Source organism: Diplotaxodon limnothrissa, linkage group LG16, assembly GCF_057381915.1.
Source record: "Diplotaxodon limnothrissa isolate DT_005_m linkage group LG16, D_limnothrissa_male_GT1.1, whole genome shotgun sequence".
NCBI lineage: Eukaryota > Metazoa > Chordata > Actinopteri > Cichliformes > Cichlidae > Diplotaxodon > Diplotaxodon limnothrissa.
The window spans coordinates 9,519,228-9,591,316 of record NC_140611.1 but is presented as its reverse complement, the minus strand read 5'-3'; the positions used below and the strand labels follow the sequence as shown (position 1 = coordinate 9,591,316).

The 72,089-nt window shown below is 42.0% G+C and overlaps 3 protein-coding genes and 2 pseudogenes across 3 annotated transcripts; 1 reads left to right on the top strand and 4 right to left on the bottom strand.

Annotated features, from left to right (window-relative positions):
* Positions 1 to 4,773: 4,773 nt before the first annotated feature.
* LOC146615741 (olfactory receptor 6N2-like) lies at positions 4,774 to 5,730 on the bottom strand (annotated as a pseudogene).
* A 26,990-nt stretch (positions 5,731 to 32,720) lies between these two features.
* Positions 32,721 to 33,227, bottom strand: LOC146615740 (olfactory receptor 10J4-like). The gene has a single exon (XM_085373822.1). It carries the CDS (start codon positions 33,225 to 33,227, stop codon positions 32,721 to 32,723), a length of 507 nt encoding a protein of 168 aa, XP_085229948.1.
* Positions 33,228 to 45,336: 12,109 nt separating this feature from the next.
* Positions 45,337 to 46,278, bottom strand: LOC146615739 (olfactory receptor 13C2-like). Its single transcript, XM_085373695.1, has one exon. It carries the CDS (start codon positions 46,267 to 46,269, stop codon positions 45,337 to 45,339), a length of 933 nt encoding a protein of 310 aa, XP_085229821.1. The 5' UTR covers positions 46,270 to 46,278.
* A 3,260-nt stretch (positions 46,279 to 49,538) lies between these two features.
* Positions 49,539 to 54,471, top strand: LOC146615738 (olfactory receptor 10J4-like; annotated as a pseudogene).
* A 3,207-nt stretch (positions 54,472 to 57,678) lies between these two features.
* LOC146615737 (olfactory receptor 6N2-like) lies at positions 57,679 to 58,593 on the bottom strand. The gene has a single exon (XM_085373867.1). It carries the CDS (start codon positions 58,576 to 58,578, stop codon positions 57,679 to 57,681), a length of 900 nt encoding a protein of 299 aa, XP_085229993.1. The 5' UTR covers positions 58,579 to 58,593.
* Between the last annotated feature and the right edge of the window lie 13,496 nt (positions 58,594 to 72,089).

The window sequence follows — 72,089 nt, the reverse complement described above, 5'->3', positions numbered from 1 at the left end:
ATACCAGTTACATGATTGTATGATCTCTTTTGATTTTTTTGTCTTCAATTTTCTCAGTAAAACAGCTACAGCATATGTGCAGAATAGCATAGCTTTTGCACTCTTTCACTGGTTAATTTTAGGGTTATTACAAAAGTATTCAAATATTTTACAAAAATGTGCATTTGACATAAAGAGTGGACATATAGCACCACCCAGTCTTTTGTCACTGGGTGGTGCTGAGGTCTGAATCTGAGAGTAGCGCCTATATTCACAAAGAGAAAAGAATCATTACAAACAGCTGTCAAGTTTATCTCAAACCAGAAAAAATCTGATCCTTTCTTATCCCGACAGACTTCAGGTTGTAAAGTTCTGCGTTTTCAACATACACTTCTGCTGACAACTGACATAACAGTATAATATCCAGTATAATATTTAAACTTTGAGTTGTTGGTACTTTTTAAATGTAGCTAACTGACAGTGCATGTCTCCAGTCTTAATGCATTGTGGTCACCTGCATGTAAATGGAGTGGTTCTTACTTAGCAAACCACATCTCACAAAAACCTCTTGAGTGTATTTGTAACACCAAGTGCTGCTAAACAGACCAGGGAATATTTAACATAACTTTTCTAGATGTCATTATTTTATTTTGGATGCTTAGATTATTTTACTTGGCATGCAGACACAAAATATTTCACAAAACTCAGAAACTGCTAGGGTAAGCATCATTAGCCCTTTAGATCATCCCACAGATTTTCAATGGGATTCAACTCAGGGATTTCTGCAGCCAGTCAGTGCCGGTCAATTCAATACCTGAATGCTAAAGCATTCATCATTCAGGTAGTAACTCACCAGGATTGATGTACGTTTGGATTGTTTCATGTTGGAAGACAATGCGACGACCCAGCTGTCGCCTGCTCCAGATTTTCACATTTCTTTCTTTCTTCATGATTAGTTCCACCTTGATGAGATTCCCAGTTCCAGATGCACTGAATCAACCAAACAGCATAATACTCACTCCACTTTTTTAGTGTGGGGATGGTGTTCTTTTTGGGTTGTACACCTCTCCAGTATGAATAATTTTTCTCCAGGTTGTCTTTAGCATACGTCAGACTGGCTTCACCGAGTTTTTATCGGTCCGCATGCTGGTCTGAAATAATTCTGTTATTGTGCACAAATAAAAATAATAATTTGTGCTTTCTAAAGAAAACCTTCAGGTTTAGAAATGTTTCTTTGAAAAATGTTTGCTCTTTTAAAAAAGCACTAGGAAAATTTATAAAACCTTAACTTTAAAATGGAGACATAATTGTGACCTCATCTGCTTATGAAGAGTACATTATAATTATATTCTAATACATTATAATATAGTAATAAGAATAATATATAATAGACTGCTCAATTTCTGAAATACTTTTTAATCAGAGTAAAATATCAAGTCATTTAAATTTTTTGTATATTGATCTAGTCAGTTAAGTAGCAGAGGAGGTTGTTAATCAATTTCAGCTTCTTTGATGTTAATACTGTTAGCAGTTATTAGAAGTGCAACAATGAGACAAAAGCCCTGGACTTTTCACAGATGAGAGCAGGTTCACCTTAAGTACGTATGACAGGCACGCAAGGTTCTGGAAAAACCATAGAGAATGTTATGCTGCCTGTAACATCATTCAGCATGACTGTTTTTGTGGTGGGTCAGTGATAGTCTGGGGAAGTAAATACACAGGGGTACTCACTGACCTTTACAGGTTTGGCAACAGCACACCAACTAACATTAGGTTTTGGGATCAAATCCTGGGACCCACTGTCAAACCCTACACTGTTGCAGTGGATCCTGGGTTCCTATGGGTGAACAACAGTGTCTGGCCTCATGTGGCGAGGGTATTCATGCAGTTCCCCGACGATAAAGGAATTGATATAACTGGCTGTCCCCCTCGCTCACATGACCTAAATCCAGTAGGCCTCTCTCTGGGAGATTATGTTTCAGTCCTTCCCATGCCACCAGGTTGAACCTTAGACTTTCCAGGCGTGTGAGAGGCGTGTGGCCTGGTGAGATATGGAAGGAGATCTCACCTCCTTCCCACAGGACACCAAACCTCCTCTCATTATGTGTATATGTCAACATTATCAGGCATGCATGCAAGTGGTAGTTGTATACATGCCTGAGTTACTACAATGTTCCAATGAACTTTCAAAATGGACAAAATGGATTAGTCTGCGTTCAGCCCTTTGTATATTGATAATTTTAATTTCCACCGAATGTGTTCTTTTCCTAAAACATTACCCAGTCCATATCAGTACAGAGATCCAGCATGATTTCTTTTCCTTTGTCTTTTGTTTTTGTTTTAGTAGTGTAAACACTATATTGCCAAAATAATTATCTCACCCATCCATATCATTGAATTCAGGTGTTCCAGTCACTTCCATGTCCACAGGTGTATAAAATCAAACAGCCAGGCACGGGCAGTAGCAGGAGCTCATGGAATGTCAACATGGCTGATAGAATGAAACCTGTGCAACACGTCCAGTCATGAAGTTTTGTCACTACCAAATTCTCCACAGTCAACTGTTGGCATGGTGTTGCTCTTAGGCAGCGAACCAAATTTTTGGTTATTACACTGTCCCTTTATTAAGTATTTACTTATTTTGTGACACAAAATACCTCAGTGTTGAGTAAAATGAGGAGTAGCAGATGATTTGACCTTTGACCAGGGGTAATGTGCCAAATCTGCACATGGCACAGTGCTAGCTACTGCTAAGACTAAAACCATTTTTATTCATGTTTAAATTGAATTAACTGTATTTTTTTTTTTTTTAAATATGTGCATGTAGAAGAATATGTGATGAATTATTTTCAGTTGTTTATAGACAGATTTACCAAAACAGCATGTTTTGGTTTGCTGCCTCAGTGCAAAATTATGCAGTTAGGCCACTTTTCCTCTAGCAATACAAATATACGCAATGGTTTTAAACTCTGCTCCTTTCCACTGCTTGTTTTAGGTTTTTAGGTTTATAATATTGTCATAATATTTAATGACATTATATGACCAATGATGACAGCAGTAAGATTTACTTGATTATTTAAACTTTTTATACTTTTTTATTAGTACTTGTTTTAATGAGCCACATAGTCAAAGTAAACAGATATTATAGACACTAATTTTATTGTTGTTGTTGAAGGGTACCCAAGCTGAAGTTTAATTGCTCTCTAGGGCCAAAGACATAATAACCTGTTGACCATTTTGACAGTCTTAACTTAGCAATTAGCTGTTTAGAGACTGGCTGTAGTCAGGCCACTCCTCTGAGGCTTGGCCTGTTGTTTTACACAGCGCAGGTGGCACCAATGCATGCTCACTAATGACACTCATTACAGAATCCTTATATCACCTGTGGGCTGTCAGTTTACTTTTTATACCATCACACAGTTATTATTTTTTTCATTCTTCTAAGGAGCTCACCCACAACATTTATTAACTGCTGAAAATGCATCACAAATCCTGTCCTGTCATCATAGTTGTCCAATACTTGTAACATCACAAGCAATAAACAGGACATACTTATATGAAAATGATTTTCAGATTTGGAGTTATTAAGTGAAATTTGTTAAGGTATAGGTGAAAAATTCCTAGCAGCAAAATGATTTGTTGACAAGGGATTTCAAAATCCAAGACTGTTTACCCCATAATCATTTTGAAAATCTTTTTTGAATCCTGGAACAATTATACAAATAAAATATCAATGAAACTCAGGCAAATGATAATAAAAAAAAACCCATATTAGTGTGTCTAAATGTTAGAAAGCACTTAGGCATATGTAAAAGTGCTGTTATGAATTGTGTGCCTACCACCCTAGGCAAGACCCGTGGTGCAGGGTGTGCAAAGATGCACCTGAGACAATCCAACACATAACAGGAAGATGCAAAATGCTAGCAGGCAGGGCATACATATCATGCCATAACCAAGTGGCCGGCATATTATACAGAAATGTCTGTGCCGTGTATGGCCTGGAAGTCCCGACGTCAAAAATAAAAAGACTCCCCCTAGGGTGGTCAAGAATTAGCCAAGCTAAGATCTTGTGGGACTTCCAGAAACAGACGGACAAAATAGTGATGGCTAACCAACTGGACATTGTGGTGGACAAGCAGCGGAAGGGGGCTGTAGTGATAGATGTGGCGGCACCGAATGACAGTAACATCAGAAAGAAGGAACACAAGAAGATGAAGAAGTACCAAAGGCTCAGAGAAGAGCTCGAGAAGATGTGGAGGGTGAAGGTAACAGTGGTTCCAGTAGTAATTAGAGCACTTGGAGATCCAAGATCTCTGTCCAGAAGAGTGCAATCCAAGGAACAGAAAGGATACTGCGCAGAATCCTCAAGCTCCCAGACCTCTGGTAGAGGACCTGAGCTATATGTATATGTAATATTTTGTTATAATTTATAGAATTTGAAAAACTTTGAAACTTTGTTTTTTCTTTCATTGATATTGATATGTCAGTTACAATACAAAAAATGCTTGTCAGCATAATAGACTGGTAGCAATTGATTCATTTTACTAAATTATATTTATTCATTTACACAATAGTAAATTAGAATCTGTGACAAAACAGACAGGAAAATGTGAAACGCGGGCATATGAACTATTTAGACTTCAAAGATTACCAGCAACAGTTTAATAAATTGTTTATCTTTGTATAATGACCATTATGTTCGCTATCAATCTTGCATGTGAAATCAGAGCTAAAGTACTCCATTATCTGAAATGCCATTCATTTGATAATACCAATGCAGTAATACCAGTTTTATTAAACTTGACACAACAATGACTTGATATGTCTAAAAATCTCATTCATTTTGAGTCCATATATGATTGGATTTAAAAGAGGATGGAATAAAATTGACTGAAACGTCAATGTCAAGCGAAGAGTTTTCGACAGATCGGAATCCAGTCTAATTATAACTGAATCAAAAACAATAAAACATGAAAAGTTGATTAACACCAGCAAGTGGGGTAAACATGTCTTTAGAGCTTTTCTCCTTGTTTCTCTACAACAATTGTAAGATATTCTAAGAATCCTTATATATGTAAAAAGTATGAAAAGCATTGGTAGAAGGGCAATATTTATCAACGTGACCACACCATATATAGATATTGTGACTGACGGCACACACTGAAGCCTGTAAATTGAATTGTTACAAAAAATTCCTGTCAGAGTAAAACTACAGAGTTTTATATTAAAATAAAGCACAAATGACACTGCAATCTCAAAAGCAGGTATAAGCCAAGCTAAAATCAGAAACACATTTATAGTTATTCTATTCATAATAACTGGATATTGCAGGGGTTTGCATATAGACACATACCTGTCATATGCCATTGCTGCCAACAGTAAAAACTCTGACCCAGCTGAGGTGTAATACGAAAATCCTTGGAAAAGACAGAGTGGATACGATATAGTTTGTTTTTCAGACAAAACATCAGATAAGAGCTTCGGATAGATAATCATGCTGTAAAGAACAGAGTTGATTAACAAAGCTGCAATAAAAATATACATTGGCTCATGAAGGTTTTTGTGAGTCCAAATAAGGTACACTATAGTGGAATTAAAGCAGAGTATCAGAATATATAACGTGAATATAACCACAAAATAAAGGTATCTGTATTTGTGCAATTCTGCAAACCCACCAAGAGTTAACAATGTTACATTTAATTTAACATCCACTGATTAAAAAATGTTACTGACTATAGAATTTGATTGCATAAATGGTATTCAAGAATAACAAACCAAAAGATAAGCCTTAAAGTACTGTATTAATATATTTCCTGCACCGAACTGAGAAGGTAAGTGACTGACTCTGTGGCTTTGTTTTATCAGAAAACCTTCCATCCTCTATGGGACTCATTAAGTTCTCCACTAACATGTAAACAACTTCAGGGAATCTGACGAATTGACGTTTATAGTCCTATGCCCTTCATTTTGTTTGCCCATGCATTTTTTTTTTAAATTCGCGGAACTAGTATAGGCTTAGTATAAAAGCAAAAAAGCCACGGAAACCACTACTGCCTTCACGCTCAACATTTTCTCAAGCTCTCTTCTCAGCCTATGATAAGTCTCAAGCATATTGTGTTCCTTCATCCTCATGTTGTTAACACTTGATATAGCTATATCTATCACTACAGTCATCTCCCTCTGCTTGTCCACCACTATTGCGTCTGGTTGGATAGATATCACCAGTTTGTCTGTTATATCAGGAAGCCCCAGACTTAGCTTGGTCATTTTCAGCTACCTTGGGGGATGTATCCCATTTTGACCTCTGGATTTCCAGGACATTGCTGCACAAATGTTAATTGATATACTTCCAGCCAACCTGCACCTGCTGTTATGTACTGGATTTTTTCAGGGGCATCTTTGCACAGTCTGGGGGTTTTGCCTGGGGTAGCAGCCTCTAAGGATCTTATGCTTAGAGCTTGTTCTTGTGCTGCCATGATTCATGCCTCTGTGTTTTGTCTTTCGGTTCAGCCTTGTCCAGCCACTGGTAGGATTTCTGGATGTCAGCCATGTTTTCTATCTGCTGGTGGTCCATACTGTATGGGGATCTGTCCTTCCATGATGGTTCATCTCCTTGCTCCTCTTCTTTCTAAGGTTTGGCTGCCTGACGTATTCACTAAGCACACATGGCCATCTTCCATATGTACTCATGGATGAGCATTGACTCATCCTGGATTGTGGTTCTGATACTCACTAGTCCTCAGCTCCTTCCTTCCACTTAGCTTACAGTCTCAGCCAGCCAGAAACAAAACACCTGTATATTCTGTGAGTGTGCCGATCACAAATCGGAAAACTGCCCAAATAATGACACGCTTCAAAGAAAGGGCAAGTTAAAGAGAATGGGGAGATGTTTTGTGTGTTTGGGACAGAAACACATTGCAAGATTCTGTAAGACCAAGAATGTGTCCTGTGAGAAATGTGGACGGAGACATCACGTTGCTGTGTGCGGTGGTGAAAGGGTGGATGTACAGGCCCCATCCCAGAAGCAGTGGTCTTCTCCGTGCTCCCTCATTCAGTAAGAGTGAAACCAGGTGAACAGAACACTGTGTTCCTAAAGACTGCAAAGGTGTGGATTGAAGACCCGTCAGGCAGAAGGGTAGCTCGTTGCTTATTAGATGGAGGCAGCCAAAGAAGCTTCATACATGAAACGTTGGTGAAGAGCCTAAATTTACCAGTAATAAGGCAAGAGACATTGACACTACACACATTTGGGTCCTCCTTTCCCACAAGATCACAGCGCGGCATAGTGAAAGTTATGCTACAAAATATCTGGGATCCTAGCCAGAGTATTGTAATAGAAGCTGTGGAGACCCCACAAGTGTGCTCGGCAATAATGAAGGTTCCTGGTGAACAGATCCAGCATGAGCTTAAGAAAAGAGTACTACAACTGGCTGACTTCCCAGGATCCAATGAGGAACCAGAGCTTGCTGTCCTCATAGGAGCTGACTACTATTGGCAGATCGTGACAGGAAGGGTGGAGAGACTTACAGAAACATTGGTGGCACTGGAGAGCACCTTCGGATGGTCTGTTCAGGGTCCAGTCTCTGCATCAACTGTTACAGAGGCAGCCTGCATGTTCATTCCGTGTGAGGAAGAGAAACTCCTTTCCAAGCAACTGAAAGCATTCTGGGAAATAGAGTCTCTGGGTATTACAAATGAGACAACAAAGAACCCAGAAGATGATGAGGCTCTGCAGATGTTTGAGAGAACGACTATGTTTAAAGATGGACGATATCAGGTGGAGTTGCCATGGAAGCCAGAAAAGGTAGAGCTCTCAGACAACTACAGAGTTGCCAAAAAACGGCTGGAAGGTCTGAGTAAAAGATTTAAGAAGGATGTCACACTCTTCAGCAGGTATAATCAAGTGGTGGAGGACTACTTGGACCAGAACATTGCAGAGGAAGTGGCACCAAACCGCAGCACAGACTCTAATGTATTATATGCCTCACCATGCAGTGCTGAGAGAGGACAAAGCAACTACAAAATTAAGATCGGTCTTTGATGCATCGTCCCATGAAGAAGGCTGTCTGTCGCTGAATGACTGCTTATTTACGAGGCCAAATTTGAATCCAGATCTACTCAGTGTTCTCCTTAGATTTAGGGAACACAAAGTCGCCTTTCTGGCGGACATAAAACAAGCATTCCTGCAAATACGTCTTGCAGAAAGGGACAGAGATGCAGTCAGGTTCCTGTGGTTCTCAGGTGCACCGAATGGAGAAGTGAATGACCACCTGCGCATTCTGAGGATGACGAGAGTGGTGTTTGGAGTTACGCCAAGCCCGTTTCTGCTTGCAGCGACAATTCAAAGACATCTAAAACAATATGAAACAAGCCAACCACAAGTGGTGAATACAATAAGGGAGTCACTTTACGTAGATGACTTCATTTCAAGTACACGCTCAGTGGAAGAGGCGTATCACATAACAACAAATGCCAAAGAAATACTGGTGCTGGTATGGAGCTTTGCAAATGGATGACAAACTCAGGCAGAAATGGGGCAGAAATGGGAGAAGAGCTCCGCAAACTACATGATGGCACCTGAGACGAATGGAGTAGCATTAAAGGTGCTCGGATTAGTGTGGAGGCCAGAGCCTGATGATTTCACCTTAGTTCACTAGTGAGGCTTCTAACAGAGAAGAAAGGAACCAAACGAAGCGTGCTGCAGTCCTCAGCACGAATTTATGACCCACTTGGGTTTCTGAACCCCTTCACCATTAGGGTCAAGTGCATGTTCCAAGCAATGTGGGAGATGGGGCTCTCCTGATATGAAGAATTGCCACCAGATCTGGCACAAGAATGGCAACAGTGGTGTTCAGAGCTTACTCAGTTACACCAGCTCGCCATACCAAGGTGGTACCAAATCAATATGCAACAAGAAAGCAAAGAGGGCTTGGAATTACATGTGTTTTGTGATGCCAGTGAAAGGGCATACAGTGCTGTGGCCTATCTGCAAGGCAAAACACGAGAAGGAGAAACGACAATGAGCTTGGTCGCATCTAAAGCCAGGGTGGCTCCCCTAAAGAAAATGACGTTGCCACGTCTGGAACTCATGGGAGCTGTGATTGGGGCCAGATTGGCAAACAACTTGATCATCTCGCTGAAGATGGAGCAAGCCCAAATAAAAATGTGGACTGACTCCATGATCATTTTGCAATGGATTTGCAGTTCGGCACAAAGGTGGAAATCGTTTGTTGCAAACCGAGTGACTGAGATCCAGACTCTTACGAGTCCATCTTCATGGTCACACATCCCAGGGAAGGCTAATCCCGCTGACCTGCCCACAAGAGGACAATCAGTGGAGGCCCTACTACAAAACCAGCTATGGTGGAATGGCCCCAGTTTTCTTGTATCAGAAGATCGGATACATGAGTCTGAAGATGAAAACATTTCAGACGAAATGAATGTAGAACTTAAATCCAGTTATCAAATAGCCATGCAGTTTGCTGTTAATGACACTGACATCTGTGAACCAATACTGAAGCTTGAGAGTTACGGCAAACTGAAGAGAGTGCCCAGAGTGACAGCATGGATTAGGAGATTCATAGCTAATGCAAAAACAACGATGCAACCAAAGATGCGAGGTGAGCTGACAATGAGCTTCTTGATGCTGAGAAGTACTGGATTAAGGTTGCACAACATCATAGTTTTCACCAGGAGGTCCAGAGACTGAAGGTAGGAAAACCTATGATGAATGACAGTAAGATTCAGGAACTGAAACCATTCCTTGATGAAGATGAGCTGCTTAGTGTTGGAGGCAGGCTGCAGCAGTCGGACTTCACATTCAGAGAGCAGCATCCTTGGATTCTGCCAAACAAACACAGATTTTCAGAACTGCTGATACAGGACTGTCACAAAAGGGTGATGCATTCAGGAGTGAGGGACACTCTTGTACAAATAAGAGAGCGATATTGGATCATCCGGGCACGGCAGCTGGTTAAGAGCATTGTGACCAGATGCACTGTGTGTAAGAGGTTTAAGGCAAAGGCTGGGCATCAGCTAACTGCACCTTTGCCTAGGGACAGAATATCCGAGTCACCACCATTCGAAGTTGCAGGTGTGGATTTTGCTGGGCCGCTCTATGTGAAAACATAGGATTTTGTGAAAAGATCCTATATTGCCCTATTTACCTGTGCTGTGACACAAGCGGTCCATTTAGAGCTTGTGTCAGATCAGTCAACTGAGACATTTTTGCTAGCGTTGAAGAGATTCATTGCCAGGAGAGGGCTATGCAGAGTTATCTATTCTGACAATGCCAGAACATTTAAGAGAGCAGACCAAGATTTGAAGGAGCTGTGGAGTTTCTTCACTCCACTTTGAAGACATGTGTACTGTGTTGGCGGAAGTCGAAGCAACTCTGAACTCTAGGCCTCTCACCTTTGTGCACAACGAGGTAAATGAACCGCAACCACTTACTCCAGCCCACTTTTTGGTGGGCAAACGATTGACATCTCTACCACCCAAGTCAATCCCGAAGGACACACACCATCCAACACCTAACAAAGAGGACATTACTCGGAGATGGAGATAACGGCAGAAACTCATGACCAACTTCTGGAACACCTGGAGAACGGACTATCTGTTGGAGCTGAAGTCAACTCATTGCTGTGACGCTTCAAAGCCTACACCCCTAAAACTAGGGGATGTTGTGCTCATTGGGCATGACAACCTCCCCAGACAAGTGTGGAAACTTGGAAGAATTGAAGAAATGTTTCCTGGTCGAAACGGTCTTGTTAGATCTTGCTTAGTTCGCACGACAACGGGGACTCTGTTAAGAAGACCAATTCAGATGTTGTATAACCTGGAGCTTTAGATGAACAGATTGTTCATCGGGGGGGAGGATGTTGTAACTTTATTGCAGTTTATTGTTTGATAACAGCATTTTGGTTATTTTGTAAGTGATTTAAGTGTCACATGTTTAGTGAGAGCTGTTAATTATAGATTTAATTTTCTGCTAAAGGGGAGCATTTAACAGGTATTTTCATTAGAAAACTGCGTTTCCCAGAATCCTTTGTGGTAGACGAAAGTTACTCTGGGTTTTAGCTAGCAAAGAAAGTTTCGGGAAGCCATTATATGTTGCTCTGATGTCGAGAAGTTTATTTGTTGTACATTCCCCTTTTTGAAGCCTTATATAAAGACTATCGTTTCTACAACTGATGTACGATCCATTTTTTTGGCTAAGTGGATTCGCCACAACATATTCAGCTTTTTACTCAGTGTTTGACTCTGTGTAAAATTTTTGTAATACATCTCGTATTCAGGGTTATTGTTTCCCACTGATAGTCACTTGATAGTTTTAATTTTGTTGTTTGATACTCATTTGTTTCCTGTGTTTTGTTTTGCTTCCATTACCTCATTATGGGGCAGGGATAGCTCAGTAGGTAAAGTGGTCGCCCCATGATCGGAAGGTCGGCGGTTCGAATCCACTTAACGGCTACCCTGAGGTACCCCTGAGCAAGGTACCGTCCCTACACACTGCTCCCCGGGCGCCTGCTTAGTGGGCTGCCCACTGCTTCACTGAGTGAATGGGTCAAATGCAGAGAAAAACAAGTAATTTCCCCATGGGGATCAATAAAGTATCCATTATTATTATTATTATCCTCATTGGTCTCCTTACCTTTTTACATTCACTTCCACTGATATGTGCATTTATAGCTCTGAACTTCCTTTGCTCTCTCTTAGTGTGTGTTTGCATCCTTTTGTGTGTTCATGATTTATGTTGAAGAATTTGTTTCCTCTTACTTGATTTGTTTCTTGCTGCTCAAAGGACTCCTGCATTCAACCATTTCTGGTTTAATTGTATTCTATATCTCGTTTAAGTTCTCATTAGAGTCATTGCATTTGTGTCTTCTTCTTGCACCACCTCTGGAAGTTTATACTTGATTATACTTCTATTTTATGGAAAATAATTTGTATCTTATTGACACGTCTGTTTTCTTTGACATTTAGGCGAGTTTGTTTGATGTTTTTAATTCACTTATGAGGCAAAAGGGTGGAACTACTGAAACACTACAGGCTAAAGCAATGGCATTTTATGTAGCAAATCTCTTGTCTTTACATTCACTCCTTCTGTTAAAATAAAAACATTTAAAATGCTTGCACCCATTTGACCTCACAGCAGCAAAGGTACAAAAAATATATTTGAGCAGCTTGGGGAAGTTTTTTTGACAGATATGCTAAAAAAAAAAAACCTACAATTTAAATACATACATTTATTCTTTTCTACTTCCAGACAAAATCACAACAAAAATTTTTGGCACGACTTCCCCTACTTCCAAGGTGCGTGAAGAGGATGAAAAAAATTACAATGCAGGAACTCCAGCAACACTTGACGGGAAGAGGAACAACTTCATTGACTGACCAACACGTTTCGGCTTGTGGCCTTCTTCACGGTCATAGTAATACATAGAAGTGTGCTTAAATTAAAAACAGGAAACAGAAAAAAATCAAATCAAACCAAGCACATCTTCATGGATAAACCAGCTGACATATAACAGGTTAGTATTAGTTAATTGGTTAAGTCACGCCCAAGTAAATACTGGACTAGGTCATTAATGGTGAAGACATGGGTAAGGACACATAATCCCCACCTGTCTTAAAATAATACATGCATGACATACATAAAAAGAATATTACAAATATACAAAAAAAAAAGATTACAAAGAGAAGCATTTATTAAAAAAGAAGGCAGTGCAGCAATTAGATTAAAAAGCAAGAGGACATCATCACATGGAAAGAAATTTGTGGAAAGGTCCTCATTTAGCTGACACACTCACCATGGAGCAACAACATTAGAATTACACCACGTCCTACTTGACCACAAGAGACGATGACATTCAAGGAGCATCAGCTTTCTGTTGCTTCAATCTTATAGAAGTTTTGAGGAATTCCTCACTCTTTGAACAAGACACCAATCAGGAATCAACAGATCACCTGAGGAAGTTCTACGTCGCAGATACTCAGTAACAAATGGCATGCCATCACCTTATCAAACTACATCAGCAAGGATCCCAAGAGGACTACGTATTCTCAAGCCGCCATCTTTTGGTAAGGACAATCCAGGTTTCACTACTGCATGGAATAGTGTCCTCAACTAATGCTTCTGTGCGTTGATGGCTATTACTATTAGGTATTTGAATGAGGAAAATGAAATATTACAGACTGAACAGCACCTCGAGGTGATGGCAAGAGACAAGAATGATGTACTGAAACAAATGGAGGAAATTGATCTAAGACTAGCGGAATATGAAAATGAAATAAAGGATGAGAGAGACTACAAAAAGGGATTCATATACCCGTGGTCCAAAGATACCCATAACTCAGTTATCAATGCTGCCACAACCACTGAACCACGCCAAACAACAGAAAGTTTGGTTTAAGAAAACACATCCAAGACCAAGACTTCCTTCAACTACCACAAATAAGAAAAAGCCACAGCACAAATTACCCAACCAGTCCAAATATGCTTTTTTGGACCAAACAGAGTTTCCTCCCGTGGAACCTCCATCCAGAAGAGGCCCAAATGCAAATGCACATGGCGGGGAAAAAGGAAAAGACTCACTGAACCGTCCATGGACGATCCCAATTCTGGGGAAGAAGTCAGATGTTGTCATCTTGAGTAATACTGCTTTGACCCCCGCTCAACTATCAGTGCTTGAACTTGGTCTATCTTTTGTAAAACTCTTTTTTATGTTTAGTGCTGTCCTTGCTTTTGTTATTTTCACCATCCGCAGAGACTCTTAAAGACACAGACAGGCAGAACAAAAAACAGCCACCAAGACACATTATGGCCAGGTCCGTAACACCCCCTTTGCCAAGACCAAACATCTCCCCTATAGATGTTTGGCACTTAGGAATGGAGAAAACCATGCGAAAATGTACATTTACCATTACACTCTCGGTTCCTTTTTTGTGCTGGATCTCCAAATTAAAATCCTGCACTAAGAGGGACCATCTCATGAGCCTCTGATTAGAATTTTGCATCCTAGTCAAAAACACGAGGGGGTTGTGATCGGTGCAAACAATGATAGGTGATGAACTAGAGTCGACATATACTTCGAAATGTTGTAGTGCAAGCAACAGGGAAAGAGCTTCTTCTTCAATAATACTGCATTTTTGCTGATGAATGTTGAACTTCTTTGAAAAATAACCAATTGGGTGATCGACACCATGCTTGTCCTTCTGCAACAGCACCGCACCTGCACCGCTGGTGCTGGCATCCACCTCGAGCTTAAAAGGATGTGTGAAATCAGGAGTGGCAAGTACCGGTGTGCTGCAGAGGAGAGCTTTGGCAGACTCAAAAGCATTCTGGCATGTGGGTGACCACACGAATGGTTTTGACACACTTGTGAGACTGGTGAGAGGTGCAACTACGTCTGCAAAATTTTTGCAGAAGCCACGATAATAGCCAGCTATTCCAAGGAAACGGCGAAGCTCATGTCTAATGCGAGGCACAGGGAAATCTAGGATAGCCTGAATTTTGGCCAGAAGGGGGTGCACCTGACCCTGGCCCACCTGCTTCCCTAGATAAGTCACAGTGGGTTTACCAAAGTCACATTTGGCAAGATTAAGGGTAAGGGATCCCTCTTTTTTACCTTCCAAAAATTTCAGTGAGTGTTCCAAGGTGTTCTGATCAGGTCTCTGAATAAGCTACAATGTCATCTAAGTACACTTCACAATTTTTGACACCACCTAATACAATGTGCATAATGCGTTGGATTGTGGCAGGGGCATTTCGAAGGCCAACCGGCATGACAGTGTATTGGAGAAAGTGATCAGGGGTGACAAAAGTGGAAATTTCAGATGCACATGGAGTGAGGGGGACTTTCCAATAACCCTTTAATAAATCCGGCTTGGTGACAAACTTTGCGGAGCAAACCCTATCAACACAGTCTTCCATGCGGGGAAGAGGATAGGAGTCAGGTTTGGTCACACTGTTCACTTTTCGAAAATCAGTACAAAAACGTGGGGTTTTGTCTTCCTTCGGCACAAAAAGGCATGGGGAACTCCATGCTCTCGGGAGAACTCGGGACAGCTAGACCATTTTCCAGCAAGTAGGAAACTTCTTGCTGAAAAAGTGCATTTTGGTAGGGTTCACACGATAAGCGTGTTGTTTGATCGGAGGGTGGTCACCTACATCCATGTCATGTTCGAGGATAGTAGTGCGAGAGGGAGTGTCAGCAAACAGGGATGGGTAAGTGTCAGCAAACAGGGATAGGTAAGTGTCTATGCAGACGCTCCCTAAAACAACTTAGGTAATCTAGTACGTTCTGCTCAGGGATAGCTGTGTCGGACAGATATTGCTCTTTAAGCAGCCGCAGGGGACCACGCATTGTGTGTCCAAACACCAGCTCAGCGGGACTGAAACCCGTGGACTCCTGCACACTCTCTCTCTCACCGCTAGAAGGAGAAGTGGCAGACCCTCGTCCCGCTCTCTTCCTGACTCAAGGCAGAACTTCCTCATCATGGCTTTTAATGTTTGGTGGAAACGCTCAAGCGCACCCTGTCATGAATCGCTGTGTGGCAAACAGGAATTGAACCCAAAATGCAGGCTCTTAAACTCAAATGAACTCAGGAACCACAGCTTTATTTGCTGGCCGGGAAAAGCATACAAAAGCAAACTAAACTAAACTAAACTGGAAAATGACAAACTAAACTCACAGGGAGATCCACACAGCATGAGGGACGATGCGACTCAGAGAAACACAGGGTTTAAATACACTGGGAAGTAACGAGGGGAATGAGACACAGAAGGAGGGCACAGCTGGGAGAAATCAGAACTGACGAGACAAGGAAGCAAAGCAGGACACATTCACATAAGACACAGACCTTCAAAGTGAAACAGGAAGTATAACACAGAGACGCGAACTTGTCATGGTGGAGACAGCAACTAAGAAACACAGACATAAACCATAAGGCAGAGGACTCTAATAACCAAAATATGCAGAGGGAAATACTAAGCTTGGAACACAAGAAATTAGACTTGAGGGAGTAATAAAAGACCCACCATGAGAACATAATTCACAATACAGAGTGACAGAAAACAAGAAGCTCAAACATGCAAAGACACAGACGTACACAGAACAGAGGGGGCACCGAGAAACATGAAGGGCAAGGGATTAAAACTAGAAACCATAGAATAAATCACACGAGTACAAAATACAAGAATCACAAAGAACTAAAAACGCTGGGTAAGGAGACCCAGGATCCTGACACACCCTGTGATTCGGGATGATACGCACTGGATTTTTGATGCTTGATGCAGAGTGATTTTAAGACCTGAGCAAATATTTTGGACATAAAATTAAACCCTTGGTCCGTTTGAACAGATTTAGGCAAACCGAAAGTGGAGAAAAAGTTTACTAATGCTCTGACAATGGCTTTGACTTTGATAGTGCGTAGCGGAATATCCTCGGGGAAGCGTGTACATCAGGACATCAAAGTCAAGATGTACTGATTTCCTGACTTTGTTTTTGGGAGAAGACCTACAAAATCAATGATTTTGTACGCAAATGGTTCCCCTAAAGCCGGGATCGGATGCAATGGAGCGGGAAGATTAACCTGGTTGGGTTTTCCACTGACCTGGCAAATGTGGCAAGAACGACAATACTTGGTTACATCAGTTTTTAACCCTGGCCAAAATAAGTGATACAGAATACGATGGTAACAGAGAAACTGTCATGTGCAAGACTGAGTACTTGGGGTCAAAGTTTTTGCGGTACAAAGTCCAGCCAAGATCACTAGATGAGGGAGGATGCCATTTAGGCATTAACATGTCATTTTCAATGCTGTAAACACGGGGATTCTGATCGCTGGCCAGTTTTGTGGCCAGAGTTGGGTCATTCTGTTGCGCATGGAAAAAAATCTGTTTTGTTTGCCTGAAAAGACAGGTCAGGTGTAGCAGGTGGCAGGCTATCAGACACACATTTTTCAGTCTTTTCCACAGGCAGTTCAGCTTTCTCAGGAACAGCTTCAGAACATAGAAAAGAGTCAGAGAAGTCAACATCACCGTATTTGTTAGGGGTTGTTCAAATTACAAATTGTGCAAACAAAAACAAGATATTGAAAATAAGCAGACCTCAGTGCAACGAAATGTCTTTCCAACACTGGCAAGCACAAAGACCAACTTTAACATTAAAAGGTGTAAAAACAAGTACAAGATGTTGAAAATAAGCAGACCTCAGTGCAAAAAAGTGTTTCCTACACTGAAAAGCACAAAGGAAAACTTTAACATTAAAAGGTGTTCAAACAAGTACAAGATATTTACAATAAGCAGACCTCAGTGCAACAAAGTGTCTTTCCAACAAAGACAACCACAAAGACCAACTTTAACATTAAAAGGTGTTCAAACAAGTACAAGATATTTACAATAAGCAGACCTCAGTGCAACAAAGTCTCTTTTCTAAACTGAAAAGCACAAAGGCAAACTTTAACATTAAAAGGTGTAAAAACAAGTACAAGACACTGCAAATAAGCAGACCTCAGTACAACAAAGTGTCATTCCAACACTGACAAGGACAAAGGCCAACTTTAACATTAAAAGGTGTAAAAACAAGTACAAGATGTTGAAAATAAGCAGACCTCAGTGCAAAAAAGTGTTTCCTACACTGAAAAGCACAAAGGAAAACTTTAACATTAAAAGGTGTTCAAACAAGTACAAGTTATTTACAATAAGACGACCTCAGTGCAGGAAAGTGTCTTTCCAACAATGAAACACGCAAAGGCTAACTTTAACATTAAAAGGTGTAAAAACAAGTACAAGACATTGAAAATAAGCAGACATCAGTGCAACAAAGTGTCTTTCCTACACTGACAAGGACAAAGACCAACTTTAACATTAAAAGGAGTAAAAACAAGTACAAGACATTGAAAATAAGCAGACATCAGTGCAACAAAGTGTCTTTCCAACACTGAACAGCACAAAGGCCAACTTTAACATTAAAAGGTGTTCAAACAAGTACAAGACATTGAAAATAAGCAGACCTCAGTGCAACAAAGTGTCTTTCCAACACTGAACAGCACAACGGCAAACTTTAACATTAAAAAGTGTAAAAACAAGTACAAGACATTGAAAATAAGCAGACCTCAGTGCAACAAAGTGTGTTTCCTACACTGAAAACCACAACGGCAAACTTTAACATTAAAAAGTATAAAAACAAGTACAAGATATTGACAATAAGCAGACCTCAGTACAGCAAAGTGTCTTTCCAGCACTGACAAGGACAAAGTCCAACTTTAACATTAAAAGGTGTAAAAACAAGTAGAAGATATTTACAAGAAGAAGAATTCAGTGCAAGAAAGGGAGGTGAGGGTGTGTGTGTGTGTGTTTGTGCGGGGGGCGGGGGTTCTCACCTTCCACTTCACTGACATGCATCACCATCCAGTTCTTCATGAGAAGGGGGGGGGGGTTGAGAGGGCGATGTACTCACCTTTACTGACACGCTTGGTATCAATCAATCAATCAATCAATCAGTCTTTATTTATAAAACACTTTTCATACAAAAAATGTAGCACAAAGTGCTTTACATAGTTAAAAACAGCCCACCCCCCCTTCCAACTCACTCCCCACGCTCTCATTAAAATAAATGATGTGAATACACACATATTCCCCCCCCCCCCCCCCCCCACACACACACACACACACACACACGCGCGTACACTTAAAGAGTAAAAATTGGGCTGGGTTCGCATGAGCCAAGTGAGGAAACACTATAACAGGGAGCCGTCTGCACCGGGAGCCGGTCACAGACCGCAGCCTCCAGGCTGGGCACACAGCAGGAGGGAGGCAAAGGAGCCCCCCAGCCAGGCTGAGAGGACCCCCAGAGACCCAGCAGCCACGGTCGATCACAAACCCGGTGCAGAGAGCCCCCTCCGAGGAAACACTGGAGATATGACACAATAGGATATACAGTGGGGCAAAAAAGTATTTAGTCAGCCACCGATTGTGCAATTTCCCCCACCTAAAATGATGACAGAGGTCAGTAATTTGCACCAGAGGTACACTTCAACTGTGAGAGACAGAATGTGAAAAAAAATCCATGAATCCACATGGTAGGATTTGTAAAGAATTTATTCGTAAATCAGGGGCCTGTTCTTCGTACCGCGCTAAGTGAGTTAGCTGGATGAGATTGTTGACGATTTCGCGTGATCCTGGATCGTTCGGTTCCCCGAAGCCCATCCGGGACTTGCTGTCATAGCAACAGAGCCGTAAGCGTAAACCTGCTGGGGAGCAGGTTTACTTTATGTAAACAGGATTAGATCGCGGCCACGCAGGTATGTCCGCGTCATTCATACGAAAGCAACAGCGATATTCCACTACTGTTTCACCATAAATAAATAACATCAATGTAACTAAAGATAATGCAGCACTTGATCCTTTTATTGATTTCACACAGATACATACAGGTCATTCCCTAAAAAAGGGAAATGTACTATTAACATTCTATTACATGTATGTGATTATTACAGATGTAATTCATATTTCAGAGTAGTAATTGTAAATTACTTCGTGTAATCAAGATGAGAGACCACGGCTATAAAAGCGAAGGTGGATTTGGGAAGCCTGTCGCAGCCATGTCCTGTCCGTTTACGCGAGCAACCCATTGCGGAAGGTGCAAGATTGATAAGGAGAGTCCTCAGAATTCAGCGTATATTGCGGGACAGACAGGATCCTTTAGCTCAGCGCGACAGTGTGCTCATAGAGAGATATCGATTTTCCCGTGAGGGTATTATTTACTTAACCAACTTGTTGACGAGGGGGTGCAGGACCACCACCTGTCTTTTTTTTTGCTCTGCCCTTTTCTTGGTTGCTGTTATGAACAAACAAACAGAGTATTCCAGGGTCTCTTTCCAAGAGACGACAAGCAATATAAGTGATAAATATTACCATTCTGTAGAATATTCTTATATTTCACTTTTACTTGTTCCCATGTTCTAGTGGGTCCTGTTGTGGCTCTAATGTGAAAGGGGATATAATATAACATATTATAATATAATATAATGTAATATAATATTGGATAATATGGTGTGATATGATAAATCTACCCTACCACCTACTGGTGTTGGCCAGAGGGGCCGATGGCGCAATATGGCAGCCTGGCTTCTGTCAGTCTGCCCCAGGGCAGCTGTGGCTACAACCGTAGCTGCCTCCACCAGTGTGTGAATGTGAGAGTGAATGAATAGTGGCATTGTAAAGCGCTTTGGGTGCCTTGAAAAGCGCTATATAAATCCACTCCATTATTATTGTTATTATTGAATTACTTACGAGTTTGATTTGTCAGCAACTTTCTGCCAGCCCTCTCTCCTTGCTTTTGCAGCCTTTGCAGTGTTCCCTTGCATTTTAATTAAACTCTGAAACTCCTGAAATCCCTCACTCAAGAGTTCTTGCTCTGCTGCCGAAAAATACCGAGCGCGCTCCTTCGACATTTTCGCCGACCAATCAAAGGGTTGCCGATCAATGTTTCTACTATCGATGCGTAGCCCCTGTTGGGCCACCCAGTGATCTCACATTACTTCATCCAGCTATACTAATCGTCAACAACAGGTGTGTTCGGGGAACCGGAATAGCGAGCTCAGAGTTAGCGCGATGATTTGGTCTTGGATGTTTCATTTGATCTTGGATGTAGTAAGCGACGTACGAAGCACAGGGCCCAGGGTGGAAAATAAGTATTTGGTCAATAACAAAAATACAACTCAATAGTTTGTAACATAACCTTTGTTGGCAATAACAGAGGTCAAACGTTTACTATAGGTCTTTACCAGGTTTGCACACAGGTTAAGATACTTTAAGTGACCTATTTGGGTTTAAAAATTGTACTGATATCTGGAAGGCAAAAGAGCATCAGGCAGGAAATCTATGGAGCAGTCATCCTGATAACCTCAGCCACATCCCTCTTACTTTGTTTAAGGGTATTTTATTCACTTAGTACCACATGACTGTGGCCTTGTGTTATACCCACTCTGCTGCAGTGATGCTGCAGTCAAACACAAACATTGTGATTAGACATTCAAGAAGAGCCTCTTAAAGATACTCTGTGTCTCTTGACCTAAACACATAATCTGGTTAAATCCGATTTATGTTCATTAATGCCCCCAGTGTAAATTAAAGTAATAAATTGGTTACTGATTAATTACAGAAGTACGTTGGTGACCATAAAGATGTAAGCCTTTGACCATCGGGATAAAATGTGGTTGGAAAACTTAACAATCATTGATAAAGATTCATCAGTAGCTCGAGCAAGACCAAATTGTTCAGTTTGCCTTTTTGCTCCCCATCAGGTCACTTTCACCATGTGACAAAAACAACTCCCCACTGTACACACTCAAGCCACCAACAACTTTCTAAATCCTCGATAAAAATCTGACAGGTTGCAATGATGCTCCAAATAACTTTTTGTAAAAGAAATACACAGAAAATATTGTGAAAATTGGTTTATTTTATATCTCCTAGTTTTAACTGAAGAGATAAAAACATGTATGAAATATCACAAACTGCAGTATTGTATAAATGCTTACATCCTGCTGATGCAATGGAGACATCTTCTAGTGACGGTGTACATCCGTGTGTGTGTGAGGAGGTTCCTAAACTCACTGACATAGAAATGGATGTCCACAACTCCCGCTGTGCAGGCGGGGTCAGGACCCTCCTCACGTTGGGTGAAGAGGGGTGGTGCTGGGGCCGGTCAGATATAAAGTGCTGAGAGTGGATCTTTGGTCCTCTGTGCAGCTCTGTCCACTCTCAGCTGTTCCAGGATTGCTAAAGACACTGCCCTGCAAAGCAATAACACAAGAAAGTTGTCATTTGAACACAAAACAGATTTTCATTGTTGGTAGTTGCAGTATGTTGTTAAACACAATTTAAATCCAACATACACACATGAAAACTATAAATAAACTTAAACCTACAGTGCTGCTGACATCAAACCATGATTTATACCAACTACTGGAAGAATTTAGTCTTCAAGACAGTTTTTAGTCAATGTGAGGTGATAACTTACATAGTTCGAAAACAGCACCACTCTCCAGTTTGTCCTTTGGTCATCCATCCTTCTCATCAGGTCATGGTAAGGCTGTCGTCTGGGTGGGGTGTTGAGTGTCTGAAGTGCTGAATGCTGGGAGATGAAAAGTGTAAAGCAGCTTTATTGAATTTAAAGACAAAAAAAATGAATTCACAGATCACTGATTTGTTAAATTTACTTTTCTTCTCATGTGTTTTTATCTTACCTCTGATCCCTTAGCCACAGGCTATACCTTATGTAAAAAGAGACTACTGTCAGTTCACTACATCATTTTTAAACCTATTCTACTTATTTGTGTTGACATTAAGTATGGGCTGTCATGGCTAACCAATGGACACACCTGCAGCCGGAGTTCTGGCAAGCAAAAGGTGACAGTTTATTTACAAAACGGGAATCCACACACGCGCTCTCCTCTTCAGCACAATAACCGCCGCTACTCATGCTGCCACACTCAGGGATCACAGGGAAGGGTACATCACCAGCTCCGGGGAAATGTGTACACAGAGAGCACGATTAGATCCAACAGGCAAAATACACAGAGAGAGTTTGCTCAAGCTGTGATTCAATGTTCCAGCGAAGACTGCTTCGTGCCGAACACTCATACGGAGCTCCAGCAGATCAGCAACAGATGGAGGCAATCACCGCAGGTGCATGGGTCAAGAGGGAGAGCCCACAATGAGCTGCGCCCAGGCAAGCAGGAGAGATTGATTTTCAAAAACACATTTATTCACTTAATAGTGAATCATACAAAAATTCTGCTCAAACCAACACATTGCTAAATAAAAGTTCAGAGTTATTTAAAGTAAAGAGACTACCTTTATAGTCCCAAAGATTTTGAAAAACATCCAGGCCATCCATTTTGAAATAATATTTATACTCTAACATTACTCTTGCTCTTAACATACTCTTGAAGAGCTCTACACAATCAATATTTCGTCCATTATAAATCTTATATTTTCTACTCAAGTAAATTACCAACTTTGCTTGACCCAAGAAAAAAATGATACATCGTCCCTTTTTCTTTTTCCTTTTGTCATATGAAAAGCCAAAAAAAACCCCACTCTTTTGTAAAAAAAAATTAAATTCTACAAAGGATTTCCAAATACCATTAAGTACTGAAAATGAATCCATTAACCTGAAACACTGTACGAAACAATGAAAAATAGTTTCTCTCATTGAACAAAAAGGACATTTATCTGAAACCCCATGATGGACACAAGAGGCAACTGGTGAAGGCAATTGTAGCTTGCCTTCACCAGTGTATGAATGTGAGAGTGAATGAATAGTGGTATTGTAAAGCGCTTTGAGGGGTCCCGAAAAGCACTATATAAATGCAATCCATTATTATTATCATTATAAGAGCATTAACCGCACTGATACCATGTAAAATTCGCCACTGTAAATCACCTGTGTTCTTAGTCAATGGTGGCTTGTACAGCATCCCCCATACAGGTGTCACATCAAAACCAACCTTAAAATGTTCTCTCCAAGGCGTATGATTTTTACCTTTTAACTTTATTCCAGGAGCTTTACCATTTTCCATACTCGACAAAGCTTCCTGCAGTTCTTGCAGAGTTGAGGCAGGCTCCAACACGATACTGTCTTGCTCTGAGACCTCTGGCAAGTTACTGAGAAACTCTTCACTAGCCACGGAATCTTCTCTAAACTCACTGACATACAGCTTTGAAAAATAATCAGCAGCCTTTTTCTGTAATTCAGTGGGTTCAGTCAGCTCTTTCCCATCCTCAGATTGAATACAGTGAATACGACGATTCTGTCCATTGTTTTTTTCCAAACTAAAGAAGAATTCTGAGGGAGCATCCATTTCAGCAACATTTGAAAACATGAATGGACCAGGGCGGCCTGTGCTCTAAACCCTAGCACATCACCCAAAACAGCGTTTTTACTTTTGAGTGCCTGAAAATGGTCTCGATCTCCTGTGGACTCACTCAAATTTTGAAGATCCACTACATCAGTCTCTAATTTTTTATATAGATTTTACCATCTCACTTATGTGTATTGAACACAGAACTGCTGAATTTCTATTTTACCAATATCCCACCATTGCTGCAAGGAAGCAAACTGACACTTCGTAGTTCTCCATTGATAAATGAGGACCTTTCCACAAATGTTTTTCCATGTGATGATGTCCTCTTGCTTTTTAATCTAATGACTGCACTGACTTCTTTTTCATTAAATGCTTTTCTTTGTAATCTGATGTATGTCATGCATGTATTATTTTAAGACAGGTGGGGATTATGTGTCCTCACTCTGTCTTCACCATTAATGACCTATTTACTTGGGCGTGACTTAACCAATTAACCAGTACAAACCTGTTATATGTCAGCTGGTTTATCCATGAAGATGTGATTGGTTAATTGGAATTTTTTTCTGTTTACTGTTTTTAATTTAAGCACACTTCTACTATGTAGCACAGATTAACTAATTTGTCTGGACCTGTCATGGTCCTGGGTCGTTGACCCAGCGTTTTGTTTTGTGATTATTTCCCTCTGTCTAGTTATTCTGTGTCCTCCCCCCTTGTGTCCGGTTTGGGTTCTAGATTTCCTGTTTTGTTCTGAAAGTCTGTGTCTGTTGTCATTGTGTTCAGCTTGTGTCCTCCAGTCATCATGTGTATTCAGATCAGCTGTTCTTCCCTCCTGTGTGCGATTACCTGATTACCTTGTGTGTGTATATTTAGTGGGTGTCGGTCTGTGTTTGTTGTCGGCTCGTCTGCGTTCATCCATGTATCACTGCGTTAATCTACATTCATCTGCGTTCTATGGTGTTCCTGTCTCTGCGTCTCTCTGCCCCGCACCCCTTTGTATGGTCCCAGGTTTGTCACTTAGTTTCTCCCAGTTTAGGTTTCCGTTTATAATTACTCGTGCTTCATTGCCTGTTTTTGCCACTACCACCCTGTAAATAAAACGTCACTCGTATCATCAGTTTGCTGCATTTTGGGTCCTCCTTTTCCTCCACACCACACGGCTCCCTCCGCCGGCCGTGACAGTACGAGCCGACCAACATGGACCCAGCAGCATTCGCACCTACCCAGGAGTTTCGGGAGGAGGTAACCGACACGGTCGCAAGGTTGGTAAACCTGTGGCTCGAGCAGGAGGAAGAAGAGTTCCACCGCGCTGTAGAAGCCAGGCTACAGCAGCTACTCTCTGCACACTCCTGGCTGCTAGACTCGCTTCACCCGCTGGCACGGGACTTCCTCCTTCATGAGCTGCACCTTCGCCCTCCAGCCGCTACCGCTTCCCAACCCAGCCCGCCGGAGGTTTTGCCCGGCCCGCCGGAGGTTTTGCCCGGCCCGCCGGAGGTTTCGCCCGGGAGGAAGCGACGATCGCGCCGTCGGCGCGTCGCCCCACAGCCGGAGAGTAGGACTTCGGAACTGCCGGCTGTGGTGAATGGAAAAGACACTCCGTCTGTTTCGCCAGCTCGAATGACTGTTTATTCCGGGGCTGTGTTTGTTGAGCCAGCTGCCCAGCAGGTAGCTCAGTTAGCCGCCCAGCAGCCACTAGCTCTGTTAGCCACTCAATCGCCACCTCCTTTACAGTCACAGCCAGACCTATTAGACACTTGGTTACAATCCATAGCTCAGTCAATAGCTCAGTTGGCAAGAGACTCATCAGCTTTATTATCAGCTCAGCCACCTATTCAGCCACCATCTACACCAGCTCCGCCTGTACTACAAGTCCAGTCCGTCCAACCGGAAAAGCGCTGTTTTACACCTGTTCATGTCAAGCAGAGAGACACACCACATAACGCAGTTGTCAGTCCGCAACAGCTGGCCAGCCCAGAGACTGTGACGCACTCCAGGGCCTCCCCAGAGGCTGGGTCCCAGCCCCCGGCCGACTCTGGACCCCTGGAGATTAAGAAGCCAGCTGAGGACTGCATCCGGCTGTCGCTGCCTGAGCTGGGTCAATGCTCTGTGCAGCTGCAGTCTGCCTTGTGTTTGCCAGAGGCCCGTGCGCCTGCTGGATCTGATCTGTTCCTGCCAGAGGCCCGTGTGCCTGCTGGTTCTGACCCGTACCTGCCAGAGGCCCGTGTGCCTACTGGTTCTGTTCTGTGCCTGCCAGAGGCCCGTGTACCTACTGGTTCTGTTCTGTGCCTGCCAGAGGCCCGTGTGCCTGCCAGAGGCCCGTGTGCCTACTGGTTCTGTTCTGTGCCTGCCAGAGGCCCGTGTGCCTGCTGGTTCTGTTCTGTGCCTGCCAGAGGCCCGTGCGCCTGCTGGTTCTGAACTGTGCCTGCCAGAGGCCCGTGCGCCTACTGGTTCTGACCTGTGTGTTCCAGGGGCCCCGGTGCCCACTGGTCCAGAGACAGTTTTCGCTGGGGGGCCCGAGGAGCCCGTCCAGCCTCCTCCTTCGCCTGCTGGGGGGCCCGAGGAGCCCGTCCAGCCTCCTGCTTCGCCAGCTGGAGGGCCCGAGGAGCCCGTCCAGCCTCAAGACTCGTCAGCTGGAGGTTCAGGAGAACCTAGCCAGCCTCCTGTCTCGTCAGCTGGGGGGCCCGAGGAGCCCGTCCAGCCTCAAGACTCGTCAGCTGGAGGTTCAGGAGAACCTAGCCAGCCTCCTGTCTCGTCAGCTGGGGGGCCCGAGGAGCCCATCCAGCCTCAAGACTCGTCAGCTGGAGGTTCAGGAGAACCTAGCCAGCCTCCTGTCTCGTCAGCTGGGGGGCCCGAGGAGCCCGTCCAGCCCCAAGACCCATCATCGCCACCAGCTGCAGCCTCTGTGTCTCCATCCTCGCCAGCTGCGGCCTCTGTGTCTTCACCCACGCTGTCGCCTGGTCCAGCCACTGCTTCACCCACGCCGTCGCCTGGTCCAGCCACTGCTTCACCCACGCCGTCGCCTGGTCCAGCCACTGCTTCAGCCTCGCCAGGTCCGGCCTCTGCTTCAGCCTCGCCTGGTCCGGCCTCTGCTTCAGCCTCGCCTGGTCCGGCTCCAGCCTTCGTGTCTTCAGCATCGCCTGGTCCGGCTCCAGCATCCTCGTCAGCATCGCCTGGTCCGGCTCCAGCATCCTCGTCAGCATCGCCTGGTCCGGCTTCTGCTTCAGCATCCTCTTCAGCTGCCTCGTCTGGTCCAGCCGCTGCTTCGGTCTCGTCTGGTCCAGCCGCTGCTTCGGTCTCGTCTGGTGCTGCGACGGCCACGCCACCTTCGGGTCCCAAACTGCCGCCTCGACATCGGCGGTCATCTGCCAGGCCGCTGGTGGAGCGTCATCGTCAACATGGACGACCTCCTAGACGCCGCCGTTGCCGTCCGCACGGTCGGCCGCCTGACTTGTGTCATCGCCGCCGTTGCCGTCCGCACGGTCGGCCGCCTGACTTGTGTCATCGCCGCCGCTGCCGTCCGCACGGTCGGCCCCCTGAGCGGTTTCCCTGTTGCCGCCGCTGCCGTCCGCACGGTCGGCCCCCTGAACGGTTTCCCTGTTGCCGCCACTGCCGTGTGCACGGTCGGTCCCCTGAACGGTTTCCCTGTTGCCGCCGCTGCCGTGTGCACGGTCGGCCCCCTGAACTGCCTCCACGTTGACCCAGCGTTTTGTTTTGTGATTATTTCCCTCTGTCTAGTTATTCTGTGTCCTCCCCCCTTGTGTCCGGTTCGGGTTCTAGATTTCCTGTTTTGTTCTGAAAGTCTGTGTCTGTTGTCATTGTGTTCAGCTTGTGTCCTCCAGTCATCATGTGTATTCAGATCAGCTGTTCTTCCCTCCTGTGTGCGATTACCTGATTACCTTGTGTGTGTATATTTAGTGGGTGTCGGTCTGTGTTTGTTGTCGGCTCGTCTGCGTTCATCCATGTATCACTGCGTTAATCTACATTCATCTGCGTTCTATGGTGTTCCTGTCTCTGCGTCTCTCTGCCCCGCACCCCTTTGTATGGTCCCAGGTTTGTCACTTAGTTTCTCCCAGTTTAGGTTTCCGTTTATAATTACTCGTGCTTCATTGCCTGTTTTTGCCACTACCACCCTGTAAATAAAACGTCACTCGTATCATCAGTTTGCTGCATTTTGGGTCCTCCTTTTCCTCCACACCACACGGCTCCCTCCGCCAGCCGTGACAGGACCTATGGCTGACCTGTGTGAGGTGGTGAGAAGACCCAAACACAGGAGAAAAGGAACTACTTAGCAAAAAGCGAGCTGTTTATTTAGGCTGAACATTAAGGTACAAAAAAATCCCCCAACCAACCAAACAAACAAACAAACAAATAACCTAAACTGGGAAAATACTAGGGACATGGACCCTGAGAGACACAAAAACTGATGAGAAGAGACTCGGACAAGGGTCAAGAGGCCACTGAGAAAATTTATACACAAGGGGAAGAATAGACGAGTGGAGACAGCTGGGAAACACAGCAGAAACAAATAAGATATAATGAGAGACAAGGAGTATCGAAATAAAACAGCAAGTAGCACGAACATATGAACGTCACACTAGGACAGGGATTAGGGAACACTGCAACATGACAGACTAGAGAGACAAGGACAAAACACAAAAAGAGAGGAACATGGGAACAGGTAAGAGAGACAAAACACAGAGATATGAGTAAGACCTAGAGCGAGAGAAATAGAGAGAGACCGCGAGAGAGGGAGAGTGATAGACAGAGAGAGAGAGAGAGAAAGAGAGAGAGAATGAGGGTCACACAGAGAGGCAAAGTGAGCAAGACAGAGCGAGAGAGCGAGAGAGTGACACAAGGAGGTACACTAAAATGGAGACAAGACACTGAGGACAAGACAGACTGAGAAAAGCTAAAGTAAACTAAATACCCTAAAATAAACCTGAATCAACAGGGATAAACTGCATAATCAGAAGAATATAAGAACAAGAAAGATTAAAGATTAAATTACCAAAAATCATCCCACAGATGTAATATTATCTACAGCTACTCTTAGTACCATTGATGTTAGGTTAGACTCTTTTTCTCTAATTGATCTTTCTGAGTTAAGTCATAATTACTTCCTCCAAACCATCAACGTGTCTTTTAGACCCCATTCCTACAAAACTGCTCAAAGAAGTCCTGCCATTAATTAATTATTTGATCTTAAATATGATCAACCTATCTCTAATAATCGGCTATGTACCACAGGCCTTCAAGGTGGCTGTAGTTAAACCTTTACTCAAAAAGCCATCTCTAGACCCAGCAGTCTTAGCTAATTATAGGCCAATCTCCAACCTTCCTTTCATATCAAAAATCCTTGAAAGAGTAGTTGTCAAACAGCTAACAGATCATCTGCAGAGGAATGGTTTATTTGAAGAGTTTCAGTCAGGTTTCAGAGCTCATCACAGCACAGAAACAGCTTTAGTGAAGGTTACAAATGATCTTCTTGTGGCCTCTGACAGTGGACTCATCTCTGTGCTTGTCCTGCTAGACCTCAGTGCAGCGTTCGATACTGTCGACCATAATATCCTATTAGAGCGATTAGAACATACTGTAGGTATTACAGGTACTGCACTGCAGTGGTTTGTATCATATCTATCTAATAGACTCCAATTTGTTCATGTAAATGGAGAGTCCTCTTCACACACTGAAGTCAATTATGGAGTTCCACAGGGTTCAGTGCTAGGACCAATTCTGTTTAAATTATACATGCTTCCCTTAGGCAGCATCATTACAAGACATAGCATACATTTTCACTGCTATGCAGATGACACCCATGAAGCCATGAAGCCAGATAACACACACCAAAACTGCAGGAATGTCTTAAAGACATAAAGACCTGGATGGCCGCTAACTTTCTGCTTCTTAATTCAGATAAAACTGAAGTTATTGTACTCGGCCCTGAAAATCTTAGAAATATGGTATCTTACTCTGGATTCTTACTCTGGATGGCATTACCTTGGCCTCCAGTAATGCTGTGAGGAACCTTGGAGTCATTTTTGACCAGGACATGTCCTTCAACGCACATATTAAACAAATATGTAAGACTGCTTTCTTCCATTTGCGCAACATCTCTAAAATTAGAAATATCCTGTCTCAGAGTGACGCTGAAAAACTAGTTCATGCATTTATTACTTCCAGGCTGGACTACTGCAATTCATTATTATCAGGATGTCCAAAAAACTCCCTGAAAAGCCTTCAGCTAATCCAAAATGCTGCAGCAAGAGTGCTGACAGGGACTAGAAAGAGAGAGCATATTTCTCCTGTTTTGGCTTCCCTTCATTGTCTTCCTGTTAAATACAGAATTGAATTCAAAATCCTGCTCCTCACATACAAGGTCTTAAATAATCAGGCCCCATCTTATCTTAATGACCTTCTAGTACCATATCACCCTATTAGAGCACTTCGCTCTCACTCTGCAGGCCTACTTGTTGTTCCTAGAGTATTTAAAAGTAGAATGGGAGGGAGAGCCTTCAGTTTTCAGGCCCCTCTTCTGTGGAATCAGCTTCCAGTTTGGATTCGGGAGACAGACACTATCTCTACTTTTAAGATTAGGCTTAAAAATTTCCTTTTTGCTAAAGCATATAGTTAGGGCTGGACCAGGTGACCCTGAATCCTCCCTTAGTTATGCTGCAATAGACGTAGGCTGCCGGGTTTTCCCATGATGCATTGAGTTTTTCCTTTCCAGTCACCTTTCTCACTCACTATGTGTTAATAGACCTCTCTGCATTGAATCATCCATCCATCTTCATCCGCTTTATCCGGGGCCGGGTCGCGGGGGCAGCAGCCTAAGCAAAGAGGCCCAGACCTCCCTCTCCCCAGCCACCTCCTCCAGCTTATCCGGGGGAATACCAAGGCGTTCCCAGGCCAGCCGAGAGATGCATTGAATCATATCTGTTATTAACCTCTGTCTCTCTTCCATAGCATGTCTTTATGCTGTTTTCCTTCTCCCACCCCAACCGGTCGCAGCAGATGGCCGACCCTCCCTGAGCCTGGTTCTGCCGGAGGTTTCTTCCTGTTAAAAGGGAGTTTTTCCTTCCCACTGTCACCAAAGTACTTGCTCATAGGGGGTCATATGATTGTTGGGTTTTTCTCTGTATTTATGAAGCGCCTTGAGGCGACTTTTGTTGAATTGAATTGAATTGAATTGAAAGCTAAACTAAGAAACTGTTGAGGGCTTTTTTATGAGAGAGAAGACAATATGCTCCAATTTTAAGTTTTCACAATTTATCATCGAAATATTTAGAATTTTTAATTGTTTTACATGGCGCCATGGATCTCCTTTCTCTGGCTCAGAGACAAAGGCACTGTGCCAGGGCGGTATACACTTTTATGAATCAAAGAAACTGAATGTTAACATGATTGGTCAAATGAGCTGAGAGTGGCCTTAGGTCTCATACCAGCTCATGTTTCTTCTTCTGCAGCTCTCTGGGCATCTCGCTATATGGAGACGCCCTTTTGCAGGCAACACCCTCGTTACCATGACAACCACCTCTTATGCTCTGGTCAGGCCTGTAGAGTTAAAGAAGGGGTGTAGAGTGCATGCCATAACAACAGATTTATGATCAATGCCACATTCCTGTGAGGGTTTGTGAGGAAGTGCTGTATCTGATAGTATCAGAGTAACACTCTACTTCCAAAACTTACCTACAATACACTCTATACAGTATGGAAAAAAACAGAAATTTGCAATGCCAATCATGAGGTATTAGCCCTAAAGCAAACAAACATTTGATATGTTTCTCATGTTCTATTGTGAGTAAAATATGGGTTTATGAGAATGGCAAATTATTAAATTCTGTTTTGTTTTGTTTTTTTGTTTTTTACATTTTACACAGTGTCCCCAGTTTTTGTAACTGGGATTGTACTTTTCAAGATTGTTTTTCTACATACATCTGTTTGGTTTATAACCCACAGAGAACAATAATATGTGACAAGAGATGAAGATGCAGGGCCTTAAGCAACAGTTATAAAGTGTTACTACTTATTCCATCTATGTTGCACTTGTAGCATATTGCAAATAAGAATCAGTAATAAAGTAAAAATGAAAAAATATGAAAAAGTTGAAAAACATTTATCTGAAAATGGATCATGTTGATCATCCATGTTGATTGATGAAAATATATAATTAACACCTCCATTTTTGAGAGCATTCTTTATTTACAGCATTTTTTTCTCACCTGCCTGAAACTTTTGCACAGTACTATATATATATATATATATATATATATATATATATATATATATATATATATATAGAGAGAGAGAGAGAGAGAGAGAGAGAGAGAGGTAGCAATTGATTAACTAAATTAACTAAATTATTTTTTGCGCTTACAACCCACAATAGTAAAAGATAACCTGTGACAAAAAAGAAGGAAAAATGTGAAACGCAGGCATATGAGCTGCTTAGACTTCAAACATTACCAGCAAGAGTTTAAGAAATTGTTTATCTTTGTTTTATGACCATTATGTTTATCGTCTTGTTGTCAGTAGAAGGACAGAGATCAACGTTTATATAAATGTTGATCTCTGTCCTTCTATCTTGCATGTCAAATCAGAGATAAGAAACTCTTTTAACTAACTCACATTACAATGAAATCCCATACATTTGATAATGGTGCAGTAATACCAGTGTTGTTAAACCTGACACAACAACATCTTGATGTGTTTAAAAATTTCATTCACTTTGAGTCCATATATGATTGGATTTAAAAGAGGATGGAATAAAATTGACTGAAACGTCAATGTCAAGCGTACAGTGTTTGATAGATCAGATTCCAGTCTAACTATAATTATATCAAAGAAAAAAAAACAGGAAAAGTTGATTAACACCAGCAAGTGGGGTAAACATGTCTCACAAATGACACTGCAATCTCAAAAGCAGGTATAAGCCAAGCTAAAATCACACATACATAAATAGTTATTCTATTCATAATAACTGGATATTGCAGGGGTTTGCATATAGACACATACCTGTCATATGCCATTGCTGCCAACAGTAAAAACTCTGACACAGCTGAGGTGTAATATGAGAATCCTTGGAAGAGACAGAGTGGATACGATATAGTCTGTTTTTCAGACAAAACATCAGATAAGAGCTTCGGATAGATAATCATGCTGTAAAGAACAGAGTTGATTAACAAAGCTGCAATAAAAATATACATTGGCTCATGAAGGTTTTTGCAAGTCCAAATAAGGTACACTATAATGGAATTAAAGCAGAGTATCAGAATATATAATGTGAATATAACCACAAAATAAAGATATCTGTATTTGTGCAATTCTGCAAACCCACCAAGAGTTAACAATGTTACATTTAATTCAACATCCATTAAATAAACAATGCTTTAAAGTACTGTAGTAATATATTTCCTGCACTGAACTAAGAAGGTAAGTAATTGACTCTGTTTTGTGGCTTTGTTTTATCAGAAAACCTTCCATCCTCTATGGGACTCATTAAGTTCTCTACTAACATGTAAACAACTTCAGGGAATCTGACGATTTGACGTTTAGTCCTATGCACTTCATTTTGTTTGCCCATCCATTTGTTTTAAATCCCTGGAACTAGTATAGGATTAGTATAAAAGCAAAGAAAAAAAAAACACGGAAACCACGGAAACCACTACTGCCTTCACACTACATTTTCTCAAGTCTCAAGCTTATCGCGTTCAGTCATCCTCGTGTTGTTAACACTTGATATAGCTATATCTATCACTACAATCATCTCCCTCTGCTTTTCGACCACTATTATCTCTGGCTGGATAGCCATCACCAGTTTGTCTGTCTATATTAGGAATCCCCACACTTAGCTTGGTCATTTTCAGCTACCTTGGGTGATGACCTCTGGACTTCAAGGACATATGCTGCACAAATGTTAATTGGTATACTTGTCCTGCCTGCTAGCATCTTGCACTCTACTCTTATGTGCTGGAGTGTTTCAGGCCAGTCTGCCAGGGGTCTTACCCGGTGTGGTAGAACTAAGGTCATGTCCAAATTCATGGGCTGCATCCTCCTGAGGACCTTCGCGGTCTACGTGGGCCGGGTCCTCAGAAGGTCGGGTAGGCCGGAAGTAAACGGCTGGGGAAATTGGACGGTCTAGGCTTCTGATTAGCGTCACCGCTATCTCGGTGGAGTTTAATAAACTCGGCCGTCTGCTCCTTGCTATCTAAAATATAACAGGACACTGGCGGAAATTCTCGACTGTCTCATACTTCTGTTTAATCAGTTTTCTGTTTGATGTTTATTCAGCTGTGTAAAAAACAAGGAGGAAACCACCAGGGGATTAATAAAGTTTTATTCTAGCTAATCTAATCTAATACCTTTAATCTCAGCCAAACCGATTGACTCACGAACAAATAAAACACTGAAAAAAGCCCAGCAATAAAATTTTTAGGTTGTCTAAGTGACTTATATATTACGTTTAACCTGAGTAGTGAAAGTCTGCGGTGATCTGAAAATGATGTGCCGGGAGTTGTGCCGTTCTCGGCCGCATCAGTAACCCTCGAGCTCCCGGCTAGCTATCGAGCTGGTGGGTAGCAGACGTCTCCGAAAACGTCGAAGCACTTTTGCAAATATGCGATATCTTGATAAACCGAGCAGATATTTGATGTTTACACAGCTACTTTCTTGCCTGAAAATATGTTAAAAGTTTATTTTGTGACCCAGAAAGATTAGTAAGAGTAATTTTAAAACTTAGTAACGACCGCCATTGTTGGAAACTGGAGTTTGGCTGTGATATGGTAGGCCACGAAGGACACACCCGACCCATCCTTCAAATTCGGGAAAAAGGAGGACGCATTTGTCGGCTGCATTCGGAGGAGTCTACGAATTTGGACAGCCTTCGGCACGTCGCTGCGACATAATTGGTCTACAAATGCGGCCTCAGGAGGATGCAGCCCATGAACTTGGACACGACCTAAGTGTTTATGGATCTTTTGCTTAGAGCTTGTTCTTGTGCTGCCATGATTCATACCTCTATGTTTTGTCTTTCAGTCCAGCCTCGTCCAGCCACTGATAGGATTTCTGGATGTCAGCCATGTCTTCTATCTGCCGGTGGTACATACTGTGCAGGGATCTGTCCTTCCATGATTGTTCGTCTCCTTGCTCCTCTTCTCTCTCAGGTTTCTGCAGGTGTTGATTGCCCAGGTATTGTTCTTCTCATTCAGCTCCTTACAACTTGCCATACTCTCTGCAAATATTTGGTTGTTGCAGCTTTCCTAATTGCCTCTTTATGGTTTCCATTTGGTAAATGGTGAATGAGCTGATTCTTATATAGCACATTTCTACTTTTCTGGAGCACTCAAAGTGCTTTAATACAACATGCCACATTCACCCATTCACACGAGCACTTTCCTCTGGATGCAACATAGAGCAACTTAGGGTTAATATCTTGCTCAGGGATTTTTGGCATGCAGACTGGGGGACCCAAATTAAAATACCAACCTTCTGATCAGTAGAGGACTTGCTCTACCTCCTGAGCTACTGCCAACCAATTTTCCTGTGGGACTCCCAGGTACTTGTAGCTATCCTCGATGTCTGCAGTGTTGCCTTCTTATAGTGCAGTCCCCTCAGTTCTGACTACTGTCCCACTCTTAGTTACCATCCAACTACACTTCTCCAGTCCGAATGATATTGTGCTATCATGTCTGTAGATCCTAATGGTGTGGATAACTGAACTGATGTCTTATTCACTCCTGGCATATAACTTGATATCATTCATGTAGGTAGTAGAGGATGGTTGACAATGGCTTCATTCCATTGTCAGTATATGGAGCTAGTCTTGTTGATGAGCTTATCGAGGGGTTCAGGCTTATGCTGAACAGTAGTGGGGACAAAAAATCTACTTGGTAAATCCTGAATTTGATGGTGACTTGTACAATTAACTTAATTAAATTAATGAGATATAGGTTTAAATAGTTTAGTGGGGATGTGGTCAAGTAAATAAACTGTAAGATCATGAGAGGTTCAAAGAATTAAAGACATTTGGATTTGTGGTATAAGAGAAAGAGTTTTCCAGGTCTCTTGGAAACCACACATTACTTATGTTAGGGGGAAACTGGCATGGGAAAAATAAAGCAAATCTTGAATCAGAAAACACTGCACATATTATACTGTGCTTTACTATTACCTTATATGAGCTATTGTGTAGCGGTCTGGTGAAACACATGCAAAAGTAATACACAAACAATAATTATAAAGCAGACAAGACAGGGCAATTAGATTAATAAATAATGCAGGGTACCTGTACCACGTTCCCACGCTACCTTCCTGGCGAAAACGTCATCGTCACAGGGGTAAACAAAGCAGTCAGCTGGTGAAGGTAAAGGTTTCTCTAAGGATTTGTTCTGCTGTTTTCCAACCAGGGCATGGATTATTCCCAAGATTGTTTGTGTCTTGGCATTTCCTGGATCCTCTTGATGCCTGCTTGGTGCCTGTGGTCAGCTTTGATCATGGTCCTCAGCCTCACTGCCCATGCCCTCCCAGGCTAAACCTCCGCTGTGAACATTATTGAAACCTGAGATCGCTGCGTCTGGTTTCTCAACTTACTGAACCCCGTGCTGCAGCTCCAGCTCCTGCAGCGATTGGCCTGGTAAATGCCAGATCCCTTTAAACAAAACTTTTATTCTTCTGGACTTTTTCAGTTCCCATGATCTGGATTCTCTGTGTGTGACTGAGGCGTGTTGGTGAGTCCAGTGCTCTATCTGAACTTTTAGAAAGAAAAAATACTGGGCTAATATGACATTTGTTTATACAGGGATATGCATGTTAATGTGATCCCTGTCCCTGCTTTGTATTTGCCAGTTGTGTTATCTGGGGGTCACATTTTGTAACTTTAAGGAGCACACAGGTCTCTGAGTGTCCGGCAGTCAGACGGCAACGGGAGGCGCTAAGGACACTCTTCATGTGAGAGAAAATTGGCTCACACAGATAGGTAAAGCCAAATACTGTCAATAGGGCCTGTGCAATGTTCTTAAGACAGTTAAACTTGTCTGGTAGTGATGTCCAGCAAGTGAAGATGCAAGCTCCAGGTTCACGCGCAGCTGTGGATTCTAGCTGTGTTCGTAGTTCTGCGAACTTTGTCACCCACACAGTCGAGCTTTTCAGTTCAATCAGCTGCATTTCCATGTCATCTGTGTCTAGCCATTTAAAAAGAGACAAATCCAGCTGCTCATTAAAGCTTTCTGGCTTGATAAGAAAAGAAAACATCGGTCCATACACCTGAAAGTCCAGAAAACCCGTTCAGAATTCTTTCTTGAGTCTTTGGACGTACCCGTGTATTTCCGAGGTGCTGATGCTGCGCTGAGCGGACAGCTCCCTGAGGCGTTTGAAGTAGCAGAACGTGGAAGTTTCAACATTGCTGGAAAAAACTGCCAGTTTTTGAACGAAAGCTTCCCACGTGTCACGCATATCTAAAACAGTTTGTCCGGATCCCTGCAGTTTGACATTAAACTCGTTGAGGTGTCCCGTTATATCAGCGAGAAAGAAAAAATTTTCAACCCACTTCTCATCTTGGAGTTCGGAATGGCTTTGCCCCTTTTTTGCCAGGAATTTTTTTACCACATCAAAACAATCCACAAATCATTCCAGATCCTTTCTACAGCTAAGCCATCTGACAGCACAGTGGAGCGGGATGTCTTTGCATGAGCTATCCAGCTCCTCGAGCAGAGACTGGAATTGGCGGTGAGTCAAAGGAGATCGCTTAACTATAAAGTTCACGACTTTTGCCACTGTGGGCATGACGTCATGAAGATCTGAATTTGAAATCTTGGAACACAGGTTTTCTTGGTGTATTATACAGTGTAGTTTCATGATGGGATCGCCAACTTGTTCCTCAATTAAGGTAACAGCGCCCCTGTGTTTCTCAACCACAGCTGGCGCACCATCAGTTGTCACAGCAAAAATCTTTGTAATGTCAATGCCTTGCTCATCAAAACACTCCTTAAAAACTTTGGCAATATCCTCACCTCGCGTTGTTTCAGGCATCGGGGTTAAACAGAAGAGTTCCTCTTGTACTGCCACATCACAGTATCTTACCATAACAGCCAAACGTGGAATGTCATTGATATCAACGCTTTCGTCCAAAGCTACACCAAACACCTGGGCTTCTCTCAAACCAGCTGTTTGTTGGGCTCTGACATTGTCACCCATTTCCTGGATACGTCGTTCCACAGTTCTGGCTGATGCAGGTATGTCTTGTATCCTTGCTTTAATTGCATCTTTGTTTGGAAGCCCATTAAATAACACTTCTGAGCTTGAGAGAAAAGTCTCCTTAACAAATTCTCCGTCTGTAAACGGTTTTCCATGTTTAGCAATACAGTGTGCAATACGATAACTTGCTTCAGTTCCATGATGTTTTGCAGCTGTAAAAACTTTTAGAGTACTTGCTTGCTTCTCATATCTTGACACAGACGTGTAATTGATTCAACTTTCTCTGCCTCATCCTTGAAGGTTTTTTGATGTTTCGTCTCAAAATGTCGTTTAACACTGGAAGTCCGGCAAACAACACTCTCGAGGCAAAGGGCACATACAGCACGATCTTTCTGTTGCGCAAAACCCTAGTCTTCTCTCCAAATTGGCATAAAAGACCAGGGATCGTCTTTTTTAGCTCGCTTCGATATAATTCACAGAACTGGCTACATCCCTCTCGTCTGTGTAATTTTTAGCCAGTTACAAGTAAAACAAGGAGGTGGGGCTGTTAGCTTAGATACTGTCATTAAGACTGTCATTAGCTGTATTGTCATTAGCTCTGTGTGAACTAATTTGTGATGTGCATTGGTGGCCCAGCCGTAGATATTTATTTTTAAATACACCTTCTCAGATTATTTCACTGCATGCTGCGCCATCACTTAACCCTTCGCGTGTCAGCTGTGGCACACGTGCCCAGGGTTGCCTGGTGTAGCTGAAGGAAGTCATCTAGCAATTGGTCATGTGGTCAGCTGTAGACTAGTGCATGTTTTTTTATTTGGCTCTCAGCTCTTATCTTCTGAGCTCTCCTGCCCCTATCTTCCCTGCTTAGCTTCTTATGTCCTTGTCTTGTCTTGTGTTTTTTCTTATTTTTCCCTGGAACACTCTCTCACAGTCTGTTCTCTAAAACCTAAAAGAGGAATTATGGATTTGATCAACTGGTCTCTGAATGCAATTGACACCCCTTCTCAACGAGAATCTGGGCTCAGGTGAGCCTGACTGCTGAAGATATCTACCTATTCGGAACCATAATAACAGGGTTCTTGCTGATCGGAGCTGGCTTGGCCCTGGCTTATCGAAGAATTAAGGAAGTGGAACCAGCTGTTCAAACCCCCAAAAGGCTGCCCACTGGGATTGAAATGATGGGACGAGGCATGAGTTTCTCAAAATGGGCTCATTGAGTGCAGCACGGAGAAGATCTTGGAGAACGCACGGCTGCCGTGAATACTCAGAACAAGACATCTGAGTGAAAAACTGGATTACATCTGGAGGGGCTAGCTCGAATAACACCTTTGAGCGCAAATTCGATCACATCTTGGCGAAGTGCACTGCGGTCATGAGTTCTCAGAACCTGCTCTTTGAGCAAAAAGAATGACAACATCACAGAACGTAAGTTTGGATAACATCATAGAAAGCTCACGGCTCTCCAACGGCAGATTGAGAGACCAGTGTTGGACTGTTAGAACAGCTTTGAAATTCATATGAGTTGATCGCACTAAAGTAAAAACCATCATCACTTCATGCGGAGACCCCTTCGGCGCCAGCTGCGGCCTCAAGGCTGGAGCTGAACAAAACACCCTGATAACGACTGTGTTTAGACTGTTCCCCCCATTCCATGCAAGGCCACCTGGGTTGGCTGGAAGACTGTTTACTTATCCTGGCGGGGCGAAGGACACTGTTTCAGCTGAACTCTGGACACACACACACACACACACACACATACACTGATATGCACACATTGATCCCCCCTCCCTGTCCAAACGCCTTCGATGCTTGTGCTTGCGCCATTAGCGTGCTGCTTGCTGTAACCCTAATTTCCTTCGGGATTAATAAAGTATTCTGATTCTGATAAACAAGCCACAATGTGAGTGTGTGTTATCGATCCACTACAAATACTACTGCAACATTTCATGCTGAGAGACAGCAAAAGTGGTGAATGTTAGCCACTTCCTCTATCTCCAGCCCATGCAGGGGCCTATCCTTCCATGATGGTTCTTCTCCTTGCTCCTCTTCTTTCTTGAGTTTCTGCTGCCTGAAGTACTCACTAAGGAATTAACAACCCTAGTCTGTAACAAAGTCAGCAAAGAAGGATGTAAAGCTATAAAACTCCACTGTATTATTCACCAACAAGTACTCTGTGCTAAACATTTAAAATATGACCATGTTATGAAACTGGTGATAAAGGCTATTAATTATATTCGCTCCAAAGCCCTGTACAACCGCCAGTTTCAACAGCTTCTACTCAACATCCAGAATACGGAGATGTTGTGTATTATAATGACGTAAGATGGCTCAGTAGGAGGTCTGCACTGCAGCGGTTCTACTCTCTTATGGAGGAAATCGGACAATTCTTTTTTTGAATTTCACAGTTCTTATTTAAACAGCTGACTTTGAATTAAATCTAACATTAAAAAATAGTTAAATTCAGTAGGAAACATTTTCATAATATAACTGGTGAAATTCAAAATATACTGACAGCTCTCCAAGCAAGACTTCAGTATTAAATAAAACGGTCTAGTTATGAAGTTGAACTTTAATCTGAGCCAAAACCGATTTACTCAGGAACAAATCAAACACTGAAATAAACCAAACATTGACATTTAGAAGTTATCAGAGTGACTTATATATCATGTTTAACCCGAGAAGCGAAAGACCGTAGGGGGGTTGGGGGGGGGGGGGGGGGGTAGGGGGGTTGGGGGGTTGAAAATGATGTGCCTTGAGTCTGCGCCTTGACCACCTGGTCAGCTGGAGTGGGACAAAAAGTCAGTCTGGGCATTTTGACTAGAGACAGGCCCACCAGGTTTTATAGGAAAAACCATAAAGCCTTTGGATGAAAACAAACGCTGTTGTGACAGTGATGTACACTGTCTTGTTGGTATATACGTATGAGTTCTAAACAGTTTACATCATATGACTACTGAAGGACATCTCTTGATTTCACCTTCGTGTTTCCCTCTCACCAGATATCCAAACCGACATCATGACAAGCAGCTTTTACGGCTGTGGCTCCAGTAAACATCAGCTGATACTAGAAAGTAATATTAAATGAATTCTAACAACAGCTGATCAAGCTTAAACGCGCTGCTGTTGTTTAGCGCATGTTTTCATGTTCATTCCGTTTAGTCTAGCTTCCCCTGTCTCGTTATGGTTATTCCTATCAGTTGTGTGTGTCCTCATGTCCCTGTCATCCCTCTGTGTATTTAGGTCAGCGTCTCTCTCAGTTCGGTCCTCCCTCATGGCTCCGTGTCTCTCCCCGTGTTTCCCTAAGTAATTAGATTAGATTAGCATTAGAATTTCCCAGTTTAGTTTAGCATTGTCTTGTATCTTTTTTCCCCGTTCAGTAATAAAGCTGTATTTTGAGTTAAGTCCCGTTTTCCATGAGTTTGTGTTTGGGTCCTCTCCTGCCAGCACACAGACGTTTCATGACAGTCAAATGAGAAGCTTGGCTCCTAGTGGTCTGCAACACTGCAAAGTAAACACAGGTTCAGCATTACTGTTGCTGAGTACAGATTTTGATACTTTTAACTTATAAAGACAGCTTATATGGCAGAGAGCCGTGTGTCTTGATTTATCAAATAAATCATCATCAATTTGAAAATTCTGAGCACATTTTAATGACAACTAAATCACCTTCCACAAGAAATAGTTAACACAATAAAACAGACATAAAACAGACAAGTCAGCTTGCCATATATTTAGGAACTGGGTGTCTTTAAGACTTGGAATGTAAATGTAAGTGTCCAGGTGCCCAGGGCAGCTGTGGCTACAACTGTAGCTGCCTCCACCAGTGTGTGAATGTGTGTGTAAATGGGTGGATGACTGGGTGTGTAAAGCGCTTTGGGGTCCCTGGGGGGGACTAGTAAAGCGCTATACAAATACAGGCCATTTACCATTTTTACCATTTTTCTTCTTTTGGTCAACTTCTGTTGATTATTGTGCTATATAAATAAAGTAAACTTGACAGTCAACACAAAAAGGTTATTATATTCAGATATTTTTCATAATTCAAAATGGAGTAAACATGGGAATGACGGAATAGATTGCCTGAGTACAATTCAATGGCCCATCTTGGTGGAACGGAACCAAAGCTATGAGAGGGATTACAGCAGGACCCCTCGGAGCCAAGATGCTGGTGGTGGAGATAGCTTGAATGGAAAAGTGGGAGTGATAAAACTTAGATTTAGCTGGCAGCACCTGGGAATGCACAGATATGAATATTCACCTATATCTTGTCGTGGAACTTTTTAAAATAAAATGCAAACACTTGATGAGTGTCTTTGAAGTGAGTTTTATTCACGTTGCAGCAAGAGAGAGAGTCCAGTCTGAGTGTCTGTCCCACTATGCTTCAAATAAACATGTTATATATGTGTTATTGTCAGAAAAGGTGAGGAAACACTAAGGAAAAATACATTTCCATTACAATCTCTACACATTAAAATATCAACAGCTATGATGACTAATTGGGTTGTTATGATACTAGAATTTCGAACTCGATACATATTAACCAGGAAAATACTTGATACCATATTTGATATTATGGGGAAGATTCTGAACCCACCCTGCAATGACAAAAGTAATGGCAAAGATGTCATATCACTAAAAAAAAAAAAAAAAAAGTTTTAATTTTCATCTACTTTTCCCAATTATATATTTAGTTAGATCTGACAAAAGAAGAACTTAAGATTGAGTTTAGAAGTTTCATTTGTTTTACAAATTATTTATATAATTTAATTGCAGAATGTGAAGGTAGATTTTAGAACCTATCTGTTGTAAGGGTGTTAATATTTTTCATGAAATGGTAAAATATTGAACTTTCATTTCAAAACATTTGATATGTTTTTGATGTGCTATTGTTAATAATATTGTGGGTTTATGACATACATACATACATACATACATACATACAGTGGGGCAAAAAAGTATTTAGTCAGCCACCGATTGTGCAAGTTCCCCCACCTAAAATGATGACAGAGGTCAGTAATTTGCACCAGAGGTACACTTCAACTGTGAGAGACAGAATGTGAAAAAAAAAATCCATGAATCCACATGGTAGGATTTGTAAAGAATTTATTCGTAAATCAGGGTGGAAAATAAGTATTTGGTCAATAACAAAAACACAACTCAATACTTTGTAACATAACCTTTGTTGGCAATAACAGAGGTCAAACGTTTACTATAGGTCTTTACCAGGTTTGCACACACAGTAGCTGGTATTTTGGCCCATTCCTCCATGCAGATCTTCTCGAGAGCAGTGATGTTTTGGGGCTGTCGCCGAGCAACACGGACTTTCAACTCCCGCCACAGATCTTCTATGGGGTTGAGGTCTGGAGACTGGCTAGGCCACTCCAGGACTTTCAAATGCTTCTTACGGAGCCACTCCTTTGTTGCCCGGGCGGTGTGTTTTGGATCATTGTCATGTTGGAAGACCCAGCCTCGTTTCATCTTCAAAGTTCTCACTGATGGAAGGAGGTTTTGGCTCAAAATCTCACGATACATGGCCCCATTCATTCTGTCCTTAACACGGATCAGTCGTCCTGTCCCCTTGGCAGAAAAACAGCCCCATAGCATGATGTTTCCACCCCCATGCTTCACATTAGGTATGGTGTTCTTGGGATGCAACTCAGTGTTCTTCTTCCTCCAAACACGACGAGTTGAGTTTATACCAAAAAGTTCTACTTTGGTTTCATCTGACCACATGACATTCTCCCAATCCTCTGCTGTATCATCCATGTGCTCTCTGGCAAACTTCAGACGGGCCTGGACATGTACTGGCTTCAGCAGCGGAACACGTCTGGCACTGCAGGATTTGATTCCCTGCCGTTGTAGTGTGTTACTGATGGTGACCTTTGTTACTTTGGTCCCAGCTTTCTGCAGGTCATTCACCAGGTCCCCCCGTGTGGTTCTGGGATCTTTGCTCACCGTTCTCATGATCATTTTGACCCCACGGGATGAGATCTTGCGTGGAGCCCCAGATCGAGGGAGATTATCAGTGGTCTTGTATGTCTTCCATTTTCTGATGATTGCTCCCACAGTTGATTTTTTTCACACCAAGCTGCTTGCCTATTGTAGATTCACTCTTCCCAGTCTGGTGCAGGTCTACAATACTTTTCCTGGTGTCCTTCGAAAGCTCTTTGGTCTTGGCCATGGCGGAGTTTGGAGTCTGACTGTTTGAGGCTGTGGACAGGTGTCTTTTATACAGATGATGAGTTCAAACAGGTGCCATTCATACAGGTAACGAGTGGGGGACAGAAAAGCTTCTTACAGAAGACGTTACAGGTCTGTGAGAGCCAGAGATTTTCCTTGTTTGAGGTGGCCAAATACTTATTTTCCACCCTGATTTACGAATAAATTCTTTACAAATCCTACCATGTGGATTCATGGATTTTTTTTTTCACATTCTGTCTCTCACAGTTGAAGTGTACCTCTGGTGCAAATTACTGACCTCTGTCATCATTTTAAGTGGGGGAACTTGCACAATCGGTGGCTGACTAAATACTTTTTTGCCCCACTGTACATCTGTTTGGTTAATAACTCACACTGACCAATAAAATGTGACAAGTGGTGAAGATGCAGGTCCTTGGGCAACAGTTACAAAGTGTTACCACTTATTCCTTTAGTGGAGAATCTATGTTTCACTATGTTCCACTAGCATATCCTAAATAATATTTAGCAATAATGTAAAAATGAAGAAATACAAAAGTTTAAAAACATTAATCTGAAAATAGACTTAATTACCTATCATTTTACCTATGGCAGAATGGATATGTTTATGTTAAGACAACTGCATACATTTTTCATTAATTGCTTCCCAAAAGCTCCTAGGTTGTAACTTACCAAAACTCTGCAGCTCTGAAACTGTAGGTATTACGTTCAGATGAGCATTGTACTGAGTACAGCAACATACAACTTGAAAAAACTAAAAAAGAATTGTGTGAAATGAATTAAAACTAATGTCATTTATTTTGCTCATATACGTTTTCTTTAAAAAGATTGATTACTCTGTTAGACTTGTAATTATGAGAAACTAAAGAAAAACTTGTTGAGGAATAGTATATTTACAAAATAAACTTAGAACATGTTTGTCCTATTATCAGTATGGACTTAATACACCAACAGTAAATCATAGCAATAATTTATGAATAATTAAATAAGTAAAAATGACATTTTTATGTTTTACTTTTTGATTATGTTAAAAAGTGTTTTCAGTAATTTCAGCAAACTGATTACATAACAATTAAGGCACATTAGCATTGATAGTTAATACACGATGATTCTGGCATGACAAAAGAATCTTTTTAGCTGTTTAGAAATTTCCTTCATTTTGAGCCCATAAATGAATGGATTAAACAATGGATGATAGAGCACTATTTGTAATGTCATTAGTAATCGTGCAGCTTTTGGAAAATCTGATTCCACTCGAGCTATGCTTACATCATAGATACTTAAACAGGAAATACTGATTAAAACTAACAGATGGGGTAAACAGGTCTCTGCAGCTTTCTTCCTAATTTCTTTGCAACTTTGATATGAGATGATAAAAATGTTCGTATAAGTGAAAACTATGAAGAGCACAGGAAGTATTATAAGATCTATTAAAGCAACCACTCCAAATACAATAATTAATCTTGACTTTACACACAGAAGAGTGTAAACTGCATTATTACAAAATATTCCCTTTAAATTAAAGTTACACAATGTTGCTTCAGCACTCCCTATTGCTTGGATTGCAATATGAACAGCAGGTATAAGCCAAGATACGACCAGGAAAATGATCACAGTGGTTTTGTTCATGATAGTTGGATATTCAAGAGGTTTACAAATAGCCACATATCTGTCATAGGCCATGGCTGCCAAGAGAAAGAACTCTGAACTGCCTAAAGTGTAAAATATAAAAAACTGAAAGAGACAGGCTGAATATGTTATGACTTGTTTTTCAGATAAAAAGTCAATCAGAAGTTTTGGGTAAATAGTTGTGCTGTAAAGGAGACAGTTCAGCAGCAAAGCTGCAATGAAAATGTACATAGGCTCATGAAGGTTTTTATGAATCCAGATCACATACACGATGGTAGAATTACTGCATATTATTATAATGTATAATGTAAAGATAATACAAAAATAAACATATCTGTACTTGTTAACCTCAATGTATCCATCTAGAGTTACATATGTGGTATTTAACTCCTCATCCATGAATTAAAAAAAATGCTACAAAATAAATATATAGCAGCATAAAGATATCAGAACTTCAAATACAAGTACACTCATCAATCAAATGCTTATAGTGAATCATATGTATGTGGACTGAAGAAGAGTTTTATTGGTTTGCTTCAACCTTGAGGGAGCTGAACTGTGAAAGTCAGTTACATCATTGTTCAGCCTCTTTTACTTGAGGCTTTAGTAGTTAGAGCTAATGGATCATAAGTTGCAGCTAACAATGACAATGATCAGCCAACTTCTATTAATCTAGTATAGAATTTTAATAATGTAGCAAGATTTTATTGTTGAGTGTATCCTGGCTTTTTTGCACTCGGGTCCATATCTTATTTCATCAGGAGTTTTTATTTGGTTTCCAGTTTAGGTGGTGTGGTTTTATGCCTTGTGTACATTTTCAGTGAAAAAAAAACTTGGATAACTACCATACTAAATAATAATAATAATAAAAATAATAATTAAAAAAAAACTTTAACAAAAACAAGGACATCAAGCTTGTGCATTACGAATGTCTTTTCATACATTATTTTATTTATAGCCTATAAATAAAGCCTATATATAGCATACATGGAAAAAATTCCCCCGCTGACCCCTGCGGGCGGTCTATCCTTCAAGCTCCGGTCCTCTACCAGAGGCTTTGGAGTTTGAGGGTCCTGCACAGTATCTTAGCTGTTCCTAGGACTGCGCTCTTCTGGACAGAGATCTCCAATGTTGTTCCTGGGATCTGGTGGACCCACTCGCCTAGTTTGGGAGTCACCGCACCTAGTGCTCCGATTACCACTGGGACCACTGTTACCTTCACCCTTCACATTTTCTCAAGCTCTTCTCTGAGCCCTTGGTATTTCTCGAGCTTCTCGTGTTCCTTCTTTCTGATGTTGCTGTCATTGGGAACCGCTACCTCTATCAGAATCAGAATCAGAATACTTTATTAATCCCGAAGGAAATTAGGAATTATCACTATGGCCGTCTCCTTCTGTTTGTCTACCACCACTATGTCCGGTTGGTTAGCCACCACCATTTTGTCCATCTGCATCTGCATCTAAGTCCCACAGGAACTTAGCTCGGTCATTCTCCACCACCCTTGTGGGCGTCTCCCATTTTGACCTCAGGACTTTAACGCCATATTTGGCACAGATGTTTGTGTATACCATGCCAACCACTTGGTTATGGTGTTCCATGTATACCCTGCGTGCTAGCATCTTGCATCCTGCTGTTATGTGATGGATTGTCTCTGGAGCATCTTTACACAGCCTGCACATGGGGTCTTGCCTGGTGTGATAGACCCCAGCCTCTATCAGTCTTGTGCTCAGAGCTTGTTCCTGTGCTGCCATGATTAGTGCCTCTGTGCTGTCTTTTAGTCCAGCTTTGTCCAGCAACTGGTAGGATTTCTGGATGTCAGCCACTTCCTCTATCCTATTGTCCCTCTATGATGGTGCCTCCTCTTTCTCGGGTTTCTGCTGCCTGAGGTATTCCCTGAGCATGTGGTTGGTTAGGGCCATCTTCCTGATGTATTCATGGATGTTTGCTGCCTCATCCTGGACTGTGGTGCTGACACACCAGTCCTTGCTTTTGCTTAGCATACAGCCTCAGGGTGCTGGATTTGGGGTGAAACCCTCCATGCATGGTCAGAGTCTCCTGATCATGATGTCACTGGCTTCTATCTCCACCTTTGGCCAACTTATTATGCCAGCAGGGTACCTGATCAAGGGCAGGGCATAGGTGTTGATAGCCCAGATCTTGTTCTTACCATTCAGCTGACTCCTCAGGACTTGCCTGACCCTCTGCAGGTACTTGGTGGTTGCAGCTCTCCTAGCAGCCTCTTCATGGTTCCCATTTGCCTGTGAGATCTCCAGGTACTTGTAGCTGTCTTCAATGTTTGCAATGTTGCCTTCTGGTAGTTCCATCCCCTCAGTTCTGACTACCTTCCCTCTCTTTGTTATCATCCACTTTGTTCAAGACAGTCCAATGAAATCTAAAAACCATTGCATTCTTCAGTTATTCAGTTCTCACCCCACGCTGCCCAACTGAATCCAGTTCTGGGACTGATAGAGTATTACCACCCAGGAGCTCTGTGTTGGAAAATCCATGAGAAGACTTTAACAAAGACGCTCCCTTTAAATCAGTATCAGAATCAGCATACTTTATTAATCCCTTGTGAAATTATGTGGGTTACGGGTTGCTCCAGTACAGTGACATTAGAAAAAACAATAACAAAAACAAAAACAGACTAGACTATTAACAATAGAATATCTTAAGATCTAAGGAATAGCACAATATATACAAATCACCAAATAATAAATATCCAGATGTGATTGCAAATAAATATCAAGAAAATAGACGGCAACATTACAGAGTAAGAAAAGAGTGTGTGCAAAAGGATGTAACTTTTGCAGTGTTTACAGTGTATTAGACGGAGGAGTTCTACAGGGAGATGGCCACAGGCAGGAATGATTTCCTGTGTCGTTCAGTGGTTTTTGGTAATTTCAGTCTCTCACTGAACGTTGATGTGATACTACAGAACTTTAATAACTTTTATCTGAGTAGACTGAGTTTCACTTTAGTGGACCTAAGCCTCCTAGTTTTTTCTCATGAAAGACTGAATAGGTTAATCAAGTTTTGGTTGTTCTTTTTTCTTTACTTTCTTTTCTTTTTCTGGATACTGGTTCCGGGTCGCTACTCGTGCGGTCCACCGGCCAGTCAGCTGAAAAGTTTTTTCAGTCACTTTAATTTTAAAACTGTATATACTGTATATTCTGTGCATTTATTATCTCACTGTTATACCCTGTTCTTACTGTCCTTATCTTCAACGTTATGCTGCTCGGTTGTCTGTTAATTGCCCCTTGGGGATGAATAAAATCTTCTGATTCTGATTACTACCCTAAGAGATCAATTGTCAAAGCACCTTAAGTAGATGGTATAATAATTTCGAGCTTTGAAGTAAATTTTGATTCTATTACTTAATGTGCAGAAACAGAATTACAATTTAGCCACACTACTTGCATGCTGACTTGGGGTATCTTTGCCACTGTTTATTAGACACTGAACTTCTGGACTGCAAAGCTGCCTTAAAGTCAAAACAACTCTTCACAGTTTAAAAAAGGTCACATGAATGCATGTTGTGGTGGAGGGTTTGCTGAAATCCGTGGAGGGTGAAGTAGAGTGATTAAAAACATACTGCATGGTCAGAGCAGGACGCATTAGAACTGTGGATAGGATCTTGTAAATACAATTCCCAGCCAGGTAACTCAATGGACAATAAACTAAATTTAACTTACATAACACTTAATGGGTATGTAGAGGTGGAAAAGTGCAGATATGTCTATTTTCTGATTATTTTTACAATATATGCTGCAGTAATTTTCTCTAATTCCACCATTATTCGTCTTATTGTGTTTCATCAAAGCCTTCATGAGCCCATGTATATTTTTATTGCAGTTTTGCTGATTAACTCTACTTTTTTTTGCACAACCATCTACCCAAAGTTTTTGCTTGATGTTTTATCTGAAAAACAGATTATATCACACACACACACACACACACACACACACACAATGTGTCACTTTCAGTATTTTGTACTTTACACTTCAGGAGCTTCAGAATTTTTAGTGTTGGCAGCCATGGCCTATGACAGATATGTGTCTATATGCAAACCTTTGCAATATTCCGTAATCATGAAAAAAAACTACCATCTCTGTTTTCTTGGTCTTAGCGTGGCTTGTGCCTGCTTGTCAGGTTGCAGGAACAACTGTCAGGGCTCTGTGTGCGGGCAGGCAGAGATGAGGATCCAAATGCAGGACTCGAACACAGAATTGTAACTCACAAAACCTCAGCTTTATTGCTGGCAGGAAAACAAACATGAAGTGAGGATGGAACACTGAGACCAAGGCCACACAGGCATAATCTGAGGGTACGACGCGACACTGGGCATGGGAAAACAGGGCTTAAATACACAGGGTAGTAATGAGGAAATGGGCCACAGAAGGGAGACACAGCTGGGAGAGATCAGGGCTAACGAGACATGGGGAACAAAGCTGCACACACTAACATAAGACAAAGACTTTCACAATAAAACAGGAAACATGAATCACAACTCAGAGACATGGACTCAACACAGAGACAGAAAATGAAACATGGAACTAAACTATACATGAAACCACCATTCCTAAAACATGGATAATAGAAACATGAAACTCTAATAATAATAATAATAATAATAATAATAATAATAATAATAAACATCACAACAAGAGAATGAGAAACAATCCAAAACACCAAGATAACTGAAACACAAAGTACCAGAGAAACAAAGAATAATCCATGATGCAAAAGTGAACCAAAACATAATAAACTCGAAATACTGGGTCCAACGGACCCAGAACCGTGACAGTACCCCCCCTCAAAGGGCTGGCTCCCGACAGCCCCAAACAAAAAAAAAGCATAAAGCACCAGGCCAGGGCGGGCGGAGGGGGTCCAGGACGGAGGGACAGAGACCAAACAAAAAACAAGGAGCTCTAGAGTCCACGAAGAGTTCAGGGGGCCGACCGTGCACACGGCAACGGCGGCGACGGGCGAACAGTTCCGGAGGCCGACCGTGCACACGGCAACGGGCGGCGACGGGCGAACAGTTCCGGAGGCCGACCACTTGGAAGGCAGTGGCGGCCACTGAGCAGGTCCGGAGGGCGGCCGCGATGCCAGCGGCGGCGACAAACCCTTTCCGGAGGCCGTCCTCGAAGGCCATGATGCCACCTAATAGGCCCGGAAAACGGCCGGCAGAGGCGAGGCGGAACGGGTCGAGCTGGCTCTGACGGCGGTATGGCAACCGCAGGACCAGACGAAGACGAAGGCGGAGCCGAGGCCGGACCAGGCGTGGATGAAGACACGGAGGCCGGACCAGGCGTGGATGAAGGGACGGCTGCGGAACCTGACGGCAGCGGGACGGCTGCGGAACCTGACGGCAGCGGGACGGCTGCGGAACCTGACGGCAGCGGGACGGCTGCGGATGATGATGTAAAAGTCGCGGGGGACGATTCAGCAGGTGATGGCTGAACCAATTTCCCCGGACCATTAGCAGGTGTGAGGATGTGCTGGCTGGGTCCCCCAGGACCCTCAGCTAACGAGGCGTGGTGCTGGGTGGGCTCCTCAGACCCTCCAGCGGACGTGGCTTGAGGCTGGACGGGCGACTCGGGCCCTCCAGCGGACGTGGCTTGAGGCTGGACGGGCGACTCGGGCCCTCCAGCGGACGAAACATGAGGCCGGCTGGGTTCTCCCGAACCCCCAGCGGACGAAACATGAGGCCGGCTGGGTTCTCCCGAACCCCCAGCGGACGAAACATGAGGCTGGCTGGGCTCCTCGGGCCCTCCAGCTGGAGCAGATGCAGGGCCAGAGGCAATAGGGACCCCTGACTGAGGGCGAAGATGAGAGGCTGATTTAGCAGATGACAACGCCAATGATTCCTTCACTAACTGAACTACTGACTGGGTTATGGATTGCAACAAAGCTTGCAACAAATCTGATTGTGGTTGCGACTGAGCTATGAATAACGGGGGTGAAGACTGAGCTACGGGTGACGTAATTTGAGATGAAAGCGGTAGTGGAGTAGGTGACAGGGCTACAGGTGGCTGCTGATCAGGGGACACTGTAAACTGAGCTGAAGGTGGCTGCTGATCAGCTGACTGAACTGAAGGTGGCTGCTGATCAGAAAACTGAGCTGGGAACTGCCATAAAGGTTGTAGTGATGGTGGTTGTGATGGTGACTGAGCTAATCCTCCTGAGCCTTCTGAACACGACAAAAACTGCTGGAAGGGCTCACCTGAGCCTCCAGCTGACACAGGAACGGGTGCCGGCACCAGCTGAACACCAAACCCTTCCACCCGAGGAACTGAAACGGGTGGAGGGGAACGCTGGGCCCGAGCTACCCTAGGAGCAGAAACAGGAGGAGAGAGAAGCTCAGGAATGGTCTCAAAATGCCCAATATTGCCAACTGGGTCTGAGCATATAGTCTTAGCAGAGTGGGCAACCTCAGAAACATTCAACTGGGACACAGAACAGTCCCTGGGAAGAGCCACGGTCTTAATAGATTGTAGAGAGGTGCAACTAGAGTCCTTAAATGTCCTTGGGGAACAGACAGCCCCTTCCTTCAGAGAGCCTGAGTTACAGCCTGAAATTTCTGTCCCTACCAACTGCCTGCGCCCTTGCTGAAAAGTACATGGCTGAAAGGCTGGCTTAGAAACATTAACCACCTCCCTTTCAGCTGACTTGAAAACAGAACTTGAAGCCTCCAGAAATTTCACAGCAGTTTGAACATTTCTCCCCCCAGATTTAAGTGGCGTAGTCTTATTCATTTTAACACTAGGTTCAGATTGGGCAGAATGAAAACAGGTTCTTAAATCCTCAGAGCAGGGGTTCACAGGGTTAACAAACACAGACTCAACTACCTTTAAGTTAGTAGATTTAGATTCACTTGAATGGCAGGTAGTCTTCAGAATCTTAGGGGTAGATTTATTGTTTGTTATGTTCAAGAGTTCAGGAGGAGCATGAGAAAGACAGTCTTTGTTGCTCACCACTGCTGACTGTCCAGAGGAAGCGGAGCGACGGCTGCGTGAGCGTCGCTCACTCTGGGAAGAGGGAGGTAAGCCAGACTGCGAATCCTCCTGCAGACCGGGCCGAAAGTCTTTCGGTGGGCCGGGCTGGGACGAAGAGGCGGGAAGTTTGTGTAGCTCCGAACGTGGAAGTCCCAAAAACAAAGCAAAGGATTGCAGTGGAGTAAGCCCAGTGTCTTCCACCACATAATCCTTCTTTCGTCGCTGCTTGCCCCTCCTGCAGGGCCTGAATTCGGAGAGCAGCGGTGGAGTGACACCAGAAAACGGAGGAGCTACTGCCGTCGAGGGAGAGCGCTTGGCCCCTCGCATCCCTGACGGAACAGCTGATGGAACGGCGGTAGCCATCGCAGTTTGGAAGCTGCGGGGCCCACCCAGAGCCAAACGAGACCCATCGAATGGTGACTCGTGCTCCCAGGCACACCTAGCCCCCTGCCTCTCCCTCTCCTTGAGGAAGGTGGAGACTGCGGGTCGCCGATACCGTACGGAGTCTGCTAGATCCATACTGGTCGCGTCGTTCTGTCAGGGCTCTGTGTGCGGGCAGGCAGAGATGAGGATCCAAATGCAGGACTCGAACACAGAATTGTAACTCACAAAACCTCAGCTTTATTGCTGGCAGGAAAACAAACATGAAGTGAGGATGGAACACTGAGACCAAGGACACACAGGCATAATCTGAGGGTACGACGCGACACTGGGCATGGGAAAACACAGGGCTTAAATACACAGGGTAGTAATGAGGAAATGGGCCACAGAAGGGAGACACAGCTGGGAGAGATCAGGGCTAACGAGACATGGGGAACAAAGCTGCACACACTAACATAAGACAAAGACTTTCACAATAAAACAGGAAACATGAATCACAACTCAGAGACATGGACTCAACACAGAGACAGAAAATGAAACATGGAACTGAACTATACATGAAACCACCATTCCTAAAACATGGATAATAGAAACATGAAACTCTAATAATAATAATAATAATAAACATCACAACAAGAGAATGAGAAACAATCCAAAACACCAAGATAACTGAAACACAAAGTACCAGAGAAACAAAGAATAATCCATGATGCAAAAGTGAACCAAAACATAATAAACTCGAAATACTGGGTCCAACGGACCCAGAACCGTGACAACAACATCACTAAGTGCTACTAGAAAAGTGTGTAACTTTACTCTGCAAGGGATATTTTGTAATAAGTCAATTTACAAACTTCATTGTGTGAGTTCAAGAGTTTTGGCTATTTATGGTGTGAATGTTTTGCTCAATATTGTATTTTTTCCCATGCTCTACATAGTTTTCACTTACACAAAGATACTTATAATATCTTATCAAAGCTGTAGAGAAGTCAGGAAAAAAGCTACACAGACCTGCTTACCTCACCTGCTGGTTTTATTCAACTATTCATTCTTCTGTACATGTGAAGTTATTATACTTCGACTGGAATCTGATATTTCACAGACTGTACGTTTAATAATGACTTTGCAAGTGGTTTTATATCATCCACTGTTTAATCCAATCATATATGGACTAAAAATGAAATACATTTCTAAACACCTAAAGAGATTGTTCTGCTAAGAAAAAAGTATAGTGAGATGTTTGATTTTGATCCCTGAAACAGATTTATTGTTTATTTCATCAGATATTCTTTATATTGATATATCTCCTATATAAATATTGATTTATCTCTCTTTGTACTTAACAATTTTTCTTTTATCTATTTATTTAACAATCTCTTACTTTGTGTGAGAATCAACATTTTGTTCATGTGATGAACTCTTCTGTTACAAATTGGTGAGGACTTCTACACTAACAGTCACATTTATAGCTACGTGTTGACAGACTTTTCAAAATCATCTGCAATAGAAAAAAGTAAAGACAAAAAGAAAATTAATTAAGAAAGCAGCTCTTCAAGTGGGCACTGATAGGAAAAGAAACATAGCTGTTGATAATAATGCAGATTTGGGTCCTGCTGTTAAATGAAACCTTCCCCTTGTATATGTAAGTATTCTTTTGCCATGTTATCAGACTGTAGAGTGACAAATTAGTCAAACATAATAAGAGTAGCACATGGGTGTAGAATTGCTAGCTAACAACAAGCTTGTAATACAGTGTGTTTTCACCATTGTTTTTTCCTGAAATTGGCTTTATTTTGGTATTAAATCAATTTGTTCTAGAAGTAATTAGTGTTACCTTAAAACTTCACACATCACCTACAGCAAAGTGCAAAAGCAACCCAAGAGTTCCTTATGGCAAAGAAATTATGTTAATGTTAAGATATTTTAAGCTCTTGGAGAGATGGTTGAACCTTTGTGTCCTTAAAAGACCAGAAAAGTTTTCTGGTGTCGAATATATTTACTAATAAAAGCTTGAGGAGCTTAAGGGTCCTGTGCAGCATCCTTGCTGTTATTTGGACTGCACTTTTCTGGACAGAGATCTGGGATGTCCTTCACTACCCCAAGTCCTAAAATTACTATGTGAAACACTGTTTCTTTCACCCTCCACATCTTCTCACGTTCCTCTCTCAGCCCTTGGTACTTCTAAAGCTTCTCATGTTCCTTCTTCCTAGTGTTGCTATCACTTGGTAACACCACAGTACATCTATCACTACAGCTAATAGACCCCATTCCAACAGTACTGCTCAGAGAGGTCCTACCTTAAAGTATACCTCAGTCTTAAATATGGGCATACCACAGGCCTTTAAAGTGGACATGAAACACTTCATTTATAGAGGCTAATTTACATGATGGAGCCCAGCTCTCACAAACTGACACAGTGTGTGTTGCTGGATTTAGGAAAATAGTGCTTAAAACGCTAAAGAAGCTAACTAGAGTCCATGATCGTCTGGCAGCACAAATGAACAGGTCACCACCATGAGGGAGAGGTCGCCACACCACATGATCCTGCTAAGATGAACAGACATATGGCTCAATACACAGAAGGGAATAAGCAGGAATTCCAGAGAAACAACACACCAGCTACTGGTACAAGGTACCCAATACTGCAAGACCAGGCTCAGCAACTTATGCATCACCTGGATTGGCAAGAAAGCCTATGACTCGATGCCCCACACACAGATCTTGGAACGCATAGATTTGTACAAGATAAAAAGGACACTAAGAGCCTGAATCAGAAATTTGATGGGGATGTGGCGAACTTCAAGCCTATAGCACAAGTCGCCATCAAGTGCGGGATTTATCAAGGAGATGCGCTGTCCCCACTCGTGTTCTACATATGCCTGAAACCCCTGAGTCATTGACTGTAACAACATCGGAATGTAATTTGTACTGGAAAAATGTAGTTGGATGTACCTGGGAATCCCACAAACAAATAACCATGAAGAAACTGCTAGGAAAGCCAGTCTCCAGCAGTGTTGATTGCCTGTTGTCTCTGGTCCTCTGGGACTCACCCTTTGGCAGTGGGCAACCCATCTGGGCCTTCCTGATAAAAAATATCTAATATAGTAGAATAGAATAGAATAGAATAGAATAGAATAGAATAGAATAAACCTTTATTATCCCATGGATAACAGATTTTGACATAGATTGTTACACAACTGTACACACAGTAGCTTTTTCACATTTTAGTTCAAAAACCAGAACCTCAGAGATACATACTTCATCAATCTTAAAAAGTGAACATTTGATAAATGCCACAGCCAAAACTTCACCCTGGCCACTTTCTCTGGGCCAATTAAAACAATCATAAAGGGAGGGCATAGTTCACCAACTAGGCAGTCCTCTCCAGAGTTTATTCACATTTCTGTTAAAAATATAAAACTATCAAGGGCTCTAACATTAAAAAGACTAAACTTAGCAAGGTGAATGGAGGTAGCAAAGAAACTGTAGGTTGTAGATGAACAACATTTAAAAAACTGGATGAGACAAGAGATTCCCTACGCCTTGCAAAAACTGTCCTATTAGTTATTAAGGCCAAAATACCAAAAACGTCACTTGAGGGTTCAAGTCCAGCTGTATTGTATATCAGTCTATTATAATCAACAGGTATGGTTGTTCATGCCTGAGGTTTTTGTTTGTTTGTTTGTTTTTGTTTTGTGTTTTGATACTGCATTCTGTGTCAGTGAAGGGCCTGTACTATTTCTTCAATTGGTTAATACTCTGCGTAGAAGCCTGGCTGGTCCTGAAGGCCTCTATAGATTGAAATCATCTCAACAGAGACTTCAGGTTACACCCATGCATTACAGAACAAAAATAGTAAAACTGACCAAATAAAGGATCCTTTCCAGAAAATGAAAGTGAACTACTAGCTAAACTACATTTTCTTGCACTCCAAAAGAAAACAAACTGGAAAGAAAATCCAGATATATAGTTTTCAACTGTAAAATAAAACGTATTTTGAGGTGTCTGAACTGTATGTAACACAAGATTGTAATGGAATTTCATTTACACAGAGCCACAAGATAAAAAGTGACTGGCATGATAACTGTCTCATTTTTTAAGTACTCGACCTTATGTTACTCTACTTCATCCCTTTTTCATTTCTCTTGATGTTGTGTTAGTATCCATTAAGAAGGATATTCACGTTTAATTTCATTGTGAAAATCAATAGGGGCAATCACATTAGATGAAACTATTAACAAATGTATTATTAATGAGGAGAGTGATATCAAACATTCATTTTAATATTTGTTTACGTTTCATTTTGGTTTTTAAATATTGATCAATTCTCAGTTGTAGGAGGAAAACATTAAGCCAGTTTTCATAAAATTCATAAAAAATGAGTAATAAAAAAAGACTATAAATTAATAAATTGGTTTGCTTGCAATTAACTGAACAGTATTTTGAGGTGTTTAGAAATTTCTTTCATCTTTAGTCCATATATTATTGGATTACAAAGAGGGTTATATGTTACAAACTGTAATGTCATTATAAAACGTGCAGTTTTAGGAAACTCTGATTCCAGTCTAACTATAACCATATCATACGTAAACAAACAAGAATAGTTCATTAGAACTAGCACATGAGGCAAACAGGTTTGTGCAGCTTTTTTTCTGACATTTCCACAACTCTGATAGGCAACTATAATTATCTTTATGTATGTAAAAAGTATAAAAAACATAGGAGAAATTGCAACATTAAATAGAACAACCATACCATATATAGATAATTCTCTTGAATTGACACAATAAAGATGGTTGGCCGAATTGTTACAAAAAATACCTTTCAGAGTAAAGTTACAGAGTGGTGTATTTGCATTTCCTGCTATTGGCACTGCAACCTGAATAGCAGGTAAAAACCAGCACAAAAGCAGGAAAAGATTGACTCTTGTTCTTCTCATTATAGAAGGATATTGCAAAGGTTTACATATAGACACATATCTGTCATAAGCCATAGCTGACAGCAGTAAGAATTCTGAGCAACTTAAGGCATAAAACAGGAATACTTGAAAGAGACAGGCTTGATACAAAATAATCTGTTTTTCAGATAAGAAGTCAATCAAAAGCTTTGGGTAGATGACAGTGCTCAAAACAACAGAATTCACTAACAAAGCAGCAATGAAAATATACATAGGCTCATGAAGGCTTTTTTGAACTACGATAAGCCACACAATAGTGGAATTGCTGCAAATTATTAGACCGTATACCATAAACATAATTACAAAATAAATATATCTGTATTTCTCCACTTCCACATGACCACCAAAAGTTATATATGTTATATTCATTTCAGCATTTGTGAAGATCAGAAACTGAACTAAAATGTAAAACAGGTAGAACGAGTAACAAACAGTGTATATAAAATATTTGTTTTATGTAGATTGTCTTATTGATAGCTACCTAAACTTGGTGTGTGTTCATTTTTTAAAAGTGAACAACTCAAGTTACATCAAATATATAATGAAACTTCAGTCTCTATGGATCTCATTAAACCGTCCACATGGACTTGCTACTATGTTGACCACTTTAAGAGAGTGTTAGCTGTTAGACCTTACCTACATGGGTGCACATTCTTTTTTTATCTTCCGAACCACACTTTGCACTTTGAAAAAAAAAATTCAGCGTTAGGTGCACTAAACACAACAAACCATGCGATTCTCATAAGTAAATGTATTTTAAGAAAATTCTATTGCTTATAGGAATTTATTATAGAGAGCAAAACACTTGGAAAAGGTAGTAAAAAAGTGTGGGCTCTAAATAATGGAACACTTTGGTTTTGTCAGTCTATTCTGCCACAAAGAAACTACAGCCTTTATAGAGTTTGCAATAATAGGCCCAAATTTGTTGTCGTTGCTGAGCTTTTTGGTGTGTATATTGTGGTACTGCCTTAGCGGATTCAATCATTTTCCATGCAGTAGAAGCCTCGTGAACAACCCCCTAAGCACCCTGATTTTGAATGACCAGTAGTAAAACTCGAAGTACTGCCAAACCACCAAGTAATTTGGCCTGCTGCAATGTTGACAAACGTATCCTAGGCCTTTTCCCATTCAAAATAAATTTAGACACCACAGAGTGTATATCCTTAAAGTAAGTCAGAGGAGGGAGGAGTGGCAACATGAATAAAAGGAAATTAAGACATAACAGTATGTTCATTTTGACTGTGCTGAGGCCATAGTCTTAGTGTTAGGCAGGTCAACGCTGCATAATATAGCTGAGTGAGCAGATGTCAAGATTGGCTGAATAGAGGTCAGCCAATCCAAATTAAGTAGCGCAGAGCCGAACCAATCACAGCCGCAGCGTCACGTCGCGTGACTTGTTACGTACAGCACAAGTGCCAAGCCGCACATGTGTATTTGTTTGGGAAGCAGCCAGCCACCGTACCTCCCGGGTAATGGAGGAAATGAGTGTGCCGACTAGAAAAATCAACCGAGCGTGACCGAAGGTTACCGAAGAGAAAACAGATGATGGTTCCAATGCCGGAGAGATTGTCGAACGGAAGAGCCATAGAAGTTCCGTAGTGTGAAGGTATTTCGGCTATTTCAAGTCTGACAAAAAACAGAGTAGCGTTCACTGTAAATTGTGCCGAAAGCAAGTCTGGAAATACAATAAACTGGTGCATGCGTCACACTGTGCGCCACGTTATTGTTTCGGTGAAATGAATTTCTACAATACTGTTACTGTTAATTCTACTCTCTGCAGTGTTTAAATGCTTACATATACACACAGTTACTGTCCCTCCACACTTACGACTCGGTTCTGCTTCTATGCCCCAGCTTTGTTTACTTTTTCCCACCGAGGCTTCTAGACTTCTGATTGGCCAACATTTCTGCACGGTTAGGACTCTAGCTCCACCTGCTGCTTTGGCATGTTCATAGCAGCGTTTTCCTTCATTTCTGCCTTTATGTGTGGACGGGATTATTTTTTAAAACGAAAACGGAAAATCTCCGTTTTCAAAAATACCCGTGTACGTGTGGACGTAGCCTCAGTCTCTGACTGGAAGCGCTAATTCGTCATTCGGCTTTTGTCAGACTAAAGTAACTGTTAAAACTGTTTGAAAAGCTAAGCTATACAACAAGGAGAGATTGAGAATTTCCTTTTAGTTCTCAGTTTATTTGATATTGACAAAAGTTAGTCAGTTTTGTCTGTTCTTCTGTAAAACAAACTAAGATTTATTTTTAGAATTAATATTTTGTTTCTAAGTGGAATTGACAATTTAGTAGTCTGTTTCGTTTGTTCTATTTTGAAACTTAAATGCTTTAGCGGCTGCCTTGTGTGTAGTTTGCAATATTTGCCTTTATTTATCTGAAAAAGTCTCATGTTCCTTAAGTACATCTACCCTGTTGAACTTATTATGGGAAATAAATATTTAAATAAAAACAAGCTGCTGATTATTTCACATTTTACTTGTGAGCAACGGCACATTTAAATCTTACAAATATAGTTATTTGGCTTATATCGTGATATATATCGTTATCGCCTGAAATGAAAAAAACATATCGTGATATGAAAAAATCTTATATCGCCCAGCTCTAGAGACGATGAGAGATTAGATGCTGCATCTGGATTAGATTTATCAATAACAGGGTTGATGGCGGCATTGCAGTCACCTCCCAACAGTAAGAATGATCATTGTGTTCTAATAACAGGGCTGTACTGGGACAAAAAATCGGCCTGGGTATTTTGACTAGAGACCGGCCCACCACGTATTATAGGAAAAACTATAAAGCCTTTGGATGAAAAGAAACGCTGTTGTGACAGTGATGTACACTGTCTTTTTGGTATATGTATGATTTCTATACATTTTACGTCATACTAAAAACTTTGGTTGTAAGATTCAGATAATTATTTATGGTGTTATTTGTTCATAACTTCCCTTCAACTCATCCATGTCACCTAAAAGATAAACCTGTTTCTCCATCACATGTTCAGCTCTGATGATTCAGTAAAGACATCTCCTGGTTTTATCTTCATGTTTCCCTCTCACCATATATCATGACCAGCAGCTTTTACAACTGTGGCAGTAGCAAACATCAACTGTTACTAGAAATTAATATTAAATAATTTCTAACAACAGCTTATCACGCTTAAATGTGCTGCTGTTGTTTAGCGCAACATCCGCTGGTTTCCTCTTTCTGGAGCAAAGTGGGCGATAAACAAACAAGAGAGAAGAAGAGGCAGCTGACAGCGTAAAGACACAGAATAACTCCAACGTTGTGTCTTTTTTCCATTCTAGCTGAAGTACGGGACAAACTGTGTTCCTTTTCAGCTCAATACGAAAAACGTAATATTTTCTCTGAATACGGGACAATTCCGTTTTTTACGGGACGGTTGGCAACTCTACTAACAAACCTTATGAATAAAATAAAGTTCACTATCATTAACATCATAGCACCCACCCAGCTGTATAGAAACTCCGTCATGCTAGCTAGTATGCAGTATGAGCAGTGTTGGGAAGGTTACTTTTAAAATGCATTCCATTACAGAATACAGAATACATGCCCCAAAATGTATTCTGTAATGTATTCCGTTACGTTACTCAATGACAGTAACGTATTCTGAATACTTTGGATTACTTAATATATTATCATGCTTTTTACAACAACGTGAATGTACTATTGCTGTGTGATTTATTACTATTACTGAAGGTCCGCGACTCCGAACTGTAGTAAAGGGACCTCTGACTAATACGGCGGGGTCCCTGTCGGTTCATAGCCGAAAACTAGCTTTACTTTGTTGTGTGGGTCAACTTTTCTTGCGAGAGACAGAGAGAGGTGTTGAAAGGCTGCTCCAACGGAACTTATTGTTTCGGAGGAAAACACGAACACGGTGTACAGTCGAGTCTTAATAGCTTACTTACAACTGGGCACGTCAGGCACTCTTCTTGGCTGCAGTGGTTATTATTATATTTACATGCTTCCAGCTCCCGTTTTTCCTCGATGACAACTCGTACCTTTCCACTCCCCTTTTTCTCCCTCCTCGCGCTCACAGACCCATAACGTGTATGGCAGTCCATTCTCCCTGCAACACGGACTACACTGCCCATGATGCTACATTCTTTAGAGCTATGCTTGTAGCATTCTGCCTGTTAACTTAGCACAACAACAACAACAACGAAAAGGCGCTCTCTCACCCAGGAAACACACAGTCGTAGTGAGAGAGAGAGAGCGTCGCCCTGTAACCATGGCAACCATAACGCTGCCGCCTGGAACAACAGAACGTAGCTGTCAAACAAAACCCAAACAGTCCTGACCCGCGACAATATGAAACAGGAAAATACCGCCGTGTAATCCATTTATTTCAACAAAGTAACTGTATTCTGAATACCACCTTTTTAAATGGTAACTGTAACGGAATACAGTTACTCATATTTTGTATTTTAAATACGTAACGGCAGTACATGTATTCCGTTACTCCCCAACACTGAGTATGAGTTATAGTAACTGACGGTAAAAAGTCAGCACAATGAAAATAAACTACACCTAAACTTGGTTTATATCTGACCCAGATAGAATGCAGGTCATAACTTCTTACCTGAAGTTCAGTTCACCTGACAGTCGGACCAGCGGCTGCCTTGGGTCTCTCCTCCTGCCTCCCCTTTCCCTCATCCACCTGCTGGCCTTTATGGAAGCTCCGCCATAGCCACCATCAAACAACTGAGTTATTTTTACACATCGGCCAGCATCTGGCCAATCCACCACCTTTAATTGTTCATACCGTTACCAAAAAAAAAAAAAAAAAATTGGCCTCTGCCCATAAAAATGAAAAATCACTATCGGCGGGCTGATGGCCAGTCCAGCTATGTCTAATAGTGTCTTGGCAATATAGATAAAAAGTCTCTGTCTGGCTCATTTGGAAAGTATACAGATACAAATGCTAGTTTGTGATTTACAATACTGCCAGTGATAAGGGCCAGCCAGCCATTTTTATTATTTGTGCTATACCTGATGGGGAAGTTGAATTTCCTCTTCAGCAAGATACAAACATCCTTGGGTTTATTTGTTGCACAGGATGAAGCTGTTAATTTGTTTTTTGTTTTTTTGTTGGTTTTTTGCCTGTCCCGTTTGGCTCTTTTGCCATCAGAATTCTTGTCTAAAGGCAAAGAAAGATGCCCAACGGATTTACTTTACCAAATTGACCATACCAGCCTTGCCGTAATGGTCCATTTGATTCACCTTTTATTGTTTATTTTATTTTCACTTGCTGAATACGGGACAGACTTGACTGGGGGAAAGAAGGGGAGAAAGAAAGAGGGAAAGAGAAACAGCTGAGAAGAGGGACGGGGGAGAAGGGCAAAAAACATAAACCAACAGAACGGGCAGAAAAAGAAAAAAAAAGAAAATGCATATATCGATCACCTGGATCACCTGTTGAGAAAGAAAAAAGAAAACAAGCAGAAGAGAACAAGAGTAATAGAATAAACAGCATCACAATGATATATGGGAATATGACAGTAAATACTAAATATTAAACATTATTGTGCAGCACATAAGATCAACAGAACACAGTGTGCTTTGAGGTAGGAGCCAAAAAGGGTGTAGTTTGTGGGTGTGATCACCCGTGTGTACACCTGTGAGCATGGACGCGCTTGTTTTTTTTTTTTTTAAAGGTTCCTTCATGTAATGATCTGCTAGAGGGTGTGGGGGGGCCACAGCCCCGTCCTCCAGGGCATGAAGCAGGTATGGAGGAGATCAAAACTCCAGACATCCAGAGGCCCCCAGAACACAAGAGACCAAGGAAGACCAACAGAGGGGCAGCTGCGCCACTGTCCCAGAAAGAGCTGAGGAGAGTCCCAGATGAGGGGTCACTCAGCAGCCGCGGAGCAGAAGCCAGGGGGGGTTGCAGTGACGCGCCCGTGAGCTCCGCCGGCAGCCAGCTGTGCCTGAGTGACCGAGCCCCAGGCCGAGAGGCTGGGGGCACCCCACCCCCGAAGTGGCCCGACCGAGCCCCAGCTCGAAGCTGTTAATTTGTAATGTTTGTTTTTTAAACCTAACACATCACATTGTCTGAGACGTTTTTTGAATTAGACCAGTTCTTAAAATCATCTCAAACAAAAAAGAAGAAAAAGTAAAATATTTTATGTTCATTGTTTCTGTTCTTACTGTTGTTTAATGAAAGTGAAACAAGATCAATATATTTATTTAAACAACAAAAAAAGGGACACAAATTTATATATTTGTTCTGGTTAAACAAGGGTTAAGTTTCTCCGAGGGTTGATGAGCTCTGATGAGAGCCTATTGTTATACTCTGCGGTGTCTGTGGCATCGGTGCTCTCATCGCATGCGATGGAGTAAAAATCAAAAGCACAGCTTTATCAGACAGTTGCAGTTATATGTTGGCTAACGAGTCTTCAATCCGTCGCACAACTGGATTTCTGGACATGCTGACGTTGTTGAAGTCCTGCACTTTTTCCGGGCACATTATTTCCGTGACTTTAACGAGGCCGTGTTTTATGAGGTCTCCATCTGAAAAAGGCTTGCCATGTCTTGCGATGGGTTGGGTGACCTCATAGCTGGCTATTGTAGCCTTTTCCTGGACAACCGCGGGCCAAGTTTGGACACCCCTCATCTACAACCTACAATTTCTTTGCCACCTCCATTCACCTTGCTAAGTTTAGTCTTTTTAATGTTAGACCACTTGATAATATAACTTATTTTTAAATTATTTAAATGAATAAACTCTGGAGAGGACTGCCTAGTTGGTGAACTATGCCCTCCCTTTATGATTGTTTTAATTGGCCCAGAGAAAGTGGCCAGGGTGAAGTTTTGGCTGTGGCATTTATCAAATGTTCACTTTTTAAGATTGATGAAGTATGTATCTCTGAGGTTCTGGTTTTTGAACTAAAATGTGAAAAAGCTACTGTATGTACAGTTATGTAACAATCTATGTAAAAAATCTGTTATCCATGGGATAATAAAGGTTTATTCTATTCTATTCTATTCTATTCTACTATATTAGATATTTTTTATCAGGAAGGCCCAGATGGGTTGCCCACTGCCAAAGGGTGAATCCCAGAGGACCAGAGGCAACAGGCAGTCAACACTGCTGGAGACTGGCTTTCCTAGCAGTTTCTTCATGGTTATTTGTTCGTGGGATTCCCAGGTACATCCAACTACATTTTTCCAGTACAAATTACATTCCGATGTTATTACTGTCAATGACTCAGGGGTTTCAGGCATATGTAGAACACGAGTGGGGACAGCGCATCTCCTTGGTAAATCCCGCACTTGATGGCGACTTGTGCTATAGGCTTGAAGTTCGCCACATCCCCATCAAATTTCTGATTCAGGCTCTTAGTGTCCTTTTTATCTTGTACAAATCTATGCGTTCCAAGATCTGTGTGTGGGGCATCGAGTCATAGGCTTTCTTGTCAATCCAGGTGATGCATAAGTTGCTGAGCCTGGTCTTGTAGTATTGGGTACCTTGTACCAGTAGCTGGTGTGTTGTTTCTCTGGAATTCCTGCTTATTCCCTTCTGTGTATTGAGCCATATGTCTGTTCATCTTAGCAGGGTCATGTGGTGTGGCAACCTCTCCCTCATGGTGGTGACCTCATGTGCTGCCAGACGATCATGGACTCTAGTTAGCTTCTTTAGCGTTTTAAGCACTATTTTCCTAAATCCAGCAACACACACTGTGTCAGTTTGTGAGAGCTGGGCTCCATCATGTAAATTAGCCTCTATAAATGAAGTGTTTCGTGTCCACTTTAAAGGCCTGTGGTATGTAGCCCATATTTAAGACTGAGGTATACTTTAAGGTAGGACCTCTCTGAGCAGTACTGTTGGAATGGGGTCTATTAGCTGTAGTGATAGATGTACTGTGGTGTTACCAAGTGATAGCAACTCCAGGAAGAAGGAACATGAGAAGCTTTAGAAGTACCAAGGGCTGAGAGAGGAACGTGAGAAGATGTGGAGGGTGAAAGAAACAGTGTTTCACATAGTAATTTTAGGACTTGGGGTAGTGAAGGACATCCCAGATCTCTGTCCAGAAAAGTGCAGTCCAAATAACAGCAAGGATGCTGCACAGGACCCTTAAGCTCCTCAAGCTTATATTAGTAAATATATTAGACACCAGAGAACTTTGACTTCGGTTAACTTAACTACTAATAATGTAGGTATAGTTGTCTGTTGTTTACAAACCCTCAGATACAATGATATACTGGCTGCCATGAAGAGGACCAGATGATGGGGGAAAAAACACACACACAAAAAAGAAAAGAAAAAACCACAACAAACTTCATTTGTTGTCATTTTCCAGTGCTCTGAATATATTTCTTTTAAGGATACTGTTGCGAGATCGATCAACTTTAGACCAGACAACAAACTACGGAGGCTCCGGAAAAGTGCAATCAAACGATGAGTTTTATTATCACAGGAGAACAACCAACCGTCAGCATATGGATTGTTTTGCTCTGACAAGAATACATTGGGTTCTGGTTTTATAGGACAAAATATCACACCTACGTCAATACAGTTCAAAAATACATGGTGACAGACGGGCAAAAGTTCAATTCGTGCAGACAAGGGTACATCACGTACATATAACCTTACACCGACATATAACTTCTCCTTTCTACATTACTTGCCTTTTAAGGTAATAACTTCAGGTCTTAGCATCTCTGAGAGCTAATAATGGACCCTCGTCATTAATTACTAAGTAGAGTACTTTAGCAGCCAGTCTCAAACTGAAGTAGAAGACGCTTAGGCCTTCACTCAAACCTGCTACTAGATTAATATGTGTATTGTAAGCATGCATGCAATTAACCTGCTATGTTCTCATCTCCCCTCAGCATGTATCATCTGGACACTCTCACCAGTGAAGCTTAAAACCTTCTAGAATGGAACATCAACTCTAACCAAGCACATTTATGCATTGTGTATAAAATGAACTCAACCTATAAAAAATAGAAAGGTCAATGTGAAGACAGACATATTCAATGCAATATAAACCCTGTAGGAAATATTACTGATAAATGATACTGTGAAACATGTTATTAATACATTCTTCATAAGGCAGATTATATGGTAGCAATAAAAGAATCTCTGAATCCCAACATTACAAAGGTTCAACAATCTCACCAGCAGCACATCTTAACATAAACACCATTCCTTTGCCACAAAAAAGTCTTGGGTTGCTTTTGCACTTTGCTGTAGGTGATGTGTGAAGTTTTAAGGTAACACTAAAGTACTTCTAGAAAGAAACTGTATTAATACCAAAGTAAAGCCAATTTCAGGAAAAAACAATGGTGAAAACACACTGTATTACAAGCATGTTGTTAGCTAGAAATTCTACACCCATGTGCTACTCTTATGTTTTATTAATTTGTCACTCTACAGTCTGATAACATGGCAAAAGAATGCTTACATATACAAGGGGAAGGTTTCATTTAACAGCAGGATCCAAATCTGCATTATTATCAACAGCTATGTTTCTTTTTTTCTTTCTCTTTTTTTTTCTTTTTTTTTTCCTGTCCCGTTTGGTTCTTTTGCCATCAGAATTATTGTCTAAAGGCAAAGAAAGATGCCCAACGGATTTACTTTACCAAATGGACCATCCCAGCCTTGCCGTAATGGTCCATTTGATTCACCTTTTATTGTTTATTTTATTTTATTTTACTTGTTAAGTATGGGACAGACTTGACCGGGGAAAAGAAAAGGGACAATGAAAGAGGGAAAGAAAAACAGCAGGGAAGAGGGACGGGGATAAAGGGCAAAAAACAATAAAATAAGCAGACAAAAAATACATAGATCAATCACCTGGATCACCTGTTGAGAAAGAAAAAAGAGAAAATAAGCAGAAGAAAAAAAAAAGAGCAACATAATAAACAACATCACGATGATCTATGGGAATGTAACAGTAAATACTAAATATTAAACATTATTGTGCAGCACGTAAGATCGACAGCGCACAGTGTGCTTTGAAGTAGGAGCCAAAAAGGGTGTAGTTTGTATGTGTGATCACCCGTGTGTACACTTGTGAGCATGAGCGCGGTTGTTTTTAAAAGGTTCCTTCATGTAATGATCTGCTAGAGGGTGTGGGGAGCCACAGCCCCATCCTCCAGGGCATGAAGCAGGTATGGAGGAGATCAAGACTCCAGACATCCAGAGGCCCCCAGAACACAAGAGACCAAGGAAGACCAACAGAGGGGCAGCCGCGCCACTGTCCCAGAAAGAGCTGAGGAGAGTCCCGGATGAGGGTCACTCAGTATCCGCGGAGCAGAGGCCAGGGGGGATTGCAGTGACGTGCCCGTGAGCTCCGCCGGCAGCCAGCTGCATGTGCTACTCTTATATTTTTTATTATGTTTGACTAATTTGTCACTCTACAGTCTGATAACATGGCAAAAGAATACTTACATATACAAGGGGAAGGTTTCATTTAACAGCAGGACCCAAATCTGCATTATTATCAACAGCTATGTTTCTTTTCCTATCAGTGCCCACTTGAAGAGCTGCCTTCATTTTCTTTTTGTCTTTACTTTTTTCTATTGCAGATGATTTTGAAAAGTCTGTCAACATGTAGCTATAAATGTGACTGTTAGTGTAGAAGTCCTCACCAATTTATAAAAGAGGAGTTCATCACATCAATAAAATGTTGATTCTCACACAAAGTGAGAGATTGTTAAATAAATAAGTAAAAGTAAAATTGTTAAGTACAAAGAGATATAAATCAATATTTATAACTGAAGAATGCAATGGTTTTTAGATTTCATTGGACTGTCTTGAACAAAGTGGACATTGGCTGGGTGGCCAAGCCAGGAATGCATAGATAATCAAGCGTCTAAAACACTGTGCTGCCGAGCAGAATTTCAACAAGTTAGCATCTTGTCAGGACCATACTGTTTGTTAGTTAGAAGCATACCACTGCAACAGGCCAAACTTAGACAGTGAAGTATTAGCCAAACCTGAAGCAGCTAACTTCAGTTTGGTTTCACCTCTAGGTTCAATTGAGGAACCATCCTGCATTGTCTGAAATGTCCAACTCAGGATGCAGCTAGGATAGATGTTTTCACTGTGAAAGAGAGGACATTTTTACCCATTTGTGAACATTTTCATCATGCATTCTAGATTAATTTAGTTACTGGTCTATTAAAAAACAAATTATCATGGTCCAGGTGAGTGCTGGGTTTTTACACAATGCTGGGATCCCCCTTCGGCAGAGACTCCAATCAGCCTTCACACCTGACTGCAATCAAGTCACCGGTATTTAAGTCCAGCATTCACAACAGACCTCTGCCAGATCTATACCTAACTCATTTTAGTGCTAGGCCGTCAAGCTCTCGTTAAATCCTTTAATGTTTTGTGGTTTTGCTCATGCAGTTGGATAGTGTAGTGGTAAGATTACACACCTTCGGAAAGGGAATCGCATGTTCGATTTCCACCCAGTATAAGGGTCCTGGCTAGACCTCCCATGCTAAATCCAAGCCCTGGAATGGCACGGCTACGTCTGCAGCTCAGACACAAATATTTTACTACATGTTGTACTTTTTATGTGACAAATAAAATTTGAATTTGATTTTTGATTTCATAGTATTTTCTCTCTGCCGTAGTTACCCACTTGGTCATCATGCTTTACAGCTATACTCACAACAATACTGAACAATACTCACCTCTGTTTGGACGCTGGTTTTCTGCTATCAGGTCAGACTCCCTTCATTGTGGCGCTCCACCTGTCTGCCTCCCTGCCAGCCTGTTGGATCACGTACATTCTGGACTCTCTCTGGATCACTGCTCACCCAGACCCCTTGGACTCCCTCCTCCCATAACGTCTTCACCTGCAACTCGTAAGCCATTACAACATCGTTTAACCAACTGGCCGTGATTCACTGGATTTCCACCCAGGATCCGTTCATGGACTTTTTGAATCTAGCCAAAGTTCATAGTTTAGGTTTCACGTTTCATAGTTTTGTCTCATAGTTCATAGTTCTCAACCTCACAGTTCATAGTTCATAGCCTTCAGAATTTCTTGCAAAATTACTATTCATTGTTATCAAATTAGTCACTGTAAATAAATGTATCCACGTCAATCTTTCCTCCGTCTGTGTCTGCACTTGAGTTCACACACAAAGCCTGGCCTTTTCGTCGTAACACACTCCATGTTTTCAAGCTTACACTCTTGTGCTTTTTTTTTCTGAGGTAGTTCTGGCATAGCTTGGACTTGGACTGTTTCGGGTCATTATCTTGCTATAGGATGAATCCCTGACCAACTTGGTGCATACCAGAGGGGATTGCATTGTGCTGCAGAATGCTGTGGTAGCCGTTTTGGTTCAGGGTGCCTTTCACTCTCTATAAGTCACCAACCACGAACAAAACAGCTCCAAATCATCACACTTCCTCCTCTATGTTTGGCAGTTGATGGTACACACTCTGGAACCATCCTTTCACTGACCCAATGGCATACAAAGATTTTGCATAATGAACAGAAGATTTAAAATTTTGATTACTCAGTCCAAAATACATTCTTCCAGCCTTCAGTTGTCACCACAAGGATATACAGCAATGACATCGGAATTTTGTTCGGACTGGATAAGTGTAGTTGGATGATAATGAAGCGAGGGAACGTAGTCAGAACTGAGGGGATGGAACTACCAGAAGGCAACATTGCAAACACTGAAGACAGCTACAAGTACCTGGAGATCCCACAGGCAAATGGGAACCATGAAGAGGCTGCTAGAAAAGCTGCAACCACCAAGTACATGCAGAGGGTCAGGCAAGTCCTGAGGAGTCAGTCGAATGGTAAGAACAAGATCTGGGCTATCAATACGTACGCCCTGCCCTTGATCAGGTACCCTGCTGGCATAATAAGTTGGCCAAAGGTGGAGATAGAAGCCAGTGACATCATGACCAGGAGACTCTGACCATGCATGGAGGGTTTCACCCCAAATCCAGCACCCTGAGGCTGTATGCTAAGCGAAAGGAAGGAGGTTGGGGACTGGTGTGTCAGCACAACAGTCCAGGATGAGGCAGCAAACATTGAAGAATACATCAGGAAGATGGCCCCAACCAACCACATGCTCAGTGAATACCTCGGGCAGCAGAAACCTGAGAAAGAGGAGGCACCATCATAGAGGGACAATAGGATAGAGGAAGTGGCTGACATCCAGAAATCCAACCAGTGGCTGGACAAAGCTGGACTAAAAGACAGCACAGAGGCACTAATCATAGCAGCACAGGAACAAGCTCTGAGCACAAGACTGATAGAGGCTGGGGTCTATCACACCGGGAAAGACCCCATGTGCAGGCTGTGTAAAGATGCCCCTAAGCAATCCAGCACATAACAGCAATGTGTACGATGCTAGCAGGCAGGGCATACGTGGAACACCATAACCAAGTGGTTGGCATGGTATACAGAAACATCTGTGCCGAATATGGCCTTGAAGTCCCAAGGTCAAAATGGGAGATGCCCCCTGGGGTGGTGGAGAACGACCGAGCTAAGTTCCTGTGGGACTTCAACATACAGACGGACAAAATGGTGGTGGCTAACCAGCCGGACATAGTGGTAGTTGTCAGGTTTATATTGTTGATTGTCATTTATGCTTAGAAATATTTAACCATATATGCTTAGAGGTGAGGGGATTGTGTAGTGATAGGATGTGTGATCCTTAGTAGTCTGCAAAGACTTTGTGTGCATTCCAGAGTGTTCTGGCATGCACACTCACATCTTAGGGTCATGGGAAGAGGTCGTCTCTTCTCTTGCTGATATATGGTATAGCAAACTCATTTATATCTGTTTTAGTATAAGTGTCTTTTGTTTAGCTGGACTGCTGGACTTATAGACCAGCAAGTTTAGGGAAGTCGTTTATGGGGT

Bases quoted from the DNA above. Each gene is read 5' to 3' on its own strand.
- LOC146615739 (XM_085373695.1), bottom strand. From the start codon at position 46,269: ATGGATGAGGAGTTAAATACCACATATGTAACTCTAGATGGATACATT.
- LOC146615737 (XM_085373867.1), bottom strand. From the start codon at position 58,578: ATGAATATAACATATATAACTTTTGGTGGTCATGTGGAAGTGGAGAAA.
- LOC146615740 (XM_085373822.1), bottom strand. From the start codon at position 33,227: ATGGATGTTGAATTAAATGTAACATTGTTAACTCTTGGTGGGTTTGCA.